At 43.0% G+C, this 60948-nt stretch overlaps 3 protein-coding genes across 11 annotated transcripts in view; 2 read left to right on the top strand and 1 right to left on the bottom strand.

Annotated features, from left to right (window-relative positions):
• Window positions 1–769: 769 nt before the first annotated feature.
• Window positions 770–18729, top strand: TRMT1L (tRNA methyltransferase 1 like). Of its 9 annotated transcripts, XM_033151368.1 has the most exons (17): window positions 1346–1447; window positions 2614–2757; window positions 4092–4202; window positions 4617–4733; window positions 5029–5093; window positions 6334–6457; window positions 8170–8293; window positions 9701–9780; window positions 10369–10618; window positions 12460–12672; window positions 13816–14006; window positions 15204–15282; window positions 17147–17313; window positions 17672–17728; window positions 17948–18074; window positions 18158–18344; window positions 18641–18729. In XM_033151368.1, the coding sequence occupies exons 1-17, from the start codon at window positions 1384–1386 to the stop codon at window positions 18653–18655; spliced, it is 2115 nt and encodes a 704-aa protein (XP_033007259.1). In that variant the 5' UTR covers window positions 1346–1383; the 3' UTR covers window positions 18656–18729. The 9 variants fall into 9 exon arrangements, with proteins under 9 accessions (XP_033007265.1, XP_033007263.1, XP_033007266.1 ...); XM_033151374.1 differs by lacking the exons at window positions 1346–1447; window positions 18641–18729 and adding an exon at window positions 770–784 and having other exon boundaries at window positions 18158–18634; XM_033151372.1 differs by lacking the exons at window positions 1346–1447; window positions 18641–18729 and adding an exon at window positions 863–894 and having other exon boundaries at window positions 18158–18634.
• Window positions 18730–23215: 4486 nt separating this feature from the next.
• Window positions 23216–38158, bottom strand: RNF2 (ring finger protein 2). Its single transcript, XM_033151377.1, has 7 exons — window positions 37995–38158; window positions 29338–29426; window positions 28618–28778; window positions 26692–26907; window positions 25807–26079; window positions 24616–24787; window positions 23216–23405 (listed from the first exon to the last, which is right to left on the bottom strand). The coding sequence occupies exons 2-7, from the start codon at window positions 29422–29424 to the stop codon at window positions 23304–23306; spliced, it is 1011 nt and encodes a 336-aa protein (XP_033007268.1). The 5' UTR covers window positions 29425–29426; window positions 37995–38158; the 3' UTR covers window positions 23216–23303.
• A 12973-nt stretch (window positions 38159–51131) lies between these two features.
• The window catches only part of NIBAN1 (niban apoptosis regulator 1), an 85545-nt gene continuing 75728 nt past the window's right edge, over window positions 51132–60948 (top strand). Inside the window, exon 1 of the mRNA XM_033151364.1 lies at window positions 51132–51361. Coding sequence (XP_033007255.1) covers window positions 51307–51361 — 55 coding nt within the window. The 5' untranslated portion in view covers window positions 51132–51306. The remainder of the gene's footprint in view (window positions 51362–60948) is intronic.

Genomic DNA, 60948 nt, shown 5'->3' with positions numbered 1-60948 from the left:
GAGAAATAACTGCCTCGTTTCCCCACACACGACACAGCTAGTCGTCACTGGGTCCCCACACGTTGTTGGGACTACAGCTCCCATCATCCCTGACTGCCGCCCCCCTCACTAGGGTTGATGGGAGTTGTAGTCCAGCAACCTCTAAGGTCCCCCAATGTTGAGAAAAGCTGAGTGAGTTACGAGCCTAAATTTCCCTCTTTGCTTCGACCTTTTTTTTTTTTTTTTTGAGGGGGCGATAACGCGCTCCTTGCCAATTCACAGAGTTTGGTGAAATCGTGGCTTTTCCCTGCCCCCTTTGCCCCTCTAACCGGAGGGAAAGAGAGAAATAATAATAGCCAGGCAGGAAAATCTTGACCTGCAGGTGGGCAAAAAACTTCTTGCTTTAGCTAAGTAAAACGTCTATGCACGTTTTGAGACGCGAGGAAGTCGTCTTTCTTTACCTAGGCTGCACCAACCTCGCTCCGAAGAAGCGGCACCTCCCGATGACCTGGGAGCAAATAAGCCCCGTTGAACCCGAGGGGGGGGGATTACTTGGAAATGGAATCCCACAGCAAAAGGGCCTCCTTTTCGAAACGCGACGCCGATATTGACAGGGAGTTTGTAAGCACAGAGGTCAGACAGCACAGCACAGCTTTTTAGCCTTTAAACCCCCGGTATCCGGTCCACGCCCCTATGGAGTCCTTTCTCCTCAGGGAAAATGTGGATATAGTCCTGCCGCGGAGCATCTCGGGTAACGTAGGTTCTTAGGCACCTGAGGAGCGGGCGAAAGAGAGAGAGCGCGGAAGTACGTATTGACATATTTATTTCGGGTAATATTGCTGCCGTGGTGGTGCGTCTTGAGGTAACGCAGCTCTGAGGCGGCTGAGGTGTAGGATTAGCCGCGGAACATCTTGGGTAACGTCGTTCTTAAACAAGAATGCGAGAGCGAGCGCGCGCACGTATTTACATATTTATATCAGGCATGGCGTTGCCGTTGTGCATCATGGGTAAACGTATTTCTGAGGCGCTTGATGCATATGATTAGCCGGGGGGGGGCAATTTGGGTAACATAGTTCTTAGGCACCTGAGAAGCGCGCGTATTTATATACAGTACATATTTACTTCGGGTCTGTTGCTGCCCGTTGTGTATCTTGGGTAACGTAGCTCTGAGGCGCGGGATTAGCCGCGGGGCCTCTTGGGTAACGTAGTTCTGAGTCCCTGAGGACCCTTGGGGGGGAGACGAGCTTGTGCGCGACATGCTGACCCGAAATAGGAGTCAGCTGAGGGGCCACGTCCCGTGACTAAGGCGCGGCCCGTGCTTGCCGGAGGAAAAGGCCGAGGGTGCCGCCGAGTGAAGTGGGTTCGCTCTTCGCCCCCCCCTCCTTCACCGCCGCTGTGTGGAAAATGGCGGCCAAGGGAGCGGTGTTGCCCCCGCCGCCCGCTAAGGAGGGAGAACCTGAGGCGCTCAGTAAGGAAGGGGGCGGTTCAGTAACTGTCAGATGTGCGTGGGGTTGTTGTGGTTGTTGTTGTTGTCTTGAAGTTGGGCCTGTGGGGGGGGCGGATTGTAATTGTGGTGGGTTCTCCCTCCTTCGGTCCGTTTTGAGAGAAGCTTCTGAGAGGGGCGCGTTCAGACGTTACGTGCTCAGGTCGGCGTTTCACCCTGACGCCTGAGGTGACGCCTGGTGTTAGAAACTACAAGATTCATCAGCTGCTTGCCAAATGCTCCTTCAGCATATCCACATGTGCTAACACACACAAAAGTGGAACACATTTAAAAGAGAGAGAGAGAGAAAATCTCCGCTTTACAGGAGACTTTCCATGCATGACAGAGGAGGGGGCAGAACTGGTCACCTTCCTGGTTCTTGGGGGGGGGAGACTATTTTTTTTTAAAAATAGTACTTTTATAGCAAAAGCATGGAAGTTCCCTTGCCTTAATCACACACACACACACACACACACACACAGGACTAGCTATTCGATCTATGCACATTTTTACATGGGAGGAAGCCCAGTAGAACCTGGTTGGGATTTACCGCTAGTTCCAAGCAGAAGGCATCCTCTAGGGTTGGAAACAATCTTCTTTTTCCCCAAATGGTGTCCATTTGTTTCTTCTATATTGTATTTTATTCTACCATTTAAAGGGATTTTTTTTACAGAACTTCCTTTATGATTTCCTGAGTCTAAACTGAATAGGTTTTGCAACCAGTTTCACACTGTGGTTACAATGGCAAATAGAACCCTGCTTAATGGTAACTTTGCTACTAGTCAGTGCTAATGTAATAGTGGGGGAAATTTGCATCCAAGTAGGGAGAAGTTGGGGTAGGAGGTAGAAGTACATTTTCTTGTTCCTGCTTTCTTAAGCTTGGTTAGAAGCATAAAGTGTAATGTCAGCACAAATCTGTTATTTCTGATAGGCCTGGCGTAGAAAATCCTACTTTCTTTTGTCAAATATTTGTTTTTTACATTGTATGTAGCTGTAATAATGCCTTTGAAACAGCTACTGCTTGTTGTTGTTGTTCAGTCGTGTCCGACTCTTTGTGACCCCATGGACCAGAGCACGCCAGGCACCCCTAAACAGCTACTAATGCAGCTAATTAAAATGCATTGTAACTATAGTTTTTCGCCTTTCTCTAGATAGCATTGAAATGGAAAGCCTCAGGGCAGATGTGGAAATACCTGAGGAAGAAGTAAAAGGCAAAAAGGAAGAAACAGAGCAAGAGTCTATAAAACAGCCTAACAACAGTAACCTATTGGATGCATCATCTGACTCTCCAAGAGGTTTGCTAACATAATACTGGAATCCTTGTACAGTACAGTCGTACCTTGATTCTCGAACAGAAAGCGTTCCGGGAGTCCGTTTGACTCCTGGAGCCGTTCAAAAACCAAAGCACAGTTTCTGATTGGCTGCGGAAGCTGCACCGAACATTCGGCTTCTGAAAATTGTTCGAAAACCGGAACACTCACTTCCGGGTTTCGATCATTCGGGAGCCAATTTGTTGAGGAGCCAAGGCTTTTGAGATCCAAGGTATGACTGTAGTATGTAGGGGGTATGAGTCTAGGAAATCAGTCTGCAGCTCCATCCTTCCAATAATTCCTTCAAAGATAAATAAATAAAAATAAATAGCTATTTCTTCCCTCCTTGAATTCTTTGGGTACATCCTCCAGGTGGGAATAGTCAGGGATGTTATACTTCTGATCAAAAGTGCCACTTTCTCTTTTGTAATTTTTTTATATGTCGCTTTCAAAGATTCCAGATTCCCTAAGAAAGGACAGCATAGTTCAGTGCAAAAAGAGGCTAATTATTTGTTTTTGGCGTTTCTGAACTGTTTTTCTTTCTATAAGAAATACAGTTTGGGCTTTCAAATTTCTGTGGCACCCTAGGCAATGCCAAAATTTGCCCCGCACTCCAACACCTCTCACTTTCTATTGTTTCTCATTGTTGCAGCCCCCTCTCAGCTCAGCATCCAGTGTGGGCAAACCAGTCACACTCCCCTACATCTGCCTCTGAAAGATATGTGCAAAATATGTAATAGGCACAGAATGAGAATTAGTACTGAATCATGCAGAGTTAAGCTTTTTGTGAATAATTAGGAAACCAATTTTTTTTAAAAAAAATATTTCATGGGTAAGAAAATAAAAAGTAAGTAGATTTTATAGGAATAGCTTTGGCACTGTCGTTCTGTTTTGTACAGGAACAGAGAAACAGTAAGAACCTTTAATTCCTATGCTGTTTCTTTTCCTATCCTATTCCTATTTAGATTATTGTGTAAATGTTCTCAGTTTCCTGCAAGTGGAGGATGGATGTGGTCAGTGCTTTTTTTCTAAAAAATATATAAAAAAATTAGGGGTACTTTCATTTTGACTCATGAAAATCACCATTTTATAGTTCAGATCAGGGAATATAAATATACTAAATGAACAAAAGCACAAAGATTCACAAAATGTTTAGGGTATGCATACCCCTGTGTGTCCCCGCCCCCAGAAAAAAGCGCTGGATATAGTGATGTGGAGCACAAAGTTTTGAGAAAGAGCTTTTATGGTGGCATTTGATTGTAAATTTCTATACAACAAAGGATATTTACTGACAAATCCATGTAATTGTTCTGTTCCAGAGAAGCATATTTCAATCCAAAGAACACTTGCCGATTTAGAGAAACTGGCTGACCTGCAGGAAGGTTGTCTAATCTCAGCTGCTTCCCAGAATGCAGATCACTCTGTGGCAGGTATTTAAACTAGCTCCAGAGCTGGGCATTGCATGACTGAAAGATAATGGGCATTGTCTCCCAAGAGAGATGGATGCCAACCAACCAACAAACTTGGGGGTGGGATTACATCTGCAGCTTTTTCCATGCTATTGGCTATCCAAGCCAAGAGATGCACTCAAGCTAACTTCACAAAGGAAAGTTGGAGGGAAGCAAGTGACAGTGGTGCAGGAGTCCCCAACGAATTTCAGTTCCTTTGTAGTCTTAAATTGTTTGCAACAGTGCTGAGCTGTGTGGTAGAGTAACTCCTTTTACTCACGGCAGTTACTTGGCAGTGTCTTTGAATGGTCAATAGTGGTTTCTATTTGCTATCATGTTTTCAAATCAATGGGTGGGTTATTGTGTCTCTATTTATTTTGGTCTAATTTGAATTAGGAGCTGGCAAGAAGTCCTGTCCACTGTGCCCTGAAGAGAAGTTCAAAGCTTGTTATAGTCACAAGCTCCATCGCCACCTACAGAATCTCCACTGGAAAGTGTCTGTTGAATTTGAAGGTAAAAATAGCTAAAATGCCATTGTTGATGCCAACACAATTCAGTGTCTTAGGGTGGCAGCTGCAAGTTCTACGAGAAAGCTTACAGCCACAGGGAAATTAATTATAAATTATGCCATATTTAAAGTTCAACCTTAACAGATCAATCTGATTGATGTTGCAAAAAATACTTGTTTGCAGAAGTAGCTGTGGATAGTTTACAATTAGGGTGCGCCAATAGAACTGGCTTTCTTTGCCTTACTTGTTTGGTAGTCTCACAGTTTGATATATACACCAATGTCCCCTCTGTATTCTAGGCTACAGAATGTGCATCTGTCACTTACCTTGCCGCCCTGTTAAACCAAATGTTGCTGCAGACCAGGTAATTGCTATATAAATGGCTATTATTTTGAAAAGCACAAAAAGTTATGAATTGTTCCATATCTGATACGGTTACTGAGGATCCGAATGGGTTGGGTTATGACCCTCGTCACATGACGGATGCAGGAGAGCAAAAAAACTCTGGGAGGCAGGCACAGTTCCCTTCAGTTTTTTTGGATTCGCCAAGCAGCATCAGACATTGAACATATCTGTAAATAAAAACTCTACACAACTACCCCAAAGGAAGAATTAACAATAATAACTCATCATGGAACTGAAGCAGAGAAGGAACTGCAGGCCCCAGTACTAGGGATGAGCCCCATTCGTGTCCTCAGAACCTATCAAATCTACACTTCAGGTAAGACCATTCTTCCTATTCGATATGGTTACTGAGGACCCGAGTTGGGACATGGCGCAGCATTCCCAACCAGGTGGGTTCCAACTGCATTTATTGAGACTAAAGTACCTGTTTACGAACTATGCATCCAAGGTCAGCATCAGGTGAAGCCAATTGCCATTCTGTAGTGTTTGGTGTATATACTTGGTAAAGGAGCATTAGGCACAATAACAGCTGTCAATGGTGACATAATGGAGCGAGCCAATATTTTTGTTGGCTTGGCCCCTTTGAGGGTATCAGGCACCTGAGAAATGCCAACCCTAATCCACCTTGCATAGATGGAGGAAGATACTTCTCCCCCAATACCTGCTGAATGAAAGGATGTTATAACCCAACCCATTTGTGTCCTCTGGACCTATCAAATCTACGCTTCAGATCAGACCAATCATCCGTTTTGTCTTCTATGTGATGCATTTTTCTCTTTGATTTTTAAACTTGAACTCAGTAGTTAACCAACAGTTGTGATATCTTATTTCAGACCTTTCTTACCCATCTTCGCATCCATTCTTAGCTAGGAAATGGGGTAGGAAAGAATGCACTGAATCTGCACAATCTTAAACATAATATTTATAGTGTATTTCTTTTTGGTCTGGCAGCATGCTTATTTATTATATATAAATAATTTTATAAGAGGAAACTAAAATTTAATACGTTACATAAATGCTGCATTTGAACATTAAGCTTCGTTGCTGAATTGTAAACTGCATCCTTCATGGTATCCACTAGAATTTGTTTGTATGGGTTTTTACTATTGTTGTCTTAACTATTATAAGATATGGTGTAATATTAATATTAAAATGATTTTTCTAATCAACTTTAACTATGCATGCAATGTGTGTTATAGATAAAAATGGAAGCTCATTATCACTGCATTATCTGTTCGGCAACTATTACCCGAAGGACAGATATGATAGGGCATATTAAACGTCACGTGAATAAAGGAGAAACTGAATCAAGGTTTATGCCAGGTAAGTATTTAAACATCTTTGTTTTTGCTGCATGAAGATACTGTATTTTTATCATTGGATATTATAGATAGAATAAATGATGAAATTAGAATAGGTGACAGTGTATTTGTTTGAGTTTGTATTCCTTTCTAACTCACAAGGAATTAAAGCTACTTAAAAAAAAAAAACCCTGATTTGTTGCTAGTACCATTTAAAGGGATTATTTTTTACAGAACTTTCTTTATTAATCTAAACTGGATAAACTGCCCTGAATTGTTTACATTGGTGCATGTATTTTTTCCAAATGGTGCCCAAATTGCTTCTTTTGTTTCTTCTGTAGTGTATTACAGTTTGTATTCAATAAAATTGTACGGCACAGTAAGGTAAAGGTAAAGGGACCCCTAACCATTAGGTACAGTTGTGTCCGACTCGGGTTGCGGCACTCATCTCGCATTACTGGCCGAGGGAGCCGCCGTACAGCTTCTGGGTCATGTGGCCAGCATGACTAAGCCGCTTCTGGTGAACCAGAGCAGCGCACGGAAACGCCGTTTACCTTCCCACCGGAGCGGTACCTATCCACTTGCACTTTGATGTGCTTTCGAACTGCTAGGTGGGCAGAAGCTGGGACCGAGCAACAGGAGATCACCCTATCACAGGGATTCGAACAGCCGAGCTTCTGATCAGCAAGTCCTAGGCTCTGTGGTTTAACCCACAGTGCCTCCCGCGTAGAACGGCACAGTAGAACAGAGCAAAAACAAAACAAACCCCTAAATGTAAAACAAGAATACGTATCTTTGGCTTTATTAGTCATGGCAAAAGAAATATACAAAGTTCATAGTTCCTAGCCCATTTCTTGTCTGCTGGCAAAGCTTATGTCCCTAGGTTAGTGGTGGGGAACCTTTTTGGCCTGGAGAGGCAGACCCTTATCTGACTTTATCCTGCTGGCCAACTTTGGCAGGTTAGTGGAACAACTCATCTGAAGTCAGCTGGCTGCCAGGCTCTTTGGAAGTACAGTCAGACCTTGGATCTCAAAACGCCTTGACTCCTGAACAATCGAAACCTGGAAGTGAGTGTTCCAGTTTTCGAACGATTTTCGGAAGCTGAACGTCCGGCACAGCTTCCGATTGGCTGCAGGACGTTCCTGCAGCCAATTGGAAGCTGCGCCTTGGTTTTTGAACGGTTCCGAGAGTCAAATGGACACCCGGATCGCATTCTGTTCGAGAACCAAGGTACCACTGTACTGCACAAAATGCTTTGTGAGCTCTGTGCTCAGCGCTTTTCTCTTTAATACAACAGCACTGAGGCAGTTTCTCAGCATAAATTAGATTTTTCAAGTGTCCTGAAAATTAATTATTCTTGTTAAGATGTATTTTATTTAATAACTGTCATATTTTGGGTTAACAGTATTGTGGATCTAATGATTTTGGCAGCTCCTGAACATTACAGACCAGGCAAACATATAGAGGCCCAGCTCAAACATGGTTTGTGTCTTCACAAACCTTACAAAGCTGAGAAAAAGCACTGAGGCCAAACATTCCTCCCTTTGGGTTCTTGTCTAAAGCCTAGATTCTGGCTTATTAAGTCAGAGCTCCCCTTTATATCCAAATGGGAAAACTTCCTTAATGTCAAGTTAATAAACCAGCATCTGATTCATAGTTTATGAACCCTTGAGTGATGGTCTAAATTAAGCTATAGTCTCTCTAACACTCTTTTATTCTGAAAATTATTTTTAGCCCCTGCTCCCAAATCTACATATGAAATACTAAAAGAAGCAGATACAGATGTGCAAGTCCTTCCTAATTATTCCACCCCACAGAAAACTGATTCTTATTTTAATCCTAAAATGAAACTTAACAGGTAAGAATTTTGAGGATTACTATGGGGAGGATTTTAAAATATTTTCATTTATATTTTTTCATATTAACAGAAACAAGTACATGGTGGATATTTCTGTTGTACAGGTGAAATATTTGGATTAGCCAAGCCAAGTAAGTGAAGCCCATGGCTGCAGTGTGATTTGAACCAAGACAGAAATCGAGTGTGATTCATTGGACTTGCTGGAACATTAAAATACTGAGAAGTTTTAAGTCCTACCCAAAATATCATGATTGTGCAGTTTCCAAATTTGCCAAAACAATAAGAATGCAAATTTCAGGGGGGTGGGGAACAGTTTGATCTTACCTGCTGTTTGAGCTGGGTGTCCACCAGTATGCGGATGATACCCAGCTCTACCTCTCCTTTAGCTTGGAACCAGTGAAGGCAGTGAATGTCCTGTGTGAGTGTCTGGAGGCGGTTGGAGAATGGATGGCGGCTAACAGATTGATGTTGAATCCTGACAAGACAGAAGTACTTTTCTTGGGGGACAAGGGGCGGGCAGGTGTGAGGGACTCCCTGGTCCTGAATGGGGTAACTGTGCCCCTAAAGGACCAGGTGCGGAGCCTGAGAGTCATTTTGGACTCACAGCTGTCCATGGAGGCACAGGTCAATTCTGTGGCCAGAGCAGCTGTCTACCAGCTCCATCTGGTACGCCGGCTGAGACCCTACCTGCCTGCAAACTGTCTCACCGGAGTAGTACATGCTCTGGATATCTCCAGCTTGGATTATTGCAATGCGCTCTACGTGGGGCTACCTTTGAAGGTGACTTGGAAACTACAACTAATCTAAAAAGCAGCAGGCAGACTGGTGACTGGGAGTGGCCACTGATACCATATAGCACCAGTCCTAAAGGATCTTCACTGGCTCCCAGTGCGTTTCCGAACACAATTCAAAGTGTTAGTACTGACCTTTAAATCCCTAAACAGCCTCAGCTCAGTATACCTGAAGGAGCGTCACCACCTCCATCATTCAGCCTGGACACTGAGGTCCACTTCCAAGGGTCTTCTGGCAGTTCCCTCACTGCGAGAAGTAAAGTTACAGGGAACCAGGTGGAAGTCCTTCTTCCTCCCTGTGGAACGCCCTCCCATCAGATGTTGGGGAGATAAAGAATTACATAACTTTTAGAAAACATCTGAATGCAGCCCTGTTCAGGGAAGTTTTTAATGTCTGAAATTTTATTATTTTTTATATTTTGCTGGAAGCCATCCAGAGTGGCTGGTGAAACCCATTCAGATGGGCAGGGTATAAACAATAAAATTATTATTATTATTACTTTTTTGCAAGTTGTTTAATTTGATGAAACTGTCCGGAAACTTATGAGATGAAGAATAAATTATACATGTGGAGTTTACATTTTTTAAGATTAAGATCACTTTTTTATTCTTTTAGGCAACTCGTAGTCTGTGCACTAGCTGTTCTAGCAGAGGAACGGAAACCTTTGGAATGTCTGGATGCTTTTGGAGCCACTGGTAGGGTGCTGTTCTTTGCTTTGGTTCACTTTGTGTTCCTTGTAAAGGGAAATTGCTGGAGAGTAAATCCTACTGAGGTCACTGGGATATACTATGCGAAAAACATGTTTAGGATTACACCGTTGTTCTGTTAGTTGCTCTGGCATTCCAGGAAAAGAAAAGGGGGGTTGTCAATTTTAGAAATAAATACTTTCTTGGAATAGAATTAGCAAACAATCCTGTTGATTTGAAAGCCATAGTGAAAGCAGTTATATACATATTTTTCAGCTAGGGATAATAATAATTTAATGTGCATTATGTGTATTAAGAACATTAGCATATTTCTATGCTGTATGCTCCACACAAGCAAACTTTTACTTTATTGCATGCATCTAACTGTACAAAGGCAACTGCCGATCTACACAGGGGTTGTGTTCCAGGTCATCATGCGTGACAGCAGAGTGTGCATAAGCCCATTACTGCCGCCCCCCCACTCAATTATTCCCCCTTTTCTGGCCACTTCTGAGTCGCCATGATGTGCATGTTCATGCTCATGAGTCAATTGGACACATGTAAATCAGTCACTGCTTTTACATCTCTTGCTTCCAGGTATAATGGGATTACAGTGGGCAAAGCACCTTGGAAATTCCGTGAAGGTCACAATTAATGACTACAATGAAAATTCTGTAGGAATGATACAGGAGAACTGTCACTTAAATAAAATGAAAGTAGTGATGAACTTCAAAGAGGAGGAAGACTGTGATGAAACAATAGAAGAAGGGGAGGAAAACTTGCCTGCCATTGAAGTGACAAAAATGGATGCCAATGTCATCATGCACTTGAGAGCATTTGATTTTATGTAAGTGGCATTTGCTGTTGGATCAAAACCCACCCCCACCCCCCATCACCTAGGGTTTGGTAAGTGGAAACGAGATCACAATCGAAACAACAACGCTGTGCAAAGTACAAGACCTTTCAATATAAAATTAACCTAAATTGATGTTTCATGGCATCTCCTTTTTACTCTTCAGCCCAGATGAAACTTTGTATATGCTATTATATATTTTCATACATTTATATTCTGCTTTTCTTCCCTCATGGAAGTCAAAGCACTGACCCCGATCTGCTTAGCTTCCATAAGGGCTGCTTCCAGACCAGTGAAATAATCTCAGCTGTAGCTGCTTCAACAACACGTTCCATGTAATGGAGTATTCAAATATATTTTAAATATTGTACAGTTAATTAAGCGAAACTTCATGAGCCTTCTTAATATCTAAAAACGAAAGCAACTTTGTTGTCCAAACTTTTAAAGCTGTGTCTAATCTCTAATAGAATTCTACTGCAACTAGGGTGTTGCTTCATTTATACCATTATTATTTATCCCAGTCTACCTTCTGCCTATCCATTCACCATTAGGCACTGTGCACCTGTGGTTTTAGTCAAAATAAGGGGGGATTCTTGCAAGAGCTACTGGGTAGAAAAATATTAGTTCACAGTACTGAGCAGTTGTCATTTCCATTTATGCAAATGAATGATTACTTTGCTTAAGATATGTTAATGTTTACTTGCAACTTTAGGACTTGGGTGGGCAGCTTGAAGAGCCATCCTCAGCCTTTCAATTTCTATTTGTGAGCCATTTACCTTTACCTTTAATTCTTTACCAATCCTGTTATCACTGGATAACAAAGTGGTGAGTAAAATCATACCAATGCTTCAGCAGAGTGTTCTAAGTCACCGAAGCTACACCCTTGTGCTGGAGACTATTATGTGGAATATTTAGCAAGGTTCACGTGCCAGTCTTGTAACATACATTATTGCAATTTTCCTATAAAAATCCCATCTCCCTTGCTTATCAGGCATGAACATGGCTGCAAAAATCTCAGTGCCCATAAGCCACTTGCACCTTAAAAATAGTCATCTGGACTGCTGAAGAGGTCAAGAGATAGGGAGAAGAAAGAGCAACTTTGAGCACATACAGAGTGCCTCCCTCACTAATGAATAACTGTAATCAACAGCCACTCATAAGAGAAAGGATTCCAAGCTGGTGTTACAACTGCCTGGTAGACTCCAACTCTGGCACCTTTTAGTTAAAGCCTTGTCTAGAGTAGGGATGGGGAACATGTGGACTCCAACTCCCCTTATTCCTGAATATTGGTCATGCTGGCTGTGGCTGATAGGAGTTTGAGTTCAGCAACATCTGGAGGGCCACAAATTCTCCATCCCTGGTCCTAGAGGGAAGGTGAGATAGGCAGGCAAAGAAGCCAGTGACACTGTTACTCCTCTTCTCAACAGTGCTCTTTGACCTCTGTCCTTTCCTCCTTTCCCAGAAGATATGTCTAATTCCTAAGTTTTACAAATAAATAATGTTAATAAATTGCACCATTGGGCAAAGATGCTATCCACTAACAAACCTTATTAAGTGGGGGGTATAGCTTAGTATTTCTTTAGATTTATAGCCTTGACTGAAACAACATGTGTGAAACGTGGTCACAGTATAATCTGTATTTTATTTCTGACTTGAGCATGGATATGGATTTTGAAAATCAGAAATATTTAAAGTGTAGTAGCTGAGTTGCAGCTCTAAGCAGGCTTACTTGGAAACTAGTTCTAATGAACACAGTGAAACCTTTTTTTCTGAGTAAACAAGATAAGGAATCTCTCTTTAATGTCTTTTTCTCTCTCTCCTACTACACTCTACAGACATCTGGACCCATTTGGGTCATCAGTGAACTATCTAGATGCAGCTTTCAGAAATGTAAGAAACCTTGGAATTGTGTCAGTGACATCAACAGATATCAGTTCTCTCTATTCAAAGGCCCAGCATGTGGCCCAGCGTCACTATGGCTGCAACATTGTCAGGACGGAGTATTTCAAGGAACTGGCTGCTAGGATGGTAGTTGCTGCTGTGGCAAGGTACAATTAGTTTCTGAATTGTGGTCATCTCACATTTAAGTATAAGGGGGGCTGTATTCTCTCCTACCTAAAGTTGCTAATTGAAACTTTTAGTAGCAGCTGGGGAAAATTGGTTCTCTGCATCTTGCTTTCTGACAGCCTTCAGAAATTATATCTGGAAGCACGAATACTGTAAAGCAGGTTATAAACAGCCCAAAGCACAATTGCAAGCCTTGTAACTCACCCTGCTGAATGCCACATATTGTGGTCTGCCAGGTGTTTTGCGGTCTCCTTGTTTTTACATTCCCCAATGCGTAAGAAAAAGAGGTCCATTGAACCCCTCATAACCACCATAAATGGCTGGGGACCTGAGCAGTGAATTCCAAGTTGTGTGGACCTGGAGTACCACTGTGCACAATATATCTCCTTTGACTTGACTTCCTTAGGATGATTTGTGTGCACATCTTCCAGAAAACATCTTGCTCAAAAGTGTTAGTAAAAAGAAACTTCATTAGGGGATTTATTCCACTGCTAAGCAGGAACTGAAGCAAGTTACTGCAGTCACCTTTGACTGGAACTAATTTGGTGGAAACCTTAAATTTTTCAGAAGCAGATCCTAGAACTACATCGTTGTGGTAAGATTTTTAGTCATGGGTGCAATTCCATGAAGGTCATTGCATGATTAGAAAGCAACATAAACACTTCAGCTTGGTTTGTTTTGTGTATATCCATAGCATTTTGTTAGCAAAGTGTATTGGCATTGAAATAAGACATTTAAATGCAGGAGCCAATGTGCTGAGACTGTAAAATTTCACAGGGTGCAAGAGATTCTCAGAAGTTAGACCTTCCAGTGAAATCAAACTTGTGCGTTAAGTAAGAAGACTTGACACATTCAATCATATATACCTGAATGTGTGGTTTTAATTGTGCCCAAGTGAATGTACTTAATCTCTCTGTGTGACAGGAATCTTGATAAGATAGAGACCCTTTCATGAGTGAGATCCCTAAGTGCTTAAAAACCCTTCTATTCAGACCTTCACACTAATTCCACAAGGGTCTGAAGTGCAGCCTGCATGCCCTGGGATGTTGGGCATGTGTGCACCTGCCTGAACACTGCTTTAGTCTTTCATGAACTGTGTTAGTCATGGTGAGTCTTTTTTGCAGAGCTGCTGCGCGATGCAACAAAGGCATTGAAGTTTTGCTCGCTGTGGCTCTCGAACATTTTGTCCTAGTGGAGGTGAGAGTATTGAGGGGGCCGTCTCCTGCAGATGATACTGTGAAGAAAATCCGGTACCTACTCCACTGTCAGTGGTGTGAGGAAAGGGTATTCAAGAAAGATGGGAACATGATAGAAGGTAACCATATATGCTGTAACTTCATGTACCAGTGATGTTCAGCTGGTGAAAACAAAACCTACACAATCCAGTGGTTATTTTTTTAAAAGCTAAACTTTTCTCTGCTTAATTTCTTTGCTGTGAATTTTTAAAAAAGATAATTTGTCCAGCATAAGCTTAATTTATTTCAAATATTTGTACCCTGCCTTTGCTTCTACAGTCCAAGGCCACCAACAAAGAATTTTGCAGAGAGTAGACTTTCTGAAATCAATGACCCTAAGTGTGTCATGTCTATTAATTTCAGTGGGTCTGCTCTGAGTAAAAGCAAACAACTAAATGTGTATTCAAAAGTAGACAGAGGGCTTCTGTGAATGATTTTAATGCACTGGGAGGCTCATTTGGGACAGTTTTACCCTCCGAAATAGCCTATGTGATTTATCATTCTCATCTAGCCTAAATAATCCAGGGAGTCAAGCCAAAATCTGTTCAAGTCCAAGTCCAAAACTATCCACCATATTACACTCACTCTCTGGCTAGAAATCAACATTCTGAACTTACTAACTTTTGTGAGGTGTAACACATAATTATCCCCCCCTCAAAAAATAACCTCATCTTCTGGGCCACTGCACACAATTCTAAAATTGCATTTTCACTGCACAGTGTCCTGACTCCTCCTGGGCCTAATAAAAACTGCTGGGATCACTCAAAAGCTGCTACAGATTTTAACATAGTATAATTTTGTTTAAGATATGTTCCGATATGCCTTAATTCTGATACAAATTCAATTCTCGGTTTAGTTTTTCATTTTTTCAGATAGACTATCTAATTCAGCATATTCCATGATTTTTTGTATCCACTCTTTTCTAGAAGGAATTATGTCACTCTTCCACCTTGTAACTATAAGAACTCTCGCTGCCACTGTTGCATGCAAAAAAAGATCTTTAATTTTTTTAGGAATATCTGAATCAGTAATGCCCAACAGATATGCCTCTGGTTTCCTAATAAATGAGATTCTTAACATTTTTTTCTAGTTCAAAGTGGATTTCCTCCCAAAATTTATTTTGCTGCATTGCCACCATATATGGTAGAGTGAGCTTTCAAGCTTTATTTTTTAATGGACATACCCTATTACCAAGTTTCCACCATGTTCATTGTTTTCTATACATACAAGTCTCCAACATTTGTTCAGATAATAAATGCCAATATTGTTTTCTACAGAGAACCCTTACCGGCAGCTCCCATGTGACTGCCACAGCCGCATGACAGGCAAGACAGCAGTGGAACTTGGTCCTCTGTGGTATGTATTTTTCTAGATCCTCAGTTGGGTGCTTGCATTCCTATGGAAGCATCAACAGCTATGAGACTCTCTCTGCCGCCCATGTCTTGGCAGGGTGAAGACACTCTCAAAAATCAGTGAAGTGCAGGTGGCTGTGAAAGCAGTGATGTGGCTACAGGATCACTCCCCTAAAGTCAGACTAGGGAGAATATACTGTTCTTTCTTCACTTTCAGGGCAGTTCACTGTGACAAATATTGAGAAGGGTAGGAAATGAACAAACCATCTAATTTCTGTGTCCTATTGTAACTTGGCTTGCAGTCCTATGCCCATGGGAGTAAATCTCACTGAATTTAGTAGGGCTTACTTCTGAATAGGCAGGTATGGGATGGAATCTTGAGGGGAGGGAGCCCATGTAATGTGTTATGACTTAACAGGTGCTTGCCCCTATCTAGATGTGATTCACCACCTAACAATATCCTCTAGGCTTAGCTTTTCATGTTTGCAGGTTGTTTACAAGATTTCTCCCAGAAATCCCAAGAAGGCCAGGTCCTCTGGAAAGGTGTTTTTTTTTGGGGGGGAGTTGTTTTTGTTTTTTAAATCCAAAGACTTGATCCACATTCTCTTCAAGTGAACTACTTTTTTCTTTGTTCTTTCCTGGAAGTACGGTTAATTTAGTCATCTGCATTTTTACAGGATGGGTTCTCCATTTCCCTTTTTTAATACTTGTCTGATTGCTGCAGAGATGTTTTGTTTAGATGGAGGAAGAAATTACAGAAATGAAAAACTGTAAATGTTTAAGGAACTTTGGGTTTCTTGTGCTTTAATGCTTTGTGGCAAGTTCATTGCATTTGTACCCGAGATGTATGAATGGATGTGTCTAAATGGTCAATAAAAGATTTGCACCAAAGCAAAAGAAAAGAAAAGGCTAAGGGGAGTGGGGATGGCAGCACCAAATTCAAAGGAGAAAGGCGAGACTCAACGGTACTGAAGAATAGGAAACATTTAATAAAATTAACTGCCCAATGTATTTGACAGAAATCTTCTCTGAGGACACTGAAATTTGCCAACTTTATTATTCAGACAATATAAGAATATTCAGAACTAATTACAGTGGTACCTTGGTTCTTGAACTTAATCCGTTCCGGGAGTCCATCCGACTCCCGAAACGGTTCAAAAACCAAGGCGCGGCTTCTGATTGGCTGCAGGAGCTTCCTGCAATAAATTGGAAGCCGCGTAAGCCATGTTGGATGTTCAGCTTCCGAAAAACAATCACAAACTGGAACACTCACTTCCAGGTTTGCGGCGTTCAGGAGCCGATTTGTTCAAGTACCAAGTTCACCACTGTATATGAAATACACATAGTAGTTTTAATGAGACAGAACTCTTACATTCAATTTGCATTAGGAATTACACTGTTTGAATTATAGGTTGATATTCCAGTGCCCGAAAGCAGGTTTTCACCTAAAGCATTGGGCAAGTTACTGCTTTAGCAAGTTCCCAGTTATTATTTGAGCTGAATTGTTGCCAGCCTCTTGGGGCCCCACAGGCCCATTTGCAGCCTGGAGGAAAGAGTTGTGCGCATGACACACATACTTAAGTAAATTCTAATACTGATTTAAATGCTTTCTCAAAATTTAATTATTAATGGAATGGAACCAGAAGTCCCAAAAGTGCAGCTGATCTGTGGCCTGAGTTCTGCCCTGCTGGGGCTCTGGGCTAGTGGCTATGCAGACATGGAACAGATTTTAAAACAGGAACAAAATCAGCTAACAGGGCAGTGTTTTTCTTCCACTGAGATGTTGCTCTCCTACTTTTAAAGGAACTAAAGTTCTACTTTTGAAATAAATTCACCTAGGTAGATATTGTAATTCTGTTATCCTGCAGGTCAGGATCCCTCTTCAACACTGGATTTCTCAGAAGAATGTTGTTTGAAGCCGTTCAGTATGGTTTAGAAGACATCCAGACTCTTCTAAAAACACTAATATGTGAAGCAGAGTGCACAATTCTCAAGCAGTTTTCAATCCATGGTCCTACCAGCCAGAACAAACAAGGTAAGAAGACAGTGAAAGGTTTTGCAAACCTTGATAGGTAAAAGGGACACTCCAGGCAGCAGTTGTGAATTGTAGTGACTTACTTTTTTAGTAAGTAAATTTAAAAGGGGATTGCTAACTCAGTGCCAGAAAAGTGTAAAGGCCATCAAAAAACAGATATGACCTCGAGATTTCAACATGTGCCATACTACTCAAATGAAAGCATCAAAGCCATGATAACCATCAGTAATGTGAACTAAACCTTTTTGCTACAGCAGTAAAATTCCACTCATTTCCCCCTTGATAGCCATTTGCTCACAAATTAACTTGTTTTTTCCTTTAATGACTTCAGTGTAAATCTGATTTCTTTTTGTTTTAGAAGAATGTGGTGTGATTATTAAGACACCAGATACCGCAGATTACTACGTTGTACATGGTAGGTCCCTGTCAATCTAGCATAGTATGTGGAACCAAAGAGAGGTGGGCAGGAGTTATTACTATAGTCATTCATGCAGCAAACTAGTTCTTAAATGTAAATTTATGAAATGTGAAGATTTTCCACTGTAAAATAAAGCTAAGTCACACTGTTCAGATTAGCTGGATTTTAGAGGCTTTTGTGTGTGTTTCTTATCCTTAAGTTACTCTTATATTCCAGGAAAAAGAAAAAATAATGAAAACAGCCAAAATGGAACAAAGCGCCAGAAATCAGAAAGCAATGCTGAGCACCCTGCCTTTTATTACAATATTCACAGGCACAGCATTAAAGGAATGAACATGCCAAAGTAAGCAACCCGTTGTATTTTAAACATAACTGATTGAAAGGAGGGAAAAGGCATTGATTTTGTGCATTCATTTTTCTCCCCAGGTTAAATAAGTTCTTGCATTATCTCTCTCAAGCTGGCTATCGAGTAAGCCGGACTCATTTTGATCCAATGGGTGTTCGAACTAATGCCCCCCTGGTGCAGTTTAAATCTATCCTTGTGAAGTACAGTACACCCACCTATATGGGAGGGCAATCCGAGGGCTCTCTGCAGGCTTCTGACGAGTCTCAGGTAGGAGCTGATGGTGACTTTGCCGAAGAAAGCACATAAAGTAACCTGCAAAAATGGTCCTATTTGAAGATTTGTGTTATAAATGAACCAACCATCTCCTTAAGATGTAGTATTTTGTTTGTGACCCTTCAGCTTTTTTACCTGTTTCAGGACACTTTTAGAAGACCATTGAAGAGCACCTGTGCTCGGATTAATATCACAGTTCAGCTACAAACTGTTATTTATATGTTAATGCATCCTTTAAGGTTATTCTACAGTGACCACAAACTTCCCTCTCCTTTTAATTCCTTCTTCAGATCTATAATATTTAAGAGGGGAACATAGCTGGGAGCTGAGGGTGTGGGTGCAAGAATTACCAGCACCTGTTAATAAAGTGTTCTCTTCAGCTGTGACTGAAAGCTCCTCATTTGATATGCCTTTGAGAAGCTTAAAGGTAACGAAGGAAAGGTAACTGAACAAGCCAAGATTGGGTATATTCCTAAAGAGGCAGATATTGAATATCCAACTCAAGCTAATAACCATACAAACCACAACATCACATCTAAACACTTTCCCCTACCAAACTCAAACTTCCTCATCACAAGACCATCCATGTTAAATTGTAAATCTATTTTACAGTTCATATGAATAACTCCCTTTAAAAGTATAATTGAGTAGGGCGACTCTGCCCCACTGCTCACTCCCTGCCAGAATAGGAGGGGGGCATAAATTGGAGATTGTTTTGCAGTAGCTTTCCCCATCTTCTCTGTGCCATCTGTGGCAACCCCTTTTTCCTCCTGCTAGGAATCTCTGCTTTCCCTATACTTGCCATTCTAGTATTCGCCCTCCACTTAGACGTGCTGGATTTTTAAAAACGTAATTTATATCCAAACCCATGAATGAAGAGGGAAAGCTCCACGCTCACACCTGGTGCTTCCCATCCCTGCCCATTTTCTTGCTGACCCATTTGCAGCACTCTCATCTCTTCTTCCCACCCCACAAGTTTTCATGTTGTGGGACTGTCACCAAGCAGCTTCTTCCTTTCTCACTCCCCACCCTAAGAACCCAGAGATCTATACAGTGAGCTTCTTTCTCCTTGCCTTTTGTCTCACAGCACCAAAGCTCCCCACCCACTGGTGGTGTTGTACCAGCTATTGATTTATTGTCCTGCACACTCTTCTAATAATCTATTGACCTTTTAGATTTATAAAAAGGGGGTGCTGAAGAAGAGGAAGGAACAAAAAATTTACTACAAATAAGACTAACCATTTTAATGTATATAAACAACTAGTCAAAAACCAAAATATTTTATACCGGTAGTTACTAAGACTAGTTGTAGGACAGCAACCTGAAAGCAACCTACTAGTAACACTTAAGGTACTGAAATTAAACTACAATAGAAAAGATATTCCTTCGACTTTCGAATTCCCTCCCTTTTGTATATTTACCAAGAAAATCAATAGATTATATTTGTTTGCAATTCCAATTTTTAGGGGTTTTATGCATATAAAAGTATTGACTTATGACATTAGGAAGTTTTATACTGAAAAATATGTGATTGATACTGGTTTGTATTTGAGGTTTGTACTAAATAAGGCATTCTTCACTTTTTTAATGTAATAGTGGTGATGTATATAGTTTGTATTATGGTTTTATTTATATGGTTCTTTAAGTACTCTTGACATCACCCAAATGTGTTGAACATATTTTATAAAAATCATATTTTCAGTACCATTTTGAGGCTTTGCCCTTGTTTGGTACAGCCCTCTTTTTTGCTTTTGAGTGTAAATGCTCGGATCAGGATTTCCTCTCCGTTTTTACATTTAGTACTGCAGCACCTTTCATGGACTGCTTCATTTGGTTATTACAACAAGATTACCTCTGGGCACAGCTATACATTTACTGAGGTTACTGATTTTAGTAGTGAAATAGTCATTCCAGAAAATCCAAGACTGGGTAAATTATGACTACCGGTAATTCTAATTGAGGGTACATGCTAATATAGCAGCAGACTACAGTGGCACCTCGGAAGTCAAACAGAATGTTTCGAAAGTCAGTCTGACTTCCAAAATGTTCAGAAACCAAGGCTTGGCTCCAGGAAGCTCCTGCAGCCAATTGGAAGCAGTGTCAGACGTTAGGGTTCAAAGAACTTTCACAAACGGGAACTCTCACTTCCAAATTTGCGGCATTCAGAAGCCAAAATGTTTTGACTTGCAAGGCATTCGTGAACCAAGGTATGACTGTACTTGTAAATACACCAATATAAGCGTATGTTAATGTGCAATTATTCATGGCTTCCCTTTTCAAGAGGGAAAACATACATAAGTACCCTTTTTCTGTTTTTGAAAGTACCGGTAGATTTTATTTCGAAGAGGCAGTCATCTATTCCTCATGTGTCCATTCCTACAGGCAACTGCTCCAGAATGCAGTCACACTGGTAGTAGAATAGGAATTAAAAGTTCTTTGACCCTCTTCTAAAGGCACACACAGCGGACAAGAGCAGCAGCTCTAAATGCTCTTCTTAGATTACATTAACACCGGAATGATAGAATTATAAAAAGGTGCAGACAGCCTCACAAATCCAAGGGGTCAGTTCTTGGCTGGCCAGGGAGTAGATACCACTTGCTCTACATCTTATTCCTCTCTACAATTTATCCCACCTTCTTTGAGGTGTTCAGGGGGGGGGGGTGCCTTGAAGTCCAAGAATCACAGCCATTCCAAAGGCTCTGCTTGTGAAAGTGTGGCAGTAACGGACATGCAGATGCAACATGTTCTGATGTGTGTAATTAGTCACAGTGCAATGGTTTGATCAAAACAGCTACTTTATGTATTAAAGTAAATATAAATACTTAGTGAACTCACTGTAACATGGAAGTAAAAATTCACATTCTCCCACACTAAGCTGGGACCACCACACATCCCCTAGGTAGATAAGCTTTCAGAATTTTACAGACACTTCATCTGCTTACAAGGCTAAACATTATCTTGGATAAATCACAATGCAGATTTGTTTCTCTGCAGGTATTTGCCCATACAAAAGCATTTTTTCACATAAAAACAAACCTGATTATATTTAGTGGACATGCACTAGCAATCTATATAAATTGTACATTACACCAAACATACTGAATAAAACCAAAACAGGCATGGTACAACTTCCCTTCCCACCCCAGACTTCTAGTAATTGTAAGTTTCATGGCACATACTGCTAGCATAATTTCGGAATGTCTGATATTGAACATTTTACGACAGTTTTCTCCTATGGCAGTGCTAAAAGAAAGTTAAGAGCAGAAAGCCATGTTTCCTCCTAAGGTCTTCCTAAAACACCAGTATATTAAGGGAAAGCAAGACACTTGAGTGCACAATTTTGAAGTTCAACCCTAATTAGGAACATTCCCTTTCCCAAAACAAAAGGCAAGTATCTATATACTGCAGTGGGAATGGAAGGATTACAGTGGAATAAAGTGATCTTCGTCCTTACAGAATGGTGGCACTCTTCACTACAGTGGAACCTCGTGTTACGTACCATCTCCCTTGTGAACGATGCATGTTACGAGGTCCGCTAACCCAGAAGTAGATGCTCCCTGTTGCGACTTTTGCCCCAGGATGCGAGTGGAAGTCATGTGCCAGCAGGCGCCATTAGCAAAAGTGCGCCTCATGTTACTAGCAGTTTTGGGTTGATAACTGACCTCCAGAACGAATTAAATTCATAACCGGAGGTACCACTGTATATTATGATTATGCTCAAAATGATAAACTACTGATGCACACAGCAACCAACAACTGAAAGCATGCCCAAGTGAAATTTAAAAATGCAAATACATTTTATTTATTAAGACTGTAAGTGCCAAGTGTTGTTAATATGGCTAATAAATATTTTTGAAGAACTCTCTCTCATTGCTCTGCAAAAGATATAGTGCCAGCAATTTTTGTGCCTTTTACTTCAGAACACTGAAGATTCCACATCAGTAATCCCACAAATTTATAAGGTGTGCGGGTATAGAGGGATGTTTGCCTTACTTAGGTAGTTACTTGATATGAAACCACCTGAGCTAGTAGCAAGGGTTACCAGTTCTAAAATGTACCAGTACTCATGGTTTTCCCCTTAACGGGCCAGCGCATATAACACTAGCTCCACACAGCACAGTGGAATTGTGAGCCAGCCTCAGAAATATACATTCCTTCCTTGTGGTCCCTCCCCCCTCACTCCTGAACTGTTAATCAGTACATTAACACCAAAATTAACCTTTGTTAAAGTTAACTATGGTTCTCTTAGTGTGAAGCGTGTTTCAGGTTTTTAGCCAAGAGAACTCTGGTTTCCCTAACATAAAGGCAGAGAAAGAGGAATTGCACCAGGGCTGGTGAAAAAATATGCATTCCCTGGGTTGCTGCCTGTGTGAGAACAGCTGGTGTTACAAGTAGCTATTTTAAATTTAACAAATGGAAGAACTCATTACACGAACAACGTGTAAGAGTTCACTTACTGCCATGACTATCCCTTCTGGCCCCCAGCATCAACAGTTCGTTTAGCATCACAGGTAGCCAGTGTATCAGCAAACCTACGCTGGCCATATGTGCTTTAACATTGCTGTAGGAAAAAGAGCACGTTACAACCAACTCTGTTGCCTCTTGTCAACACATATCTAGGTGCTAGTACATGTCTGCCAATATGAAGCCCGCCAGCATGAACACATACCCCTAGGGAATCTTTGCTGCACCTAAGATCGTGCACATGGAACAAGAGCTACCAAATCAAAAAAAATTGGACAGCAATGGTGGAATGTACAGATCATTCAGTCCTCCAGGGGGCGGGGAAAATATATACAAGTATCACACCAAATACTGCCTAATAATAAGGGTATTCATCAAGGAATCCAAGTCTTGAAGCAGTTCACGATGCAGAAGATGGTGTTTCGCTTATTTAAAGTAAATCAAAGCTATAAAAGCCATTACAGTTCCAACTCAAAGCCTTTGTCAGTCTTATTTGTGTTCCTTTGTTGGTGCATAGTACAGCTCCATGGGCTTATTCACTTTCCAGTACTTTTCACTGACCAGCTCCAAGGAAAAGGAGCCATTTAAAACCTAAAGACAAAGTCAGAATTAGTGCCAAAAAATCAGAAACTAAGCCAGCGTTGCTGCCACTTGAAAATGAACAGAAGACATAGCTAGGAAAACAACAAAACATTTGACAACCCACAGCTTGCAAACAGCATTAAAGAGAAGGGTGTTTAGGCACAGCAATCTATAAATAGTCTAATATAATCCAGATGTCAATTGCACTCCCAATTCCAAAGCAAGAAGCAACTACAAATACAGTTAAGATGTTTTGCTGTATTTTGACACGTCTACAGTTCTTTTACAAAATGATTATTGCCACCAGAATAGGGCATATACTACTTCAGTAATTAGGTACCTGTTTACCTGCGGAAAGCAGTTAAATAACTACAGCACTTAGGATCGATGCTAAGCTAACTTTGTTAAACACGGGGTGGGAAATCACCCCAAAGCTCTCCTGGCTCAATAGCAGCCCGAATAACAAAGACCCATTTCATTTGTCCTTCCTTCAAGAAGTTAAAAACAGCATGGTGGGTGGGGAGAAGCCATGTGCATGTAAATCTATGGTGGTGGCCACACCCACTTTGGCCACTTCCAAATCCCAAGAGGGGATGCAGACCTTGGTCTCAAAAAGGTTCCGCACCCCTGGTTTAAAAATAACTACACAAATAGGATAGGCTCAAAGATGAGCACTTGTTAGTAATCATTCAGAAAGCTTTCCAGATGAGCAGAGATTTGAATCTGGGATTTCTTCAAATCCAAGCTCAACACCCCATATACCACACACTCTCTTTAAGCAGTATGACCATGTAGTTATTTACACTGATTTTATACCAATGTTGTGCTTATTTTTCCTAGTTCACAGGCCCAATTCATACAAGTTGCATGATCAGCCTCAAGAGGAACAGAAGTACATCAAAATCCTATTCAGAAATTCTGCACATTCTCTCTTTAAGTCATTTGCCATAGCATCTCTGACATCAACAGGGCAAGTATGGACATCTGCAAAGGGGTGCCTAGGCATGCTCACCTGAACACAAGTAGGTGCCCCTTTGTGGATGTTCTGGAGAGGATGCAGGGCTTTGGCAGCAGAGCCAGGCGATGTGGTCTTGCTTCCCCCTTCCATGCATTTAGCCCTGTGCATGGAGAAGAATTTCTCAATAGGACTCAGGTGTATCTTAAAGCTGTGGCACTTTATTTTCTCCCAATTATGGTTTTAGCTGAATCAGCTACTCACAGTAAACTGGCCATTAGCTGTAGCAATATAAATTGTGTACTGCTTCTCACTGGCTGTTTCAAGATTCATCTGATTTGACTCTCCTTTGCTTCGGAGTTCTTCCAAGGCCAATCTCACAGCTAGGTACTTGGACAAGTGATCAACTGTGGCATTGCCAGAGGTCTTTATGTACCTGCAGCAAGAACAAAGACAACCCATGTACAAAAATAAATAAATGACTGCAATTAAAAAACACCCACCAACAAAATGATCCAAAATATAGGTAAAGAGCAGCAACTGAGCACTTCCAAGAGCTTGTCCTGAATAATCATATAATAATAATAATAATTTATTATTTGTACCACGTACATCTGGCTGGGTTTCCCCAGCCACTCTGGGCGGCTTCTAACAGAGATTAAAATACATGAAAATATCATACATTAAAAACTTCCATGAACAGGGCTGCTTCAGATGTCTTCTGAATGTAAGGTAGTTGTTTTTGACATGAGATGGGAGGGCGTTCCACAGGGAGGGCGCCACTACCCAGAAGGCCCTCTGCCTGGTTCCCTGTAGCTTTGCTTCTCATAATGAGGGAACCGCCAGAAGGCCCTCAGTGTTGGACCTCAGTGTCCGGGGGGAACAATGGGGGTGGAGACACTCCTTCAGGTATACTGGGCCGAGGCCACTTAGGGCTTTAAAGGTCAACATCAACACTTTGAATTGTGCTCGGAAATGTACTGGGAGCCAATGTAGGTCTTTCAGGGCCGGTGTTATGTGGTCTCGGCGGCTGCCCCCAGTCACCAGTCTAGCTGCCACATTCTGGATTAGTTGTAGTTTCCGGGTCACCTTCAAAGGTAGCCCCACGTAGAGCGCATTGCAGTAGTCCAAGCGGGAGATAACTAGAGCATGCACCACTCTGGCGAGACAGTCCACGGGCAGGTAGGGTCTTAGCTTGTGTACCAGATGGAGCTGGTATACAGCTGCCCTGGATACAGAATTGACCTGCGCCTCCATGGACAGCTGTGAGTCCAAAATGACTCCCAGGCTGTGCACCTGGTCCTTCAGGGGCACAGTTACCCCATTCGGGACCAGGGAGTCCTCCACACCAGCCTGCCCTGTCCCCCAAGAACAGCACACACCCCTTCACAAAAGACTAGATCACTAACATGTACACAACACCTTCTGAAAAAAAGGACAAAAACCACTGCTTACCTTGTCTGTGCACTGTCATCATTTTCCATTAGTGTAGGATGGGGTCGGAAAACTAGTTCTATTTCACTTGCACCATCCAATACTGTGTCTATGGCAACTGTCGTATTATTATTATCCAATTCTAGCCCAGAATCATCAGAGGTTTTTGTCCTTTTGTTACTTGGCCCAGCTTCTTGATTACTGTGAGTTGAAGCATTACTACAATGCGAACTGTCCCCATTGTCTTCTGCTCCACTGCCATTCTCTATCTGTTGCTTCTTGCCTCTCTGCAACCTAAGAAGCATACATAACATGTTCAAGTAAGTCATGCAACCTCTTCAGCAAGTCATTTTCAAAGACCTCACACAAGCTATCAAATGTATTGAGACTCCCATGATCTCAAAACAAAATGCCAGCTGACACAATGCAGAACCACCGTTTAGCATGTTCCAACACTGAAGGGTTAAGTTTCTCAGATCCCAAAAGACATTCATATGGGACTGAAGCACAGTGCAAGAATGCCAAATGTAGAAAGGCAAGACTGGGGCAGAGGTGGACTCTTGAACCCCAGATATCATTAAAACAGGTTTCTGTTTTCCTGCAAAAGCTCATTAAATGAAACAAGCTTACTAAGCTTAGTCAATCATCTTCCAATTATAGACAAAAATGGCCATGATCATACATAACACACATCAATCTGCCTTGCAGAATAGGAACCATTTAGCCCACTTCTGTCTACTTGTAACAGCAGTTCTGAAAACCTAAGCAAATATCTCTCACAACTCTTGTAGCATAATTTTTAAACTGAAAACATGGGTTTGAGCATAAGTCCTTTAGAACCCAATCAAGTTTTCTAGCACTAAGCTGCACCTCCCCACACCCTCCCAAGTACTTGGATTAATTTACCTGTTCAGGGCCTGGATTTTCAGACCCTCCTCAATGCTATGGCTCAGAGCCTGCTGGTTATTGTGCTTACTGATCCTTGCTAGAACTCTCTCCTGATGGGCTTCATATTCATCACGACTTGGATAAATTTTACTGATAAGGGCATCAAAGTTTGGGTCTGGTCTCAGTGACCTCTTAGACACAAGCTTTTTACGGCAAGTAGGGCATTCTTTGTTTCTAAGAAAAGAAAAGGAGAAAAGCAGTTCCACAAGTATACTCTTCATATCATACTTTGTAACATTCTACTGTCTTGGATTAGTCCCTTATTGAAATATGACTTACCAAACCCTTGTTGTATTGGATATAGTCACAAACCAATTTTGCACATCACACAATTCAAGTACCTGATGCAAACAGATTTGTTATACAGGTACTGTACTCACTTCACAGTTGCTTATTTTCAGTTACTACTCTTCAGTTAGACGTTACAGGTTTCTAGACTAGTTGGTAACAGCTAAGCTTATTTCGAGGTATTTCATTTCAGTTCCTTAACTTAGCTGTTGAGATATTACAGCTAATCACTCATTAGGTGGCGAATGAGAATAAAGAATCACAATTCCTTATACATCCCTTTCTCATTCAGAAAAAAACGGCAAGAAGTTTCTTGCTGCCAGTATAGTATTGTCCTATGCAGTACCTGACTTGAACCAGTGAGTCCTAGGTTCAAAACGTTGATATGAAGTTCTCTGGATGACACTGAGTCAAGTCTCTATTCTACAAGTTGTTTGTGATGATAAATTGGGATGGGGCGTCATGGCTAAAGTCTTTGAGGGCAGAAACTGGAAAAAGCTGGAAGATTCTAGTTCATTCTAGAAGGCTCATTTCTGTTGCAAATATTGTTTTGACAAGGGGTCAGCAAACTTCTTCAGCAGGGGGCTGGTCCACTGTCCCTCAGACCTTGTGCGGGGCCAGACTATATTTTTTGGGGAGGGGGGTGATGCAAGAACACGAGCCCCAGTGGTGCCTTACCTGTGTCTTGCGAGCGGCAGGGGCTTGCGGTGGTGGTGGGGGGACGATGAGTGGTGCATGAAAGGGCTCCAGAGAGGGGCTGCTTAAAATGGTGGACCATCTGCGGGCTGGATCCAAAAGGCAATTGGGCCTGATCTGGTCCACAGGCCTTAAGTTTGCCTACCCATGGTTTTGACTATCTGAAGGTCATGCTGAGCCAGGAGATACATTTGTACACTCAGCGAGCTGGTCATTCTCCCTCTCTTACTTTCGTTTGTACCTCGCATGTGTGCAGTTTTTTTTCTGAAGGTTTGTTTGTTTGTTTTGTAATGAAGCCCTTTTGCCTTTAGTAAAAGTTTTTCTTTGACTCGGCGTGTTTTTTTACTACACGACGCATCGACTTCAAATATACGCTTCTGGGACTCCGCCATTCATCAGGACACAGAGCGCCTAGGAATTTTAGGATCCAATCTGTCATTTGGAGCCATACCCCATAAACTCCTTGGAGGAAGGGCAGAATATAACTGCAAATGCTTCTCTATCCTCTTATGCTAAACAATTAAGATTTGGGAATTGTGACGCTGGCTGGCTGTCAACTTTGGGGAGGGAGGGAAGTAAAGTAAAAGGGTGATCTTCAACTAAGCTTTACTCAGAGCAGACGCACTGAAATTAATGAACATAGAATCGAGTTGGAAGGAACCACGAGAGTCATCTAGTCCAATGCCCTGCAATGCAGGAATCTCAACTAAAGCATTCATGACAGAAGGCTGTTAATTTCAATGGTTCTACTCTGAATAAAACTTACTTGAATACCACCTGAAGTTTTTGTTTTTTTTTGCAGGTTCTTTACATTTTACCCAGAATCCTAAGGTACTGCTCATGTACTATAGCCAATCCAAATAGAGGGTTTTAAAAAAAATCTTGTATCACCATACTTACCCACTTCTCAGGGCTGTGATGATACAATCAGCACAAAAACGATGCAGACATTCCTTAGTAGTCATGGTGTTCTTCAACATATCCAAGCAAATGGGACACATCAGCTCACTGTGGAGGCTTCGTGGTGATACCACTATTTCTAAGCCATCTGTTATTGCTTCCTAATAATAAAAGTTAAATAAATTTCACAGGCAATTGTTTCCTGGTCAAGCTGATGTGGCTATTTTTTAAAATGCCTCATAATAATCATGAAAAAACATTTCCCCTTTATTTCTGGCAAATGCAAATAAGATTTGAGTTTTGTTGTAATGCTGTAGCTCAGAGATGTCCAACCAGTAGATCGTGATATACCGGTAGATCCCCGGCTGATACTGGTAGATTACGGGATCCTTATCATGTACAAAAAGTTATGGGGGGGGGAAGCTTTGAATCTCTGTGCAATCCTCCCCCCAAAAAGCTCAACAACTCCGGGCACTTCCCTCCTAAAAACAGCTCAGCAACTCTGGGCAATCCACCCACCCCATGCACGCTCCTCCTCCCTCCAATGACAATGGGTAGATCACTGCCAATTTTTTTTTATACTGGGAGTGGATCACAGTCTCTTGGGAGTTGGACATGCCTGCTCTAGTTGATAAAGTAACATTGGGGGGGCAGTGTGCATTCATATCTTTTGTAACTTAACCAAAGATGTTTTAAAAAAACACAACTCGTCTTTAGTACCTGAGGTGTTCTTTGAAGTTCATACAAGCTGAGCTCCCATGTTTTGCTCAAAGGCTGCGTTCCATTCGTCTGCACAGCCTGAGACATGGCTAGAAGAAAAGAGAAACATGAAAATCAAGCATTTTAAGAAGTTATGCAGATTGGGCATTTTCACAGGTGGACTGATATTTCACAAGACAGGCCAGTAGCCTACACCCCTCAAACCATTTCCAGTTCATTTCTCACTCATTTCCATTTCACATGAAAAGTACCTATAGCACAGGGATATCCACCAATATGCTACAGGGTCATTCCAGCAAATATATGGCGCCTCTGAATGAACATAATGGAGCACATGTCAAGAGTTCAGAAGCTGCAGTTAGATCTTCCACCCTTTAAAAAACAATACAGACAGAGGTCTTGGCCTAGTCTTCTGACTAAAACTACTGTACAGTGGTGCCCCGCTAGACGAAAATAATTCGTTCTGCGAAAATTTTCGTCTAGTGAGTTTTTCGTCTAGCGAAGTTGCAATGACAGCCGCGCTTTCGCTACACGAAAAAAAAGACGAAAAATTTTCGTCTTGCGAGGCAGCCCCATAGACTTTTTTGTCTTGCGGGGCAGCCTCCCGCTAGACGAATGCCTTCATCTAGCGAGTTTTTCGTCTAGCAAGGCATCCGTCTAGCGGGGCACCACTGTATTTACTTCATGAAGTAATTGAGACTGAGACAGTGGAGCTCCGGAGACAGAGTGAAAATGACAGACCCCACCTTTGGGATTTCTCATCCCTTTTACAGAGAGTCACACATCTGCAGAACAAGTTCCATCTTTTTCCTTTTTAACATCCCAGGAAGATAGGAAATTACCGGTACCCAAATTCAACATCATTCACACCCAACAGTTTTTTCTAGTAGTACATTTTCATTTTATCATTAAAACCAAATAGAAGTAAAAATGACTGCACCTGCACCACACTCATACATGCCTACTGTACTGCATAGTATCCAATCAGCATTTGATTATATATTTGATTATATTTTTATTTTTATACTGGAATGCAGTATTAGCCTGCGGATACAGAGCCTTGGGCTTGCTGATCAGAAGGTCGGCGGTTCAAATCCCTGCTCCTGCCCACCTAGCAGTTTGAAAGCACGTCAAAGTGCAAGTAGATAAATAGGTACCGCTCCAGCAGGAAGGTAAACAGCGTTTCTGTGCGCTGCTCTGGTTCGCCAGAAGTGGCTTTGTCATGCTGGCCACATGACCCGAAAGCTGTACGCCGCCTCCTGTGGCCAGTAACGATATATGAGCGCTGCAACCCCAGAGTCGGACACGACTGGACCTAATGGTCAGGGGTCCCTTTACCTTTACTCACAAGTGGGGTACAGCAAGATCGGAGGAATGCAACTCCTTCAATAAATCCACACTGTATCAAGTTTCAAAAGCAGTCAACATGATGACTTGTGCCTCCTGAAAGCTTGTAAGCATGACATTAAGGCACACCATCTCTGAATGTTAACAGTGCATCATGGCCAATAATCAGCAATCTCCTTCACAGAACATGTGCAGCATAGAGATGTGAAGGCCCAGGAAAAAACCAGAAATTTTTTGAAAAAAACCGGGGGGTTTTCCTTTTTTTCCCTGAAGCCTTTTTTGTTTTTTTCTGAAAAATTGAAAAAATACACAATAGATTATGGAATGTTTTATTTAAACATGATGAATAAAATATTTTAAGATAAGGGGTTCAAATATTTTATAAATCATTTCTAAAAAATATGCATGGTATCAGATTATTCTAATGTCTGTGAGGACAAGCAAGTCCTAGGTTACAAACTGAACTCTCCAATGCAAGAACAAGATACATTTCTTCCTTTAGGAGGTGCTGTTGTCACCAGAAAAGAAAAAGGTTTCAGTTTTATTTTTGCATCCGTGTGGTATGCATTGGTTCTGTTCCTGTTCACTAGGCCTCAAAGCACTGGAAGAAATATAGAGCAACAAAAAGGGCCTGAAAGTATATACTTAATTACAGTTCAGAAAATGATTCTGATTAAATTTCATGCCCATTCATTGAAACTTAGTCCTACTTCCTTCTTCAGTTCTTTTTAAGAGAATGTTTTTTTTAATACCGTGGAGAGGAAATATGAATAATTGTTACTTCTGGATTTTTAAAAATTGTTCCACATAAACTAGTAAACAGTTCAGGAGATTATTGCTCCATTTGTTACAAATACAAATAAATATTATTTTAAAAGTAAATTCTGTTTGTAATAATTGTTTGGATACACTATATTTTTAATATGCTAGTTGTGATAATTTTATGCCCATTAAAATTGTCCAGTTATATTTTATGTTTCTAAAGTAACAGAATGACTTTCAATCTGGAAAAGAAACAAGAAGTGCTAATGTAGCATATTTTTCAATTTTTCCGAAAATTTCCGTTTTTTTTCTGAAAAAAATGGGGTTTTTTCCCCCCCGAGCTTCAAAATTTCTGGAAATTTTACATCTCTAGTCCAGCACCCCAAGGACACAAGCAGATGTAAATTACCACAACTACAACACTATGCTGCTGTAGCAGTTAGTTTAGCAACTACCGTATTTTCCAGCGTATAAGACGACTGGGCGTATAAGACGACCCCCAACATTTCCAGTTAAAATATAGAGTTTGAGATATACTCAACCACAGATTCTCCACCCGGCGTATAAGACCCCCAACTTTTGAGAAGCTTTTCCTGAATTAAAAAGTAGTCTTATACGCCAGAGCAAGAAATGAGCGGTGGGGAGTGGGGGAGAAGAGATAAGCTGAATGCCTCTGATTGGTTCTGGAAAAGTCTGCTGCAGATACACACTTTACTGTACTGATTGCTGCTAAGGACCAAGGGAGAAAAGCTATGGTTCTGCAGAGCTTTTGTTTCCTTCCTCCATTCCTCTTCTCAAATCTCATGAAGCACACACATTTTGATTATATTCTGAACTGTTGTTAATTTTGTTATTTCGTGTAAACTCCCCTGCAAGTGGAAACATTGTAGGGTAGGGTATAAATGGCTTAAGTAAAATAAAGAATGGCCTCTTCATTTTCCATTTGCCTAGTTAGCCCCATGCCTGGAGAGAGAAACTATATTTGCTTTGTTAGGACCAATTCGTATACCGTATGGGGCTCTAAGATCAGTTTCCAGTATAAAATATGCACACAGTGGCCTTTATTAAGAACATCCACATATGCAAGTTGCGCTCTTTGCTTTCAAGTATAAGCAGTGATTGGGAAGCCTTCGGTTTTGTACATTTTGAAGAGGAGGGGAGGGAAGGTGCAATTTATATTATGGAAACCACAGTTAATGCTCTTTTTGTATGAAGTGACCCTTAAGCTTTTATTTATTACACATTATTATTATTATTATTATTTATCAAATTTGTAAACCACTCTTAATTTGAAGATCACAGTGTGGTGCACAACATAAAATTACAAAATAAGAACACACAAAACAAACAACAAAACGAAACGAAATGAAAGCAAGCCAATAACCCCTGCTTCCACAACCACTTTTCAAAGGCCATAGATTGTTTAATCTGCCAAAGGCCTGGTTATAGAGAAACATTTTTGCCGGGCGCCTAAAGAAACACTGGGCTAATTAAACAATCTATGGTGGCAACTCTAGTTACCCATGCCAAATTTATTTGAATTCTCCTCTACCTTCCGTCATGATCAATTTGCCTGAGCTTAAGCAACTGTCCTACTGACCTGACCTACTCAAACAAACACCAACTTCTCTTTTTTCCCATTGACTGTCAAAGCCAAATGTGAACAGTAGTAAACCATAAGACTGATCCACTTATTTCTCCCAATTAGTTCATAATGGTTGGACAGGTACATAGGCTGCTACTGTATTTTTGCTATAAACAGATAACACACACAAGTGAAATAAATGTATCTGCATCCTAGATTTACCTGTACTGTATGTGATTTAGGAGGAGGAAAGCAAGAGAAGATTGAGAAACTTTTTCAGACAAAACTACATACTGTATTCATTGCACCAGCAAATATTTCCCCATTATGTTATAATTCATAAATTTTTACAGAAGAGTTCATTAAAAGGGGAGAGCTAAATCATGCCCATTTATTTCAACAAGCTGTTGTATGATGAACGTAACAAAAGTGCTTTGAATATGTTTAAATCACCTTTCTATTTTGAAAAGGAAGTGAACAATAAAAAAACTAATCATAAAAAAATCCAGAAAAAGAGAACACCATTGTACCAATTTAAATGACAGTAAAATGGAACACAGGATAGTGCTACCCTGTTCTTAATAGCAAAATTATACTGTCTTGATACTACTGTACACTGAATCTTTCTGCATTTCGTTTTGGAAGCACCTTACTGGATGAAAAAAGTATAGCTGATAACTGTTTTCTTTAGAAGCAAGGGCAAGAATGTCACGATTTGTTTTGAAAAGTGTCTCTCTCATTTCCAATACAGTCGTACCTTGGAAGTCGAACAGAATCCTTGCCGGAAGTCCGTTAGACTTCTGAAACATTCGACTTCCAAAGCGCGGCTTCTGATTGGCTGTAGGAAGTTCCGGCAGCCAATCGGAAGCCGAGGAAGCCCCGTCAGATGTTCAGCATCCAAAAGAACGTTCAAAAACCGGAACACTCACTTCGGTTTTCGATTGTTCAGGAGCCAAAACGGCTCCCAAGGTGTTCAGGAGCTGAAGTACAAATGTAGTTGAGGCACTTCTGTATTAGGACTGGAGGCACACTTCACTCTTGCACCTCTACTCTTTCAAGGAAGAATACCCCGCCCCAAGAATCTCACATGCTGTTTCCCCCATAACTCAAGTTAACTGAGGGGAAGTAGAGATTCATGTAAAGCAGGAGTGGGGAACCTCAGGCTTGGGAACAAATGTGACCCTCCAAGTTTCTGTTCCTGCCTTTGTGACCCTTTACAGGCCATGCCTCCTCCCTAGACTACACCCCTCACCAGTCTGGTTCCACACTCTCCTCATGTGCTCTTGTCTGGCTCTAATGTGTCCTGGAACTGTCATAATACCTCGTTTGTGTGGATGCAGGGTCAGATGTGTCGAAACCTCTGATGACCCATTTTATCAAATCCAGCTCCTCTGTAGTACATTTGCCAATTAGCCATAAGTTATTGACTTAACTGAGCTTCCATGTTCACAGGCAGTATATCTCTGAATACCAGCTACTGGAAACAGAGGGTTGGTCACTGTGAGAACAGCTGCTTGACTAGCCCCTTTGGCCAGACCCAGTTGCAGGGCACTTCTGATGTTCTTACGTTTTTAGGATTGTTGCTTTCATGTCCTGCTCGTGGGCTTCCCAGAGGCACTGAGAAGTAGGATGCTGGGATAGGCTAATTCTTTTGCCCTTTTGCATCCTAAGAATGTTTTCCCCTTAAGACAAACAGAAGATTTGGGAGAGAGTTGTTAGGGGAAATGGTGAGTCGTGGGGAGGTTTACCCCACCTCCAACCTGATTCTTCCCCACACATCTTTTAAATAGGGATGGCATGTTGGCTAGCTGACTGGTTGTATGGAAAATGGATCCAGAAGACAAAATGTATCAAGGAGTTAGTGGTCTGACACGGAGCCCTCTCTGCCTCTATTCCTTCCTCCGTTAAGTTTTTGATGATGAATGTTTTGAGAACAGTCTTAGATGGTCTGGGAATGTTGGAAAGAAGTGAAGCCCCCCCCACCCCGCCTAATCAGTTTGGGAGGATAGTGCTGGGTACCTTCTCTCATGTTTGACACGTTTTGAGAAAGTGAGGCATTGGGAGGGGGTGGCTAATGGATGATCTGCACATAGCCAGTCTTGGAAGCCACACAGACTGTCTATAAAATCTGACGGTTTGGGCAGAGTTTCTCTGAAGCTCATGCACGGACTGATCGGCCGCAGGGCTGTGCAAACTGAGGCTAGCTGGGGGAGTCGCTTTGACGCTTCTTGAGGGCTTCCAAGTGGCAGATTGAAGTGCTTGCTTGGTATGTATACATTGCTTGCTGTTTTAGAACAAAATCTTTGATCTTCTCACTCACTTGTGTTTTTTGTGTTGCTTCTGAATCTCATTTTTAAAAAACCACCTTGCCTTTGGCAAGACGCTGGTCAGATATTGTCAGTTGGGCACTATTATTTGACCACAGTCAAATATGACTGAAGAATGGGCTTTCTGCCTACTTAGCACAAGTCACTTTTAAAGTGACACTTGCCCTTTCTTTGTAGTCACTGTTACTTTGCTTTATTTCTGTTTTAATTACATTGGGCAATATTCAACATTGTGCACGTAGAGGACATGCTCACACATGGATTCTTTTCACCTTTCAGCCACCACTACCCCCATGAAAGCCTCCCTGGAGGGTCAGAGGGGAGACTTACCAGCATTGTGGGATGAGCTGTACAGCCCTGCAGTGAGAGAACACCCCAAAATCTGATGGAATAATCCTGTGTTAGCAGAGTACAAAATTCTACCTTCCAATTTTGGAAGATTCCTCCACTCCTGCAACCCAGTGTTTGATAAGTCCCTAGCAGTCCTCCGGAGTAGGTTTTGAAAGGGGGTATTGGGGGCTTCAAAGGGAGCAGGTGGTGCTGAGCCTCTTCAGCTGGCTGATCAGAAGGTCTGAGATTCGAATCCACAAGACGGAGTGAGCTCCCGTTGCTCTGTTCCATCTCCTGCCAACCTAGCAGTTCGAAAGCACACCAGTGCAAGTAGATAAATAGGTATTTTACTGGGGGCTTCAGTGGGATGGTAAGGATTCATTGCATGAGCTTGTATTCTACTTGTGCAGTGTTGAATTTCACCCCGACCCCCTTTTTTAAATTGAACTGTAGGTTGACACTGTTTTTCCAGGATAAATTTCAAAGAGAAATTCAGCAAAACATTAACATTTATAAAAGGTAAAATTTGTTAAAGATTATAGTAATGCATTAACCGTAACATTTTAATTTCATGGTTTTGTAATTAGCATAATGTATTAAACCTGTTGATTGATTGGTATAGGCAGGCTATTGATTGGTATGGGCAGAGGTACAACATATTTTCTATGTGCTAGTGCTTTTTGACCATTATTTGACTGTTCAGTTGAGCAAATCCTTTTTTGAACAGTCAAACATTTAACCATGTAAATAGGGTTTTTTATATTACAAAAAAACCCTGCAGGACATCCCATCACAAATTTCCTATCTCTGGTTCAACTACAAATGGAACTAGCTTTGGTATTGTAAAGAAAAACACACCAGCACCACCTTAAATGAACACATTATCACAAAGCTATTTTACTCTTCTGATAAGCCTAGCGACACAAACGAAATGGCATGTCTGTCATATTGAAATACTTTTAGCACTTCTTCTAGTCTAGGTGCTCTGAGCTGGGACATCCCACATCATCCTTGGGAATTCTGCAAGAATTCACAGGAGACATCCCTTTAAATTTACAGACCTCTCTCTGGCAAGCTTAGTTCTAACCTATCAAGGGAAACAAGAAATCAGCCAAGCAATGTTCTGCAAACAACATAAACAACATACAACAGAGTCAAAACTCTTGACTCTTCCCTGCGTTTCCACCAACAGATACTCCAAAGGCACCCTTTAAAACCCACTGCTCACAAAGAAGATGGGTGCCAAGCGAGATGCCACCCCAAAGCACACCTTTTCCTCTTTTAAAGAAATAGTGTACTCCTACACGCCCTCTTGTCCACCTGATAGCCAATGTAAGTACTACTGTTAGCTGCAAATACAACATAATAAGTAAATTATTCCTCTAGAAATCTTCCCATTCATGCAACCAGGGGAACTGGGGCAGGGAGGGCAATGGGAGAGTAGTGCAACATCTTGGGGGCGCCTTTCCTAAAACGCCACTGTATTGTGCATTTTTATGTTTTTTATTCCATATTCTTATGCTTGCGAACTGCCAGGAAATCTTCGGGTGAAAGGTTTGGTGTATGAATTTAATCAATAAAAATTTAAAAAATAATCATTTTTAAAAAACGAGATCACCATCTTCCTTCCCCAATTGGGATTTGCATCGGATCAGACTGTTCTAAGGTGTATGCGATCCTTCTGTTGTTTCTGCAGCTTCTAAACCGCCTTGTGTATTGTTAACACGGAAAGGCGGTATACAAATTAAAAGTGAAATGGAAAATAATAATAATAATGAAGAAACAAAATCGAGGGGGCAACCAGGGATGGCAGGAAGAAAACTGCCCCAGCCCTTTTTCTCCTCCTTCATTGTTATTATTTTAGGGGAGTGGGAGGGTTAATGGCTAAAGAAGAGGAAAACCGCCTTGTGTATTGTTAACACAGAAAGGCGGGATACAAATTTAAAGCGAAATGCAAGTAATAATAATGAAATAAAATCGAAAGGGGGCGGGGAGGGACAACCGTGCCAGGGACGGCAGGAAGAAAATTGCCCCAACCTTCTCTCTCTCTTAGTTGTTATTATTGGGGGGGGGGAAGTGGGCGGGTTAATGACAGAAGAAGACGAAGAAGAAAGATCGTGTGTGGAGGCGGTGAGCAAGCACCCCCACCCCTTTACATCCGAGTAAACGGGCGCAGGATCGCACCCTCCCCCCAAAAACGGAGGCTTCTCCAGCTCCGTATGGAAAGGAGAGACCCCCCCCCAAAAAAAAACAGCTGCGGCCACCCCCACCCCCACCCCAGCTTCCCTCCTCCTCCTCCTCCTCACCGGCCCCGCTGCTCGCCGCCTCTCGGTGGCTGGCCCGCTCCCTCCCCGCGGCTCGGCTCTCTCGCCCGTCGTCGTTGCCGCCGTCGTCGCCGCCGCCTCCTCCTCCTCTCCCGGCAGCCAGGGCTGAGGCGAGTCGACAGCGGCCGCCCCAGCCCGCTTTTCCCAGTACCACCACCACCGCCTCCTCCTTCTCCTCTCCGCCTCAGCGAGCGACACAATATGGCGAGCCGTCGCCGCCGCAAAGGACTCTGGGAAGAAAAGATAAAAAGAGAGCAAGCGAGCGGGTGACTTTCGAAGGCGGGGGCGGGGCGGCTCCGGCGGAGCCACGCCCACCAAGCCCCGCCTTCCTCCTGAGTCGCGTCGCTTTGGTGCGGGGGGGAGGGGCATGAAAGCGCGGCGCTGTCATTAATTAAATAATTAAATAATTGGGCAACCGCGGAGGGGTGCACTGCTGGACATGCAGATTTTACATATTATATATATAAAATTTCTAATGGGGCCGTCTTCTTTTTAAAATAATTTTTATTAATTTTGGATTTTTTAAAATTTCTATACCAATTTATATTTTTAATAAAAATCTCAGAAGCGGTTTACAGTATATTAAAACAATAATAAAACAATAGCCGGTCGATGTTCCTCTGGCCTCATGAGGAGCCTATTCAGTAGGGTGGGTGAGTCTGGGCCTCGCCACCTAGGCCAGGTGGAAAGGGCCTTGCGGGGAGCGGCCTTCAGACTCACACAGCCTCATCATAACAATACTGAATTATACCATTACTAATGCCAATTATACAAAACAATATTGTAATATGCCACACAGCTGTAGGTACGGCGTCCTGTTTAAAATGGAGATAGCCTAAAGTATTTTTGTTCTGTGAACTGCCCTGAGACCTCTGGGTATATGGCAGAATAATAATAATAATAATAATAATAAATTCTTCAAATACCAAATTATATTATTTAGGTGTTCCCCACGTGCTAGATTTGAAGGTTTGATCATTTTATTTCTGCCTTCCAAAATATTAATTTCAATTGCGTTCCGGTCAAAATAATAATCCCTTATACAACAACAGGAATATTAATGACTTCCATTTGTGTTGACACATTAAATGATTGAGGCACTCAAACTGTATGCTTGTTCTTCCTGTGTGTGGCAATTATTCTGTCCATGGAGTTTCTTCCTGTCCTTGAAATGTTATGTCTATCTTTTCCCAGTTGTTGCTGTTCTCCATCATGCCTTCAGTGAAGCTGATATCCCATTGTTGTTCCAGAAATTTCTCCCTTGCTCCGTCCCGTGCTTTGTTGTTTTGCAACTTCAACAACAGCTGCAAAAAATCACTCTGTCCCAATAAATAACCTGTTTTTACTATTTCCTCTCTCAGCCTGGGAAGAAGAGTGGTCTGACGAACTCTGAGGGTGCCTTCTTACTTACGTTTCTTTCTTTTTTATGTTAAAAGGGTTTTATCAGCTTGCATACAGCTCAGCAGCATTGCAAAAAATTGACTGGCTGGTTTCTGCAACTATGTTATCGATGGTATATGCCCCTGAGCATTGTGCCATGTTTGTGGACCTGAAGGAATTAGTGGCAGAGTTTGCAAAGGAAAAGGCACAATGCTGGTGTGCCTGAAATGGAAACGTTTAAGGGACTTAAAATTTAACATTGCAATAAAGCGAGATTGTTCCGAATAATTTGTGCACTAAAGCACTTTGTATTTGAGAAAGGCAATCCGAGGTTGTTGTATTAGTTATTCTTGCAATTTAAAATACATCTAGCGGTTTCAAGTTTTTCAAAAAAAAAATCTGCAAGACATTTGTTTTTGAAAACTGAAGCTGGCAGTTTTTTGGGGGGCGGGGCGGGGATGCAAGTAGGTAGCCTTGAGTAGGGCTTATAATAGCCTGCTGTTGGCATTGAATAAAACCCTGCTTTAGCTCCAGCTGCCTTCCCCACAGCCTATTATAAATAGATGCTAGGGTTCCATTTAAGCTTTTACATATGGCGCTGTGGTCTAAACCACTGAGCCTAGGACTTGCCGATCAGAAGGTCGGTGGTTCGAATCCCCGCAATGGGGTGAGCTCCCGTTGTTTGGTCCCTGCTCCTGCCAACCTAGCAGTTCAAAAGCACATCAAAGTGCAAGTAGATAAATAGGTACCACTAAGGCGGGAAGGTAAATGGGGTTTCCGTGCGCTGCTCTGGTTTCGCCAGAAGCGGCTTAGTCATGCTGGCCACATGACCCACAAGCTGTCTGCGGACAAATGCCTGCTCCCTCAGCCTATAGACCGAGATGAGCACGCAACCCCAGAGTTGTCCGCGACAGGACCTAACATTCAGGGGTACCTTTACCTTTTACATATTTATATTTTACTTCCTTCACCCCTTTTATCACACTTTTATCAAACCCCCACCACCCCATTTTAATCTAATGTTAAAGCTCCCTTTTCATGCAGCTTTCCCCCTCACCTGGCCCATGCCGCTAGAGCAACCCCAACCCCACTGGAGCAAAGTGGGGCCGCACTGAGCTGCCTGCCAGCCCTCGCAAGGGGAAGCCCAGTCGGCTGAAGCAGCCCTTGGCGGGCAGACGGGGGCACCAGACCGGGCCATGCTGCAGGCACCTGCATGGGGGCACCTGGTTCGTGCCCTCTCAAAAACTGTGTGCCCAGTGCCACACACCCCGGCACGCCACACCCCTGAAACAGAAACACCTGCAAAACAATCTTAAACTCCGATGTAGCCAAGCCCCAAGTCTAACACCATCTCTTCTGCAACCACGTAAAAATGTCCTACAGAATTGCTGCCTCCGAATATAGTCACCTTGAGTGCATTGCTGTGTTATATAAGATTATCCAAATGGTTTTGTATATACTTTTAATTAAATTTTCTGTTTTACAATTTAAAACAGTCACTTTTACATCCTTCAGATATCAATTACTTCCCTTCTTCTCGTTCCATGGTTCATTTTACATATCATAAATCCCTGCCTATTTTACAGAAACTATACCATTCAGTATTCCATTAGTACTTCCATCACAACTTATTTACACTTGAATTTATTTCAATGCTGCCAGCATTTTCAGCTGTACACAATTATTTCCCATATATTCAATAAACGTTTTCCAACCTTCTCTAAACGTATGTTCTTCTTGTTCTCTCATTCTATATGTTAAGTCTGAAAGCTGCATGTATTCTGTCAACTTAAGCTGCCACTCTTCTTTGGTTGGGACCTTGTTTTCCATTTGGGGTGTGAAGTGTGCATTCACACGAAAGCTCATACCAATAACAAACTTAGTTGGTCTCTAAGGTGCTACTGGAAGGATTTTTTTCATTTTGGGGTGATTATCCAAATGGTTTTGGACCAGCAAGTTGTTAAAATCTTGCATGCTTTTGAAGCTTCCAGTTGTTGATTCTCATCTTTCTGTGTTCAGCCGTAGCTGGACTATTCCTTTGCATTTTCTAAGCTCCCCCCCCTTTTCTTTTGTTTTGTTTTTTGCAGATATATTTTTTATTTTCCAATAATAAACAAAACTTAACACACATTTGTCAGATACAATTTTTACAATAATACCCAAACTCCGCCGAGTTTTCTGACTTCCTTCCTTCTCTACTTTAGTTTTCTTAAGTTCCATCATTCATCCGCTTTCCCTTAAATCCCAAATTCTATTTTCCATATTACAATACCTTCATCTTTAGTCGTTTTTTTCTACTAGGTTGCAAGTATTTCAACACACCTGTTAGTGATTTACATAATTACAGACTTCTAAATATTTCAGAAATTTACTACAGTCAGCTTGAACCTGTTGATCTCTCTGGTCTCTTATCCTCGCAGTCAGTCTCGCTAGTTCCGAATACTCCATTAATTTCATTCTCCAATCATCTACCGTTGGTATACCTTTTAGTTTCCAATTCTGAGCCAGTAGAATTCTAGCCACTGTGGTGGCATATAAGAAAAATCTTTGATCTTTCCCTCTAATCTCCTCACCTACCAAACCAAGCAAAAACGCCTCAGGTTTTCTTGGGAATGTATATTGAAGTATCTTCTTTCGCTCATTATATATTGTCTCCCAATAGCCTCTAACTTTATCACACAACCACCACATGTGATAAAAATCACCATCTTTTAAGTCACACTTCCAGCATTTTTTACTACTTTTCCTGTACATTTTGGCTAATTTCACTGGTGTCAAGTACCAACGGTACATCATTTTCATTATGTTCTCCTTCAGAATTGTACATGCCGTAAATTTTATATGGTGGTTCCACAGCTTTCCCCACATTTCTAGCTGTATGTTATGTCCCAAATCTATCGCCCACTTTATCATGACCTCTTTTACCTCCTCATCTTTGGTATACCATTCCAATATATAATTATACATATATAATTTTCTGGAAGTGGGCAAGTAGCCCGTAACTGTGGGCATTAACCACCGTTAATGAACATGCACCGAGTTTGTGCTACAGTTTTTGAAACGAAGGAGCGTCTCCACCCCCATCGCTCTGCCCGGACACTGAGGTCCAGAGCCGAAGGCCTTCTGGCGGTTCCCTCACTGCGAGAAGCGAAGTTACAGGGAACAAGGCAGAGGGCCTTCTCAGTAGTGGCGCCCGCCCTGTGGAACTCCCTCCCATCAGTTGTCGAGGAAATAAACAACTATCTGACTTTTAGAAGATATCTGAAGGCAGCCCTGTTTAGGGAAGTTTTTAATGACTGATGTTTTAATGTATTTTTAGTCTCTTGTTGGAAGCCACCCAGAGTGGCTGGGGAAACCCAGCCAGATGGGCGGGGTATAAATAAATTATTATTATTATTATTATTGTACGTTAGATCTTCACCTGTTTCACAGAGGGGGTAGCTACCGCCCCCCTTGGGACGGAGAATGTGGAACAGGATTTTAGAACCTCCTCCTGCTCAGTTCTGGACTGGTTTGCAGTACTTTTCTTTATATAGAATCAAACCTTTTCTGTAGGACCATTGTTGTGCACTGTGCAGCTGGTGGGTTTGAGGGATTAGTGGATGCTAGGAGGTGATCGCCTGTCAGCGATAGTTAGACAGTAAGCCCTATTATGTTCTATGCAGCTGAATGGTAATGGCTGAAGGGAAAGTGCTAACCAAAGTGGCAGTGCTGAAAAATGTTCTCTGTACAGTACAGTTAAGAAGTGGCGGACAGGTGGGAAAAGATACTTTCAACACACTTCGATGGAGGAGCAAAGCAAGCAGGAGGGAATCCCTGGTTAGCAGAAATGGTTTCTTAAAACCCTGGCAGCTAGTGGCATCAGCTGATTTTGTGACCAGGGCACAGAAGCTTCAGTGAACGACTTTCTCCCCCTTCACAGACACCTTGATGACATCAACTCCAATACAGGAGGTGGGAAGCTGAGCCTCACTTCCCAAACAGAACAAACTGACAATAACTTATAATAAGACTAAACCTTAACACTATATACAGAACACCACACCAGAAGGAAGAGAGACAGAAAGAAAAAGGAAACCCAGGCTCCTTCTGGCCTTGTTATTATAGTCAGCATGACCTGGAAGCAGATATAACAGAGCCAGTTTAAGCCAGCTGTACTCAGCTTCTATGGAGGAATAACCCAAACAACAGGAACCTTCTGCATGTTTCTTTCACACAGGGAAGCTTCCAGAACCCTCTTGAATTAAGTAGAATAGGAAAGATCTCTACACATCAGATCAATACTTTCTGCGCTAAGAAATGCACCCTTCCCTCTTCTGAAAAACAGTGGGCAACCATAGCTGATTCAGTCCCAAAGCCAGACTGGAACGGGTCTAGAAGATAATCAGTTTCCTCCAATAATATATGCAACTACACTGCTACAACCCTCTCAAATACCTTGCAACTTGGATGTTAAATAACAATGGGTCCAGGGTGGACTTTTCAGGACTGGCCACACTACCATTTCCTGTCTGGGTGCAAGCACCACCCCTTCGCACAAAGATGCATTCACTATTCCCACCATGCCCCTTCCGACGGCTAACTTTAATCACAAGGGTTGAGAGGTTACATTCTTACAAGTACTTTGTCTGTGCCGTCAGGCCGCAAAAACTGAATTATAATAATAATTTATTTGTACCCCGCCCATCTGGCTGGGTTTCCCCAGCCACTCTGGGCGGCTCCCAACACCATTTTAAAAACACGATAAAACACCAAACATTAAAAGCTTCCCTAAACAGTGCTGCCTTCAGATGTTTTCTAAAAGTCAGATAGTTGTTTATTTCCTTGACATCTGATGGGAGGGCGTGCCGTTCCATAGGGCGGGCGCCATTACTGAGTAGGCCCTCTGCCTGATTCCCTATAGCTTCACTTCTCGCAGTGGGAACCGCCAGAAGGCCCTCGGAGCTGGACCTCAGTGTCCGGGCTGGACAATGGGGGTGGAGACGCTCCTTCAGATATACTGGGCCAAGGTCATTTAGGGCTTTAAAGGTCAGCACCAACACTTTGAAGCTGAACCCGCAAAACAAAGTTTGATTGAGCATTGGAAACCTAACTCAGAACTGCATCATCTGTAGCTACAAACTGTCTACAAAGGTGAGCAACTTTGTCCTCAAAGTGCCTAGCAAACCATTCACAGTGGGCCTGAGGTTTCTTGAGGTTAGTCCAGCTCTTTGGGGCAACTGGCCCTCTTCAATGCGTTCAGTAAGCATGATAATGTGCTCCAAAGCATGCTCAGATGGCTTTGCTGCAAGAATTCTGCCCCCTGCGATTCTCTGTCCTGTTTCATGGCATGCAGCTTCCTAGATTACTAGGGACCAGAGCGTGCTCTGCAGTATGGGAGAGAGCGCTTGGGAGCGACCTTATTGAGAGCCCTCTATATCTCGCCATTCCCCTGTGAGATAAGGCAGGGCCTCAGCAATATCGCCAGCTCTGCCTACCAAAAAATCCTCCAAAGCTTTCAGATATCCATACGTCTCTAGGGTGGACCACCCTAATCTGTCAGGGAGTGGTCTGGCCATGAAAATGGAGGTGATAGAACCCACCCTTATTTTGAGACCACCAATCTCACCACAAGGGGTGGGGACCAAACTATGGGTGTATCTCATATGCATTGGACCAATGATAAAAAAATAAAAGGCAAAGGACCCCTGGACAGTTAAGTCCAGTCGAAGTTTACAATGAGGTTGCGGTGCTCATCTTGCTTTCAGGCTGAAGGAGCCGGCATTTGTCCACAGGCAGCTTTCCGGGTCATGTTGCCAGCAAGACTAAACCACTTCTGGCACAATGGGACACCGTGACGGAAACCAGAGCGCATGGAAATGCTGTTTACCTTCCTGCCGCAGCGGTACCTATTTATCTACTTGCACTGACATGCTTTCGAACTGCTAGGTTGGCAGGAGCTGGGACAGAGCAACAGGAGCTCACTCTGTCGTGGAGATTCGAACTGCCGACCTTCTGATCGGAAGCCCAAGAGGCTCAGTGGTTTAGACCACAGCACCACCCAAGTCCCACCCAAGGACACGCATGAACAATGACCTCTTGAGAGAACCCCATGGAGCTGGAGACCAGGAAGTCCTGAACAACAACCTTGGTGTAGACCTTTGTTCCCCAGGACAGTGGTTATGAGTTTCTCCAACATCATGCCAGAGATTGCCTTTGCCAGCTCAGTCATTGAGGATGCTATGCAGTGGGATCAATGGCACACAACCAGCACCCCCCCCCACATGGGCGTACCCAGCGAGGGGCAGGGGGGGAAGCTGCCCCCCTAGAAGCAAAAAAAATTAAATGGTTATAAAGTGATGAAACGAAACAAAATTAGGTAGGGCGATGGCGAATACATAGTTGTTTACCACACTGAAATGGTGTAAAAACCGAGAAGTATCTAGAGGCACCTAGCGACTGATAGAGGAATCTATGTCAACCAGCCAGTGGGATTCAAGGGAGGGAGAGGTCTCTAGTGGGCTCTTGCAGAGAGAAGAGGGAATCTTCTAGAGGTGTCTAGTGAGTTCCGCGTCACTATATAAACTGAGCCGCCCACCGCTAGTTGATCAGTATTTTAAGTGCTTTTCCGTCCACCATGGGTACTGTTGAACGATCTTTCAGTACCCTTCGAAGGGTAAAGACCTGGCTCAGAAGTACAATGGGAGAGGACAGACTGACTGGGTTGTGTTTGATGAGCGTCCATCGGAAATTCTTCAAGGAAAATCAGGACTGGATTGAAACGAAAGTTTTGAACAAGTTTTCTTCAAACCCAAGAAAAATGATATTAGGATAAGACAGTGTTTTTCAACCTTTTTTGGGCAAAGGCACACTTGTTTCATGAAAAAAATCACGAGGCACACCACCATTAGAAAATGTTAAAAAATTTAACTCTGTGCCTATATTGTCTATATATAAAGTAATTCTCTTGAATAGGAATCAAATAAACAAATTTTTCCCACGGCACACCAGGCAACATCTCGCGGCACACTAGTGTGCCGCGGAACAGTGGTTGAAAAACACTGGGATAAGACATGTAACTAGAATAAAAAAAAATCCAAGTAAATAATTGTAATAACTACCGTAATAAAGCACTGCTATAATTATATATAATTTTCTTAAAATTTTGGTTTCATTCGCCTTTTCCATGCTGAAATGTCACAACCTAAACAACCATGGCTTGTCCCCCCCCCCCTAGTTTTGATCCTGGGTACACCCCTGACCCCCCCCCCATCCTGTTATCTCTGCCCACACACCAGGTGCTGACCAGGAGATGGTTCTAGTTGACTAGAAGAGCCCTATTCCGTTATTCACCTAACTGCCCCATTTATATCCCATTGCAATTATAGCACATACCTGTACCTATGAAAACAAACCCTCTGTTGAGCTGAAATATCACACTTCAAACCCTCTCAAGACAGCTCTTGTGTTACTATCCACTGCCACCTTGTGGAGATTTTCCATGAGGATTGTGTGGCAGGAGAGACTGCAAGATCTTCCAGATATGACAGGAGAAAGTGCAGCAAGTTGCAATCCTATCCCCGTCTACTCAGAAATAAATCCTAGTGAATTAAATGGAACTTGCTTCGTAATGAATTTATGTAGGATTGCAGATCCCCATCCAGGATAAAGGGAACAATCTTTCCCTCTCCGTTGGGTAAATGTATTTGAAAATGCCATTTATAAATACTGGAAAGAAATAGATGATAAAAAAAAATTGAGAAATTAGTGAATACACGTGTGTGAATCAACCTAGGAATTTGTTATCGTTAGGTAATATGTAACATGAAAACATTACATTCTGCATGGCTGTAACAAGCTATAATTGCAAGTTGTTATATTTAATAAATTCTGAAATAAAAATTAAGCCATGCGTTAGCATTTCAAATTCACTGTGGTTTTAAAGCAATACATTAAATCAGGGTTGTTTTGTGTGGTGTTTTTTTTGAGGAGTCCCATCACTTGTGTAAGCTCTGTTCTTTATTGAAACTAGTTTTGGCTGTTTGTTGTCTTGGGGCTTGGAGGAAGTGTATGATTAAGATAATCATCGCCCACAGTATTTACATAGCTTCACACTGGTAACAGTTGCTATCTAGGAAAAAAATACACACACATAATGCCTGCTTTATGCAGCATTTCTCAAACTGTGTTGAGCTTTGTCTCCCCTGTTATTCTAAACTTTGAACTGTTTTAACATCCCATCCCATCACCTTGGTACCAACCATTTGCACCCAGCAGAGCTACTGCTTCTGCCTATTTTAGTGGTGCTGCAGAGCCACAGAAAAGGCCGTATTTAAGAGATCAGGACCAAACGTATTTGCAAACCTAAGCATGTGTATGTTATCCTAAGCTTGTTTTCTCACGGTCACCCATAGTTTGGATCCGAGCTGGGAAACATTGCAAGCACATGCTGTATGTTTATATGGTTACTGTGTTTTATATTTTATTGAAAACGAAAATTAAAAGCGTAACAGAAGAGGTCTTGCTACTGCCACCTCCCAGCAGAGCTATTTACACACATTTGTGCACATGGCAATTGGCTGCTTATGACAAAAGTCTGTGGACTGAGGCACTAACATGGTTGGCATTGGCAAGCGACGGTTCTGCAGAAGAGCAGCATCCCAAGGCTTGGGAGTGAAAAGCTGCCTACTTCCTGGGCAGAGCTCAATAGAAAGACAACAGCAACGCTAATATCGGATAGCGCAGTTGGTTAGTGCGTGGTGCTGATAATGCCAAGGTTGCAGGTTCGATCCCCGTATAGGACAGCTGCATATTCCTGCATTGCAGGCGGTTGGACAAGGTGAGCCTCAGGGTCCCTTCCAACTTTGCAATTCTGTGAATCTATGTACACTCAAAACTGAGCTCCATTACCCTCTAGAATTGCCATGTGCAAATTAGAATGGGGCTCCTCCACCTTTAACATGGCATGTTTTGGCAAATAAAACATTTTTTAAAAAAAATATTATTGAATGAAATAAATAAAAGGAGCCCAGGGCACTCAGGGCAGCATATCATTTTATCCCCACAATAACTCTGGGATGTAGGTTAGGCTGAGTGATAGAATGAATGTTGTAAGCTGCCTTTGCAAGGTATTTGTCTTGTTTATTCTGCCCGGTGGAAGCTCTCCAAAATCTCAGGGCAGAGATCTTTCACATCACCTGCTACTTGATCCTTTTAAACAGAGAAACATGCAAAGCCTGCCCTCTGTCACTCAGCTGTGGTTTGCTTCATGGCGAAGTATGATTTAAACTCACATATATTCTGCCACTGTATCTCCACAACCATACCTTTGACATGACATCACTGCAAAGGCTTTTGAAAGCTGGTTAGTATGTCCGAGCTGGTTAGTATGGCCATGATCCAAATAGGAAGGGGGGGATCAAAACACGTGCTTCATGCATGCCAGACTGTGCTGTGTCCATTGCTATGACAGAACCACTTAGAAACCATTCTTGCAGCCTGCCCCCCAACATAAATCCTGGCCACGCCCATGCTGGCCCACTAATATTTTTTTCAAGTTGCCACCCCTGATCCAGATTTACCTGTTCTGGGGAAAACTGGGCAAGTTTTACGGGGGGGGGGGGACACCCCTTTCAGGTATCTCAACGACCCCGTTCCCAACTGGAGCAAAGACTTTTTATTTATTTTTTAAAAGTATTTTTATTGAAGATTTTCTTGCTTTACAAAGGTGTGTGCGATGTCTCTCTCGTATTTTTTTCCATGTAACATTTTTACAAGTCAGTTTCGTTTGTTGAGACATTAGGAAGAAAAGGGGGAAAGAGGTGAGTGGGAGGGGTGGGATGGGGAGATGGGTGGAGTGGGGGTGACAATGTTTCTATTTTACTTAAGCAAATACTTTTTATAACTCAGGCGTCTGCGAAGGTACGCCAACGACTCACCTTGTCATGGCGAGTGGCCTTGCACGTTCCTATGACCCTTGTGAGCAAAGCCGTCGGGGAATCTCGTACTCCCAGCAGGGTCAACCAAAGTGGTAAGGTCAAAGGGGAGGAGCTAGACAAAGAACGATCCAAGAAGTCCTCAATGGCAGAACAGGTGGAAGATAACAAGTGGCATGTTGCAACAGCGATGAAGGTGGATGAAGGCTGCAGCAGATAAGAATCGATAAGATAAGATAATATGCCATCGGTATAGAGCCTTACTGCGAAAACTGTGTGTTGGGTCGGTGTGCACTGATCTACACATATAAAAACAAATTCACACACTGGAATTTGACAACTTCAGGTTATATTTTAGTGAGTAAGATCTAATATATATATTTTAATTGCTGCTATATCTGTACTGTCCCTGTTATACCAAACTGCAAATTTAAATGTATCCCTATTGTGTTTCATGACTTCCCTGATTTTGTATGTGAGCTGGAACTGGTCAGTGACCGAAATAATAAATTCATTCATTCATTCATGCACAGGCATCTTCAAAAAAAACCATCCCGAACCCCAAAAGTCCCACAGCAATCGGCAAATGGTAACGGGGGCAGGACCGTGAAATCTGGAAGCCCCTAGTCATGAACCAGCACATGGGCGGTGGATACAGGTTCAGTTGCTCTGACTCAAGGAATGAGGCAGTTGAGCTGCTTGGCAACTGTAAAAAAAGGAAAAAAATGTAAAGGACCCCTGGACGGTTAAGTCCAGTCAAAGGTGACTATGGGGTTGCGGCACTCATCTCACTTTTAGGTCGAGGGAGACGGCTTTTGTCCACAGACAGCTTTCCGGGTCATGAGGCAGCAGGACTAAACCGCTTCTGGCGCAACGGGACACCATAACAGAAACCAGAGCACACGGAAATGCTGTTTACCTTCCTGCCGAAGCAGTACCTATTTATCTACTTGCACTGGTGAGCTTTCAAACTGCTAAGTTGGCAGGAGCTGGGACAGAGCAACGGGAGCTTACCCCGTCATGGGGTTTCGAACCGCCGACCTGATCGGCAAGCCCAAGAGGCTCAGTGGTTTACACCACAGCGCCACCCGTGTCCCTAAGGCTGGGGGGGGGCGGATCCGGCCCAATTGCCTTCTAAATCCGGCCCGCGGGCGGTCCGGGAATCAGCATGTTTTTACATGTTTGCTTTTATTTAAAATGGGTTATTTGTGGGGCATAGGTATTTGTTCAATATTCTCCCCCCCAAAAAAAATATAGTCCGGCCCCCCACAAGGTCTGAGGGACAGTGGACCGGCCCCCTGCTGAAAAAGTTTGCTGACCCCTGCCCCAAGCTACTGAAGGTAATGGGGCCCTTTATATGTCCAGCTGTCCTTTGTCAACCACAAATTGCCACTGTTTTTTGTTGTTGTTGAATATATGCTATATATATAAGGTAATTTATGGACCTAATAGGTATCCTAAAGCCATTTGCACATAACAAAATATGTATTTTATCAAAGGCATTGTTGAAGTTATCTTGTATTTTGGAAATGTACATCCAGTTTTCTTTCCTCCTTTAATTTTTTTTGGGGCCCCCAAGAGAGTGGGGCCCTAAGCAATAGCTTGTTTAGTATGTAAATCCGGCTCTGCCCCCCTGACTGGATTAAAACCGTGTTCGTGGAAGGCAAATCTTACTCGGCTACGAGTGATCGCAAGAGAAACAGCAGCTTCGAGCGCTTCTCCCGCTGGCCGAGCGCGCCGCCTTGCCTGGCGACCCTCTTGCCCGGAGGCGCTGCGGGAAGGAGGCGCCTGCGAGGGCGGCGCCCTCGGGCGGGAGGAAGTTTAAGCGCTGGGGCGTCGGAGGTGGAGATCGAGAGGAGAAAAGCGCCTGGGCTCTGCAGCCGCTGCCCGACAGAGCGAGCGCGGCGACGAAGAAGAGATCGCCGAGATCGCCACCTCGTCCCGGGGTTGTTGTTGCGCTTGCCGCGCTCCTTCGCTGCCCCTTCGAGCACCGGCCAGCCATGGGCGGATCGGGATCCAGTTTGCTCGACGAGAGCAAGTGCACCTACATCCGTGGTAAGCCGAGGCTCGGGAAATGGGCAAAAAGGAACTTTTTGCAAGGGAAAAAAAAGAACCCCGCCTTTGGAGAAAGAAGTGTGCGTGCGCGCGCGCTTGGGACGCGGGTGGTCGTGTGAAAGCCTTGCGCTAGGCAGCGAGGGACTTTTTCAAACTCGCGTTTGGAAAGGGGAGCCCCCCTCGGCGCTGCCACGCGCTCGGCTCGGCTGCCAGCTTCCCGAGAGCTTGGAAGTGCTAAAGCGGCATCCTGCCGAAAGGAGGAGTGAGTGTCGACTCTGGAGATGTCCCTGAACATCTCCAAGAATGAAGGAGAGGGTTGTGTGCTTGTTGCATGCGTGGTATTTCGGGGCCGATTCCGGGCTCTCTTAGTGGTTTGGCACGGTCTCCGCCGCGAGGTCTCCGCCTGAAAAAGATGACACGGATAGCAGCTGACGCGCACGCGACCCGTCGCCCTGCACGTGGGAAGGAGACCTTGCGGAGAGGGGATCGGGATCCAGGCAGTTTGTTTTGCTCGCCGTCCGAACATACGCGTGCAGCGCGATCCTATGCGTTTTCACGCTCGGGCGAAGCCCGTGAGTCTGTGTTAACTTTAACTTGGGCGAGTCCCATTGAACTCAGCAGGACCTGCTTCTGAGTAGACCCGGACCGTGGCCTAGGATTGCCCCACTGTTGCACTCTTAGTTCCGCGCAGTCAAATCTGGGTTCAGCTGCCGGGGTGGTGGATGGAGGCGCAAACGAGCTAGAAATATACAGTATACTGAAAGTGGTGAGTGGAGGAATTGGACAGAGAGGTCGCTACTTTGCTATTTACAGTTTGCAAATGGAAAAAGAATGGTAGATTGGTGTCAGCTGTGCAAGGGTGGAATTCTGATACTTGGTGGAATATATAGCACTTACCTGTTATAATCACCTCTAGGGAGGAACAACTCTGAGTAATTACAACTTAACCCTATAATGTGTTTTCTCATTGCTACTCAAAAACCCCTAAAGGGGATTTTAGACATTGCTTCAGTTACTGTGACCATTTGTCAGTTAGTTAATCCATTAGTAACATCTTGATAACTAAAATACGTTGAATACAAGTATTCATACAAATTGCAGATGGGAAGCAAAATAGGGATTCCCTCTTTTGCAAGACAGAAGGGGGGAATGCTTGCTGTAGGATAGCTGCCTTCTTTTTCCTTTCTTCTTAGATGCAGATTTATTTAATTGGGTGACCACGCCACCAAAATATGCATCCCATTGATGTTGCCCCTAAGCAGACATCATGCACCAAAACATCAATAAAACAATTTTGTTTACAAGAAAGCAAACTAGTCACCTGAGCTCAAAAATCCAATTAACAGCTCCCGCCCTGTGGAACTCCCTCCTTTCAGATGTCAAAGAGATAGACAACTACCAGACGTTTAGAGGACACCTGAAGGCAGCCCTGTTTAGGGAAGCTTTTAATGCGTGATATTTTAATGTATTTGATTTTTGTTGGAAGCAGCCCAGAGTGGCTGGGGAAATCCAGCCAGATGGGTGGGGTACATATTATTATTATTATTATTATTGTTGTTGTTGTTGTTGTTACTGTATGGGGTGTTAGGAGAGAGGAGGTACCTCTGGTGGGGACACATTGTGCTCCTACTTGGGGTAGTTTGCCCACCTTTCGTCCCCACGCTGCACTCAGCCCTCACCTGTGGCTCTTAGGTGCTGTCAGTGTGCAACAGAGGCCACACCCTGGGAACGGTTTTGATTGGTCGGCTAAATCAGGTGAGGGTAGCCAACAGGTTTCAAACCCTTGGTGAGTTAGGGACTTCTCCTGCACGTGAAGGCAGGCTCTGGTGGATTGTGTGGACGGGGCCAATCGTGGGTCCGATGGTCAAGAAGGCAGTTTCTGCATTTGCTGTAAAGGGAAGTTGGGGGCAGGTGGGGCTCATTGACCTTGAAAGGTAGCCCATCTAGGAGAAGGAAAGCTCTGACCCGAAATCTCTGCAGCCTTGTGGGATATCTTTGGGAGAAGAAGATGCTAAGGTGTAAACCCTACACAAATCCAGAGTCGCTAAGACAGTTGGAGGACGGTACACCTCCTGGCAACTCCAGCTGCCAAGCTGGTGCCAAACATCTTACTCTGCTTTCCGTAGGACTACATCAGCAAGGCTGAGAGGGAGGTCTTGTTTTCTGGGCAGCCCAGGACCTTCTTACAGACCACCCAGGCTTGTGCCCCAGGGACGTCACTTGGGTGCTAATAATAATAATAATAATAATAATAATAATAGTAATAATAATTTTAATACCCCGCCCATCTGGCTCGGTTTCCCCAGCCACTCTGGGCGGCTCCCAACAGAATTAAAAGCACATTAAAACATCAAAAATTAAAAAGTTCCCTAAACAGTGTGATTTCACCCCCAGAGGCGCACTCCATTGTCTCTTGAGACAGTCGGATGCCAACACTGTTGCAAAACCCCTTCTGAATAGATATACCTTAACTAGCTTTTAAAAAGAGATCATCAGTGATGAGGGTGGGCAGGGCCGTCTTAAGCATATCCGGCGCCGTGGTTCAAAGATCCCTCCGGCGTCCTCTCCCCCCGTTTCCCAGAGTTGCTGACCTTTTTACAGCGCTGCCAGCAGCTTTGCAGGGCTGGAGGAAGTGGGGAAGTGGGCAGTGGCTGGAGGGTGGCTCCTCTGGCAGGGAAGAGGCAGAGGCTCCGGGTGCAGTACTGCTTCAGCGTGGCAGGCGAGGGCGCTGCGCCCAGCCTCCGCCTCTTCCCTGGTGCCCGTGCCGCGGTGGCACGGCAGGCGGAGGCTCCGGGCGTGGCGCTGGTTTGGTGGGCGAGGGCAGTGAGCTAATGCCCGGAGGCGTCCAGCCTCTGCCTCTTCCCAGGCGCCCTCCAGAACTTGGCACGAACTTGGCACCCTGGTGCCCCACACCACTTGCCTCTATGGGCAAGACGCCCCCGAGGGTAGGAGTGCCTCTCTGGGCAAGGGCGTTCCACAAAGCTATTGTTGCCACCAAGTGAAAGAAACCCCAGCTGCATTTTTTGCCACCTGCCTAGCTGTAAGATCTCTGAGCAGGTGGGGACATCCCTTTCCCTCCTTTCTGTAACACCATTGAGTACATAACATAGTGCTGTACAACTCTGACAAACTTTGCTCATGACATCCCTTTGAGGTAGGCCAGGCTGAAGCAAAGCAGGTATGGATTTGGCCAGTCTTTGGATGAGAGCCCACGATGGCTCCATTTAAGAACAAACAGAATTACAATATATAATTATTTAAAGACATAATTAAAATGAAGGAGGGTATGCAGACTGGGTATAGGTTAATGAAGAAGAGTTTGGATTTGATATCCCGCTTTATCACTACCCGAAGGAGTCTCAAAGCGGCTAACATTCTCCTTTCCCTTCCTCCCCCACAACAAACACTCTGTGAGGTGAGTGGGGCTGAGAGACTTCAGAGAAGTGTGACTAGCCCAAGGTCACCCAGCAGTTGCATGTGGAGGAGCGGAGACGCGAACCCGTTTCACCAGATTACGAGTCCACCGCTCTTAACCACTACACCACACTGGCTCTCTAAGTGTTTAGTTATGCCCAAAACATACCCAGAGAACGGCATCATGTCTAATAGGACATTGCAGGTTGATCACTCACTCTGGTGTGCAAAAAAGTGTTGCAATAGCTTCCATTGAAAGCAGAGATGGACAAATGCAAAGGCAGGATAGAGACGTAGTTTTAACATGCAGGAATGTGATTCCTTCTGTCCAAATTCCTTTTCCTGCCAAATTAGTAAAGGTATGAGGGCTCTCTCCTGGATCACTGCTTGTGCTACCTACTGCCATTACGGAAATAATGCAACTTGAATTCTGCACCGAAGGAAACTGTATTTTGCCCGCATAGGAGTCAAAACCAAAATACACACTGACGAGAAAGCTGATGGAGGGGGGTGGGTGGGAATAATAATTTAAAGAGTTTATGGCTGAAAACATCAGTATAAATCAGTATTTCTTTAAATATATAACCAAAAAGGAGCGTGCTGTAGAAGCTTAGATCGGTCAAAGGAAGGAAACGTATTTAAAATGAACATATTAGTTAAAAGGATGTTGAAGAAGAAGAGTCAAGGGTGTCAGATCTCTTCAGGATGCCGGAAGGTGATTTGAAACCACAATAATAGAGGCTTAGGTGAATTTACACCACAGATTAGGAAACAAACGAATAAATCCAGAACGATGCCAGCCTGGCTAATAAGCAGGGTAGCGGAAGTTATCAAAGGCAAAGTGGCTTCTTTTTAGAAGTGGAAATCTTTTGCTCATAGGAGGAAAACAGAAAGGAGCCTAAAGGGTAAATTGACAAGAGCGTAAATAGGGAAAACGTGAATTTGAGGAGCATATTACTGAAGAAAAACATTAAAGCTGATAACAAAACTCTTTAAATGCATCCGAAGCAAGACACCACCGCATGGAGGTGCTTGGACCTTTAGACAAGGAAGGAACGAAATAATGATTAAAGGAGAACAAGGAAATTTCAAAACAAAATAAAAAATTCCTTCCAGTAGCACCTTAGAGACCAACTAAGTTTGTTCTTGGTATGAACTTTCGTGTGCATACACACTGCTTCAGATACACTGAAACAGAAGTCACCAGACCCTTATATATAGTGAGAGAGTGGGGAGGGGGTATTACTCAGAAGGGTGATGGGAATGGGTGATTGGCTGATAGGTGTGGAAAACCTGTTGACGACTGTTAACGACTGCAATTGGTCTTACAGGAAAAAGCAAGGGGTGAGATGGCTAAAGATAGCTTTGTCATGAGATAAGAATCCAATGTCTTTGTTCAGACCAGGTCTCTCCATGGTTTTAAGTTTGGTTGTTGTTGTTGTTGTTGTTCAGTCGTTCAGTTGTGTCCGACTCTTCGTGACCCCATGGACCAGAGCACGCCAGGCACCCCTATCCTCCACTGCCTCCCGCTGTTTGGCCAAACTCATGCTAGTCGCTTCGAGAACACTGTCCAACCATCTCATCCTCTGTCATCCCTTTCTCCTTGTGCCCTCCATCTTTCCCAACATCAGGGTCTTTTCTAGGGAGTCTTCTCTTCTCATGAGGTGGCCAAAGTACTGGAGCCTCACCTTCAGGATCTGCCCTTCCAGTGAGCACTCAGGGCTGATTTCTTTAAGGATGGATAAGTTTGATCTTTTTGCAGTCCATGGGACTCTCAAGAGTCTCCTCCTGTACCATAATTCAAAATCATCAATTCTTCGGTGATCAGTCTTCTTTATGGTCCAGCTCTCACTTCCATACATTACTACTGGGAAAACCATAGCTTTAACTATACGGACCTTTGTCGGCAAGGTGATGTCTCTGCTTTTTAAGATGCTGTCTAGGTTTGTCATTGCTTTCCTCCCAAGAAGCAGGCGTCTTTTAATTTCGTGACTGCTTTCACCATCTGCAGTGATAATGGAGCCCAAGAAAGTAAAATCTCTCACTGCCTCCATTTCTTCCCCTTCTATTTGCCAGGAGGTGATGGGACCAGTGGCCATGATCTTAGTTTTTTTGATGTTGAGCTTCAGACCATATTTAAGTTTGGTAATTAGTTGCAATTCAGCAGCTTCTCTTTCCAGTCTATTTCTGAAATTCCTTTGTAGTAAGACAGCTACTTTGATATCTTGTATAGAACGTCCTGGGAGACTAAAGTGTTCTCCTACTGGTTTCTCTGTCTTGTGATTACTGATATCAGATTTATGTCCATTTATCCTTTGGCGTAGGGTTTGGCCTGTTTGCCCAATATAGAGAGCTGAAGGGCACTGTCGGCATCAAGGAAATTTCAGAAAGACTCTTTGCCTAAGTCTTTGCTGTTAAAGGTGTTGGATAGATACTCATGCCTGAGCTGCTTTTACAGGGCGTGTTTGAGTCAAATAGAGGTGGAAAGAAGGAAGGTTCTAGAACTTGGTGACAGATTAAAAGTGCACAAGCCACATTCCAGGTGGCGTAGACCTGATAGCTCTTTGAGAACTGAAATGGGACATTGCTGATCTCCTACAGATAACATGCAATTACCTGTATCAGTTATGCTGGGCTCCTTACTGGAGGATTGGAAAGTAGCTAGCATGATGCTCATTTTTAAAAAGAGGGTACCAGGAAATTACAATCCGGTTAATGCCTGATCTAGATAATATAGAATATATACAGGTAGATGAATCATTAAGTATATAGAGGAACAAGTCTTGCAGAGGAAGAATCAGCGTGGTTTATGCAAAGGGAAGTGTTATGTCACCAGAGTGGCTGTTGAGAGTGTCAACAAGTGTGTCAATAGAGATAATCTCAAAGGGGTCATATACTCGGACTTTTGAAATTCCTTTTTACAAAGTGCCTCACCAGAGATTCCTGAGCATTTGCCGTCTTGGGGTATAAGAACGGCTGCTCTTATGGGTCAGTTAGCTGAGGATAGGAGTTCTCAAAATGGAGAGTAGTGCTTCCCTACAAAATGATCTCTGTTGAGACTGATAGTCTTTTATTTTTCAACCAGTAATCTGGTGTCGAGGATGAATAGTGAAGTGGCCAGTTTTGTGGACAACAAGGTCTCCCAGGACGGGGCCTGACAGGGAGCCCCCTGGGTGAAGCTCTCTTGGAGACCCCCTCCCTGGCTTGTGCCTGGTCCCAAAGCACAACTCAACCAATGCAGGCAGGTGCCATTTCCATTAAAGAGACCAGAGAGCCAGAGGACCTAGAAAGGCGTTGCAGGTGCGAGATGAGAGTGGGAGCCGGGGGGGGGGAGGCTGGTCAGCAGTGGGTTCTCCGGAGTTGTGTCAAGGGATGCCAAGAGGGGGCGCTGCAGTGCAGGATTTGTTCTGAGCGGGCTGGGTGCCAGCTGTGCTCTCTCTAACATCTCGGCATTCCCCCCCCCAACCAAGGAAAGCAATGGGGGCAAAGGGGAGGAAAGCAGGAAACCCTTCCTCCCAATGAGGCAGTTTAGGCAGATTAAAAATCGAATGTATCATCTCACAGCCTACAGTCCAGTTGAGAGCCAGTGTGGTGTAGTGGTTAAGAGCGGTAGACTTGTAATCTGGGGAACCGGGTTCGCGTCTCCACTCCTCCACATGCAGCTGCTGGGTGACCTTGGACTAGTCACACTTCTCTGAAGTCTCTCAGCCCCACTCACCTCACAGAGTGTTTGTTGTGGGGGAGGAAGGGAAAGGAGAATGTTAGCCGCTTTGAGACTCCTTCGGGTAGTGAAAAGCGGGATATCAAATCCAAACTCTTCTTCTTCTATGCAGATTGGGAAGAGCTCTGAAAGGATCTCTCCAAACTTGGGTGGAATGGGAAATAATAGCAAATGAGGTTCAGTGCTTGTAAGTGTGACATGATGCAGGTTGCGATGGGGGACGATTTTTACTTATAAACTGATGAGGTCTGAACTGACAGAGGCTAAGCAAAAAGGAGATATTGTCTTTGTGGTGGATAACTCAATAGAACATCCACTATATCGGTGGCTGAAGTAATTTCCACACTAGAGATTGTAAATAATAGAATTGAAAATAAGAGCCTTAACTTTAGCCACAATAGCTATATAGAAACTCTACCTCTACTGAATATACCAGTTGCATAATTTCTTATTCTGTCTAGTTCGGCAGATTTTTATGATTTAGATATATACTGCTTCTTTTGGTAGTCTTTTGGAGAAGTAAGCAGCTGTTTATATTCTTTACTTGGTTATTTATTGCAGTTATATCCCATGTTACCATGAGGACTAGAAACTTGCTTTTAAAGAAAAGAAAGCTGCTCTTGGAAACCTGAATTTTGTATTAAATACCACAAATGTGCCTGTGGAATTGTAGAGGAAAACATTCATTTGCCCCTAGACTGGAGCTTTCCAAATTTTTCATGTCGGTGGCACACTTTTAAGACATGCATCATTTTGTGACACAGTAATTCAGCAAACCAGCGGGCTGCTCGCTCCTTTTTTAGCCCCCGTGGAGAGTGTTCCCGCAACACACCTACACACTGCGGCCCACGCACTAACGTGTCGCAACACATAGTTTGGAAGGCTCTGTCCTAGACAAAGACTGGTTAAATGGGTACTACTCTAGCTGGGCAAACAGAGGACTTTCAGTCCCTCATTGGAGTCTTGCTTTTAGTTCCTCATTTTGTTCCTGTGTTGCTGTTTGCAGTATACACGTCACAAACACACACAGAGAGAAGGGAATCGTGAAGGCGCACATTTATGCTACTTGCACTTGTTTGCAAGTAGATCTATTTCAGCAAGTGTGTCATGGCAGCTCTAAAGAAGCGCAAGGGGTGTGGAATAGTTCTTAGGATCAGTTGGAATCGGCCTTAAAGAGTGAAGTCTCATTGTCACACTAGTCCAGCTGCAATTGTTTCCAGTCCTGTTAGTCTGAATGGTGGAATTAAGCACACGCTTAAACCTTTGCCTTTGAAATCGACGAGGCTTTAAAATGCTTAACTCTGGCTGCAATGCGTCTTGATATTTGCCGGGTATTATTAAATCAATGGACAAAAATACAGGTGAAACTCGAAAAATTAGAATATCATGGAAAAGTCCATTTATGTAAGCAATTGTTTTCATTAGCTACTGGAGTTTAATATATGAGATAGACTCATGATATGCAAAGCGAGATATGTCAAGCCTTTGTTTGTTATAATTGTGAAGATTATGGCGTACAGCTGATGAAAACCCCAAAGTTGAAATTGTTAATTTGGGTTTCTCATCAGCTGTATGCCATAATCTTCACAATTATAACAAACAAAGGCTTGACATATCTCGCTTTGCATGTCATGAGTCTATCTCATATATTAATTCCACCTTTTAAGTTGAATTACTGAAAGAAATGAACCTCTCCACGATACTCTAATTTTTAGAGTTTCACCTGTATATGCCCAGGTGAACTTTCCCCCAGTGCATAAAGATCCTAGCACGTGTGATTTAGCCTCAGTAAATAGGATGGTTGTTCATGAGAATCCAGTTTGTTCATTGGTGCAAATAGCTGAACCTCAAACAGCCATCTCAGCTTTGAATGATATGGCTTGAAATATAACGGATAGCTGAATTTAGCATTTTATTTAGGGTTACCAGTTTGTCACCTGCACAGTTATGGTGTCTGTTTCTTTAAAATACCTGCACTGCCAGGAAACTATGCAAATGGAGTATTTCCTACCAGTCGTTTTTTGCTTACCCTTTCTTTTGTACACGCTGTCCTGGAGCTGCTTTTAACAAATTGGGCTCCATCTCTGCAACCTAGCAAGCTTAACATATATGTGAGGCTTCAGCAAGAGATATGGGAGCCGGTTGGAACACAGTTTCAGGTGGAAGAAAAATCTGGGAGAAAGGGAAAAAGTTACACACACACACACACACACAAAATCAAGATAAGATGTGTTACTGGTTACTTTGCCCTTCAGCAAAGATCTTGCATTGCATCATGCCTGCAAAAATAATAAACGTAACCAGCTGGATGCATTTACAAATAAATATTGACCGCAACAAAATGTGTAGCCAAAAATATATATAATATAATAATGACTACACATTTTGGCTACACGTTTTGTAGTGGTCAATATTTATTTGTAAATGCATCCAGCTGGTTACGTTTGGTGTG

This window comes from Lacerta agilis, chromosome 6 (genome assembly GCF_009819535.1).
Source record: "Lacerta agilis isolate rLacAgi1 chromosome 6, rLacAgi1.pri, whole genome shotgun sequence".
Lineage (NCBI taxonomy): Eukaryota > Metazoa > Chordata > Lepidosauria > Squamata > Lacertidae > Lacerta > Lacerta agilis.
Note: the sequence above shows the minus strand (reverse complement) of the source record. Positions and strands in the feature narration are given on the sequence as shown.

Bases quoted from the DNA above. Each gene is read 5' to 3' on its own strand.
- RNF2 (XM_033151377.1), bottom strand. From the start codon at position 29,424: ATGTCTCAGGCTGTGCAGACGAATGGAACGCAGCCTTTGAGCAAAACA. The intron at 26,080-26,691 runs GTAAATTAATCC...TATGCTTCTTAG, and splicing joins AAAATCCAGGCCCTGAACAG to GTTGCAGAGAGGCAAGAAGC. The intron at 23,406-24,615 runs GTGAGTAGCTGA...CTTTGTCTTTAG, and splicing joins CAGCTAATGGCCAGTTTACT to GTTTTAAATGGCTCCTTTTC.
- TRMT1L (XM_033151367.1), top strand. From the start codon at position 1,384: ATGGCGGCCAAGGGAGCGGTGTTGCCCCCGCCGCCCGCTAAGGAGGGA. The intron at 4,203-4,616 runs GTATTTAAACTA...AATTTGAATTAG, and splicing joins TGCAGATCACTCTGTGGCAG to GAGCTGGCAAGAAGTCCTGT. The intron at 8,294-9,700 runs GTAAGAATTTTG...TTATTCTTTTAG, and splicing joins CCTAAAATGAAACTTAACAG to GCAACTCGTAGTCTGTGCAC.